Source organism: Larus michahellis, chromosome 1 (assembly GCF_964199755.1).
Source record: "Larus michahellis chromosome 1, bLarMic1.1, whole genome shotgun sequence".
Taxonomy (NCBI): Eukaryota; Metazoa; Chordata; class Aves; order Charadriiformes; family Laridae; genus Larus; species Larus michahellis.
Window position 1 is genome coordinate 216,208,117 of NC_133896.1, and position 71,611 is coordinate 216,279,727.

The window sequence follows — 71,611 nt, forward strand, 5'->3', positions numbered from 1 at the left end:
CACACAAAAAGCCATAGAAAAGAAGACACAGAGAGACTACTAGCTGGAAATACAGAGATGAGCTAGTTGCATGGGATAGATAGAACAGACAGAAATGCAGCTGAATCACAACACCCAGATTTTTGGGAACAGATGCACTCTCAAGAGCACACCAGAAAGCTAGAGGTGCCTCATACTGGCCAAATGTGATCAAGGATATCTGAGGTCTGGTGAACAGATGTTATACAGGCAAGGAAATGCTGGCCAAGCAACAAACAGAGACAATGAAAATATACAGCATCCCCAGTAGATTTTGGAACAAACTAGGAAAGGACCTTTTCATCGCAAACCACACAAACTACCTCATCGTTGCAGACAAGTGTTCAGACCAAGGGGAGGTAGATGAACTGTCAGATGAAATGCAATAAAGCAAAGAGGCATTTCAGCAGGCACCTTGTTTGACTTGCAGAAACTTTGCATGATTTACCCAGGAAGAGAAATCCTGTCCCAGCACGTTGCCCTCTGACCGTGACCGAGCAGCAAAGCTGAACCAGCAGTTTTATTTGCTAAGATTGTACTGAAGGAAGCAAAGACAGTGCCTGGTGAGTCATTCTCCAGGGAAGAATTACTCTCATTGAAGATCAGCATGACACTCCGATTCAAGCACCGAAGTCCAAATTCTTGCACGGCATGAAAGAACCAAGAGGAGTGGGGAAAAAATACAAGATGAGAAGGAAGACAGCCAAAGACCAGAGCTTACCTTTCTCACAAGCTGGAGACCTTGTAGAACACCTTTTTGGGGTCTTTTCTAAGACCAAACTATTTTCTTGGAAAAAAACGTGAATGTGCAAGAGCGCTCCATGTAAGTAAAGGGCGTATAAGAGAAAGCAATTCTTTGAGGCCACAAGTATATTTGCCCGCTGCACGTACGAGCTACAGATGCAGATGTAAGAGATTACAGATCCGCTGAGACTTGACCGGAGGGACACAGAAGGAACATGGGCCATGAGTTAGCAGCAGATACAGAAATATATGCAAAATATCACATACCCCCAGAAGAAATACATTCTGGAGAATTTCCTGTTCTAAAAACAAAGGTCAGCCCCAGTTCACTGCAAGACGTACATGAGAGTTTGAAAACGGTCAAGGTCTTTGCATCAAGGGGCAAGAACTCTGGTCCAGCCCATTGCTAGACCTTTTCTCTGTCTTTTCTTACTCTGTGGGCCAGCTATGGCCCCTACATTACCTCTACATTCCAGAGCTAAGCTATAGACTAAGGTGAGATGGAGAAATCTCTCTGAACTCAACATTTAGTCTTGTAATTCTTCAAAAACAATACATTTTTAGCCAACCTTCCTCTCAAAGGTGTTGCTGTGAAATGGTGCTAAACAATGCACAACTTAAACAGAGATAGTAAAGGGAGCATGGTGGAATGTGAAATATGGGAAGAGATTTATTACTAATACCTATTTGTATTTTCAATTTTCCTCTTCAAAAATAAAGGAAAACCAAAAAAAACACCTGGAAAACGGGACTTTACGAAAGGTAGCATCTGCCCAGGGGAAGGTAACGTGATAGCATGCTTATACTTAAAACAGTTTTGGGAACGGAGGGACCCCTAATTGTGGGAAATGGTCGATAGGGGAGGAGTGCAATGGGAAAGGCAGGGATCAGGTCTGAGTATTGAAAATCCCTGGTTATGATTGAACTCTGGCATTTGGTACGGCAGATTTGCTGGAGGGTAAGTGCATAGGGTTACAGCACAAAAGCAGAGGAAGGGCTGGGAGTAATTTCTTGCTGGTGTTTTAAGTTTGAGGAGATTCGACAGATTCCTTCCCTGAGTTTCCTTACACCAAGCGCAGGTTTTTGGAGGTTGGTGTACAAAAATAGCCAAACTCTCTGTCTGGCTTTTGTTACCAGAAAATGCATCTGCCTGCCTGACTGTCAATCATGGTCTTTATATCTAAACATTATTTTCTTATTCAGTCGGAGGACAGGGTGCACCAGGAAAGTGATCATCTGCAAGGCACCGAAAAAAAAATCCCTTTCCCTTCTAATCTGTCAGATTGATGGACCAGAAAGCGTACCAAATCTATCAGGCCCGGCTGTGTTTAGTGGTAATGGAACGTAAACCACATTTGGGGCTCACCTGTTGAGAGATTCAGATGAAAGTTTCCCTTCAGGGTGTCTCATTTTCACAAACACCAAAACCCTGCGTGGTGAGGAGACCTGAAGAAAATCCCGCTGTTACTCGGCATGAGGATCGCACAGCTGGGATGGGCTCCATTAATAAACATTGTGTTCAGAAAGTCCTTCTCTGTAGGACTGTGAATAATCTACCAGGAGAGCACAGAGACAAAGGGCTGCAAAACCACCGAGTTACGATTTCGCACGCTCATTTGAGATACTTTGACTTTCACAAGGTGCAAAGTGGATGTTTCGACCTCTGAAACTTGATGCACCCTAAATCAGCAGCATTTTCATTCCTTCATTTTGGCCCTATCTGTCTCATTCAACTCAATCCACGTAATTAAGCAACCTTGCACCTAAAACCAGTCCTCTGAAAATGAACTTCTTGTTTCAGACAAGCAAGATACGCCCGAGGGCAGCAAGCACTGATGAAGCCCTGGTCATACAGCAGATGATGGCTGCAAAACCTTCCACTTTAGTGGAACAAGGACTGAAACTGTTTCCTACCGGTTGCTTATTCACTGATTTTGGATTAAACCATGTCCCTCAGTTGTCCTCCTTCCCTTCTTGGTTTTGTCTAGCTGGACTTTGTATAGCAAGGTTTCCTGTGATGCTTTTGGGCGTTCCTCATGCTTGCCAGGTGGAAGGGACTGTCTCTGACAGCCCTGTGCGTCTGAGAGTCCCCAAATCATCTCAAATGACAACCACGTGTAACTTTTCAACACCTACTTTGGGCAGCCCTATTGAGTGCAATATTTTGAAACATCGTCCGGCAAAAAGGATTTATTGAGTTTTGGTTTTTTCTAAAACTGGTGGGCTTTAGCATCTAAATTTCATGTTTTCCAAAGCCAGAGGGTCACTCTAAGAGGACATGAAAAATACACATACACCAAACTTTGACTTACACACCACACAGACACAGGCAGAAATTAATAGACCTTTGTGGTACATTTTTGCCCCTATTGATATTTAAGACAATACCTCCAGGGAGCTCTGAGCTGGGAGAAGTTGGCTGTGGCCACCTGCAGAGGTCCGTAGATGGGACGTAATCCCAGCTGATACAAAGCAGGGAAGTCTCATTGCTGCCTACAGAGCTAAACCCTGGAGATATGTACAGCCAGGTCTGGTCCTGGAGCTACACCCTGGTCTGGTCATGTTTGAACAGTTTCTCCTGTCGCCTTTGGTCGGTTTTATTCCAGTCTCAGCTATAAAAAGCCTATTTCTTAGCAGGTATTTGCTATAAGCCTCTTTAAAACTTTTATTTTTTAAACATGTAGCTAGGAGCTGCTTGAAATGCAGTCACTGGGAAGCAGGCTCGGCAGACACTGTACTTCACTGCGCTTGTCCGTAGTCTGGGCAGAACATCACTAACAAAAAGACGGTTGCATCCACCTCCCCAGTGTTCTCCTTCTGCATCTAGGATGGTGTGAGGAGCAGCCTGGTATTTCAAAGACCCAGGCTCAGCATCCCACCCTGCCACTCACTTCAAGGGCGACCTTGGCCAAAGTACTTTATCTCAGTTCCCCTCCTGGGACAATAAAAGTAAAAGCAAGGGCTGATGTCACAAAGTATTCAATATCTGCAGAGGTGGGATCACAAAAGTTCTCAGGAACATGTGCCCATTTTTTTTAGAGTGCAAAATTTGCACACACCTCTGTGAGTATTGGCAGAGCGCTTCTCCCTCATCTCTTGTTAGCCCTTATCCCTCCAGATGAAGGATCTAAGGCAGCAGGTAAGGGTGACAGGGGTTCATCTCACCTAAGGTTAGCCCCCTTAAGCATCCAGAGTAGGACCCTGTGACAGTCCAATGCACATCCAAAGCTTGGTTCATACCACCAGCCTTCATCTCCCAAATATCCTACCCTATCCTGTCGGGATGGATAGAGGGTGCCTGCCTCTCTCCTCCGTCTCTGGAAGCTTTTGGGATCTACACAGTCAACAGACCCAGTGCATGGGCTCAGCTGGCTGAGTGTTAGCATGACGCCTTGGATGATTTTGGCAACATTGCCTGAGCACTGTCCGCAGACTATTCACCATGCACAGTTTTGGGGAAGAAAAAGGGGATTTTAAGTGTGTGGATGTGAGTCATGACATGAGATCAAAGGTGCTTTTCTTACCCATTCAGATGTAGCCGGGATGGTCAGTGTTGGCCAGAAATTGATCTCAGAGACAAGAGTTGGAGAGATGTATATGGGCCCTTGTGACCCACTGGGCTGCACAGGGGAAGCTGAAAATGCATCTTCTGCATTCTCAGTCCCTACCCAAATTGGAGCCTACCCCTTTCAGCAGAGAAGCCTGGACTTGCTCTCAGGGTATTGATGTCTTTCTAGGAGGGGATGGCCAGGCATCACCATGCTGAGGACATCCTGACTGGTTTGGGAGCTGGGGCAGGGATTAAACCAGTGTCTGCACTTAAGACAGCTTTAAATTCCACCCTGTCAGTTGCTCTTGGTCTCTTTGTTGTTCATTGTCTTGACCTGAAGATTTTCCTGTCCTTATTTGAAGAAACAAAAAAACCAGCCGTGGTGTGGAAAAAAGAAGGTGGGTGAGAACAGCCCCTTGCCCACAACCAGTGGGATGCCAGCATTGCTGCATCTGCTGACATGACTCTCTTCACTTGAATGTTCACTTGGGGCTCTGCGGTCCCTCTCCCTTCATTTCCAAAAAAGTCCTGGCTTGTCCGCAACTGTTGGTGTAAGCATTAACCACAACCATATTAGGACCAATGGTCAGACTGAAGCTAGCAATAACACAGCAGGGTGATGACACCCTGTCTTCTGCGACAAAGGCTCCTTCCCCCATCTCAGATAATGTCGGATGGCGTTTTTTTATTTATGAATAAGCAAATTTCCAGGGGATGAAATCAGCCCAGGCTCAGCTCTCTGGGGACACAGGAATTCACGCTAAATGGGATCCATCCCACGACTGTTAGTGTAAATTAAGCAGTTTCTGGTGTAAGTGCCTGGTGATGTACAGGCTTGTCAGATACTAATAGTTTTAAGTAAGTGACGACCCTTCTGTGACTTGGGTAAGCCCTATCCAAACCCTTAAATGTTTCAGAATCCTTCAGGCCTTGATCTGACATCCACTAATTGGAATAGTCTTTCCGGCAGACTAAATATTTGCAGATTCCCTTTCCCCGCTGGTGCAGGCAAAGCGCTGGAGTCTCAGCACTGACATCCTCCTGGCGCTGTGTCCTGGGTACCATCCCCAGGGAAGGTGATGTTGGACTTGGACGTTATCTGGAGCTGATTAGCATCAGATCTTCTGGCATCTGTCCCAGTCTTCCTCTCCGTCTATTGTATCTTCTCCCTTTTTCTATTATCCTTATTTTTTTTTTCAAATAAAATGAATATTTTTTACTAGCATGAGATTTTGAGGGAGACTGAAGCAGGTCAGGGGTCACTTGAAAGATTGAAGGCAATGCTGAGCTTGTTAATTTTTTCAGGAGGGAGGTTATTGTGACTTAACTGCAGCAAGGACTCCAGGGTAAGGTAACTGCCAGCCACAGTTATGGGTTGAGGTGGTCAACTCCATGGGAAGGTGCTACTGGAATGGCAGAAATGTGGTTAGACTTAAAATAATTGCTTAATTCCCTATTTTTCTATAGCCTTCCTTTATAGCTTTCGCTACCTCAGCTCCCTGGATGAAAAACAGAATTAATCCATCCTTTTTTCCTCCCTTTCATCTGCACTTCTCACTGCATGTCTATGAGTTTTCCTCAGTGTAATAATGTAGGAAAGTCTGCACTGGATTAGCCTCTCTGTCCTACCTCTGAAAAGGTGCAGGAGCTCAGGAAAGAATGATCGAGCCGGAATACAGCAAGACCTATTTTGGTTCTGCCCTCATTTTGTTCCAGGACCTTAAAAGACATTTATTTTCCATTCTCCTTCAGCTGCTGGCATTTTTTTATTGAGGCAGTAGACTCAACATCTGAGGCAATGGCAGTGCTGGGTGCTGCTGTTAGGAATGTCATGGAGGACACCAAAGGTACCTTCATGCCAGCAGCCAGACAGGGCAGTTGCTTTCTGCCCCGATCAAGCCAGGGACACAGCACCGTTTATTCCTTATCTCTTTTCCCACCTCTGCAATATTTTCCAAAACTGTGTCTGAACTATTTCCCAGGTCGCTGGGGGTAAAATGCAAAGGCACAATATCCCTGACAATCCAAGGAGCAGTTTGAGAAGGCTTCATTTCCATTTTCTCTATCAGCTTAAGAAGCACACGAGTGCTTCCTGGCATTTCTCTATTTGGAGATGTTAAGGGTAGCAGAAACCATCGAACCCCTAATTTGATCTCCTGCGTAGCTCAGAACAGACGCTTTTGCCTCGAAACTGGGCTGAGCCCAGTGACCTGGATTTGTTTAAAGTATCTTTTCCTGAAGGTGCCCTAATGATTGGCCAACCCTTTAACCATTCCTTGACAGATCGCCCCAGGCTGTCAACCTCCCCCTTCAATTTGCAAGGCTCACTTGCTCGTAACCAATGTTTTTTTGGCTTCAGCTCCCACATGTTGGCTCTTGCTATTTTTTTCTCTGAGTAGAGCCCTTTATTATTCCTTTGTGTCAAGCTAATATGATTGTAGCTCTTGCTGCAAGTGTGGACGGTTTTCTCCTCTGAACTTATGTCAGCTCTTACCCCATATCTATGCTCAATTAAGAGAGCTCTCGGTAACTAGCAAAAGGGGTAGGCTTGAACCAACACAGGATTTGGCAGAAGAGACCTTCTCTTTTCCCAAAGCTATTACCCAGAAATTAAATCACGGTCAGGTTTCCTTCTTAAGGGGCAATAGCTCAAATTCAGGATCCCTACTCAGGAACACATTTCGACATGTACCTAAGAAGGCTCTAAGGGTTTCACCAAAACAATGGGCACTTAAGCAAGTCTTTAAGTACTTTCTTCTGAAGGCAGTAAGATTGGGCAAGGCTAAATCCCTGTTGCATCAGAGCAACGCTACCCAGAAATCACAGCAGCGGGAGGAGAAGACAACCCTCTCCCTCTCCACAGTGAGGTCCCACTTCATCAGCTCTCTCTGTGCTTCAGTGGTGCCCCAGACAACCTGGCAATTTTGCCAATGGTCAGACAGGGGTGGGAGATGTTTACGATGGGGTTTCTGAGCACCAGGAGCCCCACGGTTCCACTTCATAGACTGCCTGACATCCTCGTGATGGGGAAACTTTGTTCTTTCCCCATCCTTCCTCTTAGCTGCACCTCCAGTGTCACCCAAAGCCTAACGAAGTGAAAAATATTTTTCTGTCAACTTCAACGGGCTTCAGCTCAGGCTCCCAGCATGTGCATGTGTCTCTCACTTCCAAACACGGCTACTCCAGTTCAGACACGGCGTGTCTGAAGGTTCCTGGCACCCATGTCCTTGCAGCTTTCCCTTCTCAGCTCTGAGCCACATGGCCAAGGACTTCACGCCTTGAGTACGGGCCATCGCCTTGGCTGGATGTGTGGCTCCTTCCAAATTGCCAGCGTTAGCACCTTGTCCATGTGCAGCTTCAGCCCTGACCGGCGCAGTGGTGTGGCTGATGTTTCTGGGGGCCCACCTACAGCTCTGCACCCCCCTCCCTCCCGTCATGCACACATAGACACACACACATGTGTACGCAGAGCCATGTGCATTTCCTGGCTCTGTTTCAACAAGCAGAAAATAAAAAAGCGGGAACCTCTGGCCTAATCTGCAGGGACAGGATTCCTGAATTAATAAGTCACCAACATCTAATTCACCTCCCTGTCCTCAGCAGCAAGCGTAATGATTCCCTCTTTGCCTCTAACAAAAGCAATAAAAAGAAAAAAATTAAAATAAAAAATTCCCGAACAATGCTTTTCTTTTCTTTACTTTTCTTTTCTTTTTTTCTTTTTTTCTTTTCTTTTTTCTCCTAACATCGCTAAGTGGGGGTACTTCCACAATCCTGAAATTAAAACAATCCAGACAAACAATATGTCGAGCTCTGTCTTGCTTCCTGCTGCAATTATTCCTAATGTTTGGCCTCAGATCAGAGGCAGCAGCAATCTCTATAAATACGACAGCGGAGCGGAGAGCTATTTCCAACAGAAACGCCTCCCGAATCATGTCAGGAATTTATGAGGCTGAGAACGGGCCAAGATTGAAATATGTTCTGGATCAAATGGCATTGCATAGGTGGCTCTGATCAGCTTGGCAGTGGTGTGATGAAGGAGGAATCCTCCAGATGGAGGAGTGGAGGGATATTTATTGATTTTAAAAAAATAATAAATTAAAGCTGAGAGTGACAAGAAAAGGCATTGGTATTTTAAAACTCAAGCTCTGCCAGACAGGGCCAGCAAGGAAAAGGCTTTAACTAGTCTAGATTCCTCGGCATCTTTTTTTTTTTCGTGTGTGTATGTGTGTACGTGTGTTATTCTTTAAAGCTCCCTGGACCACTTTGTGCCTGGTACATAGGAAGATGCAATCCCTATACCTTCTGCCATCTAAATCCCATCTTCCTTGGGGCATGTTAGCAAATTTGGAGAGGCCCCTCATTGCTGACCACTTGCAGAAGGTGTCATCTGGTGGGGTTTTTTAATGCCTACCTCTCATTAAATGTAAAGTGAAATATCTTGCCCATCTCTGCTTCTGCTGAGTCCACATCAGGCGGGACAGAGTCCTCCTCAGAGCCAGATCAGCCTCCTACACCCAAATAAGCAAGGTGGGGAAGGGGACCGAGAGACAAGGACAGGTGGGCTGGCATGCTGTCTCCCCTCGCCAGCTCTGAGAAACATGGAAAGTTGCAAAAGAAGCACTAGCATCTATTTTCTTTCACCGTGCTTGCAGAGACTCAGTGTTAGACCTTTTTACCCCATTTTCCTGAACGATGAGGTAACGCGTTCTGCAAGCAACAGGTCTCCCCTGTGCAGAGACACAGTGACCAGCACCAGCTCAGACAGAGCAATGCTTTCTTTAGTAAGCAGCTTGAAGATGTAGCAGCAGCACAACCTGAGACCACCATTTTTCAGGGCAAACTTCTGGTTTGGACATTAATAGGCCTTTTGGGAAGGGACAGCAAATACGCTGCCCCTTTTTGTGAGTCTCAGCCAGACCCTGTGAACACCAGGCTGCTTTTGAAGGACTTATGACATTCCCAAAGGTCCCAATTAACATTTTTTCACTTAAACCACTCCCAGATGCCAAACCTGAAGAGCAGTATCATATGTAGATCAAGGTGGTATCACGGGGTTGAACAATCACTTGATCCCATGCACATACAGGGACTAGGGGGTCATGGAAAGCTCATGCCTTCTGTGAACTTTTCGACCAATTTGCTAATTGCCATGACAAATTAGCATTTGGTGCAACACCAACTACATTGTCTCTATAGTTGATGGAAGGAGATGGGCAATGTAAGAGTACAGTTTATTCACCATGGTTAGATATTGAATCATAGAATCATAGAATCATCTAGGTTGAAAAGGATCTTTAAGATCATCAAATCCAACCTTCAACCTAACACTGCCAAGTCCACCATGGCCTTCAGCACTACGTCTACCCCTCTTTTAAATACCTCCAGGGATGCTGACCCCAACACTTCCCTGAGCAGCCTGTTCCAATGCTTGACAACCCTTTCAGTGAAGAAAGTTTTCCTAATATCCATCCTAAACCTCCCCTGGAGCAACTTGAGGCTGTTTCCTCTTGTCACAGAATCACAGAATGGTTCAGGTTGGAGGGGACCTTAAAGATCATCTAGTTCCAACCCCACTGCCATGGGCAGGGACACCTCCCACTAGACCAGGCTGCTCAAAGCCTCATCCAGCCTGGCCTCGAACATTTACTGGGATGGGGAATTGACAGCTTCTCTGGACAACCTGTTCCAGTGCCTCACCACGCTTACAGTAAAGAATTTCTGCCTGATATCCAATCTAAATCTTCCCTCTTTCAGTTTGAGGCTGTTGTCCCGTGTCCTATCATTACACTCCCTGATAAAGAGTCCCTCCCCATCCTTCCTGTAGGCCCCCCTTAGGGACTGGAAGGGGCTCTAAGGTCTCCGCGGAGCCTTCTCTTCTCCAGGCTGAACAACCCCAACCCTCTCAGCCTGTCCTCACAGCAGAGGTGCTCCAGCCCTCTGATCATCTTCGTGGCCCTCCGCTGGACCCGTTCCAACAGGTCCATGTCCTTCTTGTGCTGAGGACTCCAGAGCTGGTCCTACCACACGTTACTTGGGAAGATGAGTTACTAAGGGAATGTGGACAACATTCTTTGTCTAGATGCCAGCGTTGAGAAGCAATGCCCATCCTTGGCTTCTGGTTCATATACCAGTTCACGGACGGGGTATAAACTCTATTTTTCACATTGTCCATGCTGCTGATAATATACATGATGAGGAGCCTGAAGGGAAAAGGAAGAGGTCATTTTTGAATAAAGGAGTATATCCTACAGAACCATTGGGAAACGCCTATATACTGGTGATGTAAACACAGCTTAGAGATGGTAGGAGGAAATAAAGAGCAGAAAAGAGAGTACCAGTTAAAGTAGCCATTATCTCAGGGCCAAATTCTCCTTCAGCTTCATCCGGAGTTCCTAAGGATGAAATGTGGGTCTAATGTATTTGCATTTGATTACGATAAAACTGTACCCTGGGCAGAGATGACGTTTGAAAGTGTCTCTCCCCAACTTGTGAAGATTTAATTCAGTTCTGCTGTGGAGGCAGATGAAGTAATTTTAAGGGCAAGATGCTGCCCCTACTCACACCTACCCAGTCCCCGGGGTTGTGCTGTATCCTCATGTCTTCTCCAGGCCCTCTGCACATGAGCTGCAAATATTTAGACTTCTTGGCTCTCCCTTGCCAGTGTGTAACTTAAACCCTCATCTGTATGACCCCTGATTTTTGCCTTAAACCTTACAACTTGTATATCATTACCGAGTTCCTGCCCCATCATTCCTGGGCCTCCTTTGGACTTTTCCATCAGCTTCACTGGAGGTGGAGTTCCCATCTTTTTCCAATATTCTTCCACCCAGCGCTCTTATTCCTGGGGCTGGTCCATAACACATAATGTTCCTCTTCATGTTCCTGCCAGGTAGGTCTTTATTAGTTTTGGTCTATGTATTGGATCATTGTTTGGATCGTTGCGCGACTAAGTCCTGGACAATAACAAGATTCTGTGCATTCGCTAGTGTTTCTGTCATCATTTCCAGGACTGAAATTTCCCCAATTAAAACAAAGTAAGAAGGAAAAAAAAAAAAAAAAAAAGAAGAAATACAAACCATCCACTGCTACCCTCTACTTGCAAAACGACATCTCACCAGTGAAGCAATGCTCCCAAAATTTGGCTTCAGATATTACAGCCCAAGTGCAATAGCTTTTGTCACCTTTGACAGTTTTTTATTCTGTTTCCTTCAACACTGGTCAATATTTGCATAATAAAGTTTCTCTGATGCTGGAATGCAGCCATGTCTTTGGAAACAAGCCCTGGCTCTGTCGGGAATGCCTCTTAGAATGAAAGAAATATCTGAATTTCCTTAATTTGTGCAGGGATTTCCCTTTCGGTAGCATGGCTGGCCCTGGTGGAATAATAGCTAAAGGAGACATTGTGCCCTGTTATTTTCTTCTTTCTCTTCATGCTTCAGAGGTCAACACTGCATAAGCTGCAGCTCTGCTAAACTGGAGGAAAATCTTCTGATGATCACTGTAAAGGCACAATAGAAGATGCAGCTGGATTTTTGCAGGGGAAGCAGCTGTGGGATCTGTTTTGAATGGGTAGGATTTGTGGAAATTCCTAAAGGCTGGGAATACGTGTGGCACTTCTAAAGTGCAGCATACCTGGCAAACAGAGAGGTAACATCAATGTTTATGGTAGCAATAACACCCATGGCCTCTGAGAGCTGAGTGCGGTGCAGAAGAGAGACATTCAGGGGCTTGTAAGCCTGCTGGGATATGTTTTGGACGCCAGTTCAAATCCAGCCTGGTTTGATAGTGGTGAAAGCCGCCATCTCCTCACTGCCTGGAGTCAGTAAGTAGACATATTTCCACCTTATAAAAGCCACAGTTGCCCCCTGTGCTCCCCTTGTCAGCAGAGAGGTGGGTGCTGAAGGAGATACCTCTTCTTTCAGGCTCACTGAAAGAGAGACCGTTTCCCTTCCATGTTATCTCTGAAGACCTATCGAGCCTCTCATATCATTTGACCGAGGCACACCGCTTCCACCCTTGCAGATGAACTGGTATCTCAGCTGGCAAGCCTGCCTCGTTTGCCCTACCTGACCTGGGATCTCCAGAGGAACTTCACACAATGATGCATGAAGATAAAATACGGGGACAGCTATCTCCTTTGAGGTGGACCAGACGCAAGATTTAAGGAATCGTCCCCCAACACCTACAGAAATGGGACAGCGGTGTCCATGTACATTCAGGGGTGAAGTAAAAGGCTTGTGAGGTTGACAGGAGCTGCTGGCTTTCACACCTCTGCAGGCTGGCTCTTCCAGGCCAACAGCAAGGTCATTGTGTCAAGAGTTGCAAATTCCTCAAGCCAAAGCCAGGAAGGCTTTTTCAGTAGTGATCTTTCAGTCATTTGGCTCATTGAGCAAACAGAACCCAAAGTGTGTCCATGATTTTATACTAAGTCATTGCCTGAGCACCTACATACCTACCTCTTCCTACACAGTCAAGTCACTCATGTTCCCCTAGACCACGTCCAGGCTATCAAACAGATTTAGACCACAAGCATTTTGGCACGAGATCCTTTTGTATATATAACAACATACCCGTGCTCATGCTGCGTGGGGACCTAGAGTTTTGCTGTACTGTCTGCAGCAATGTTGAGATATGCTTGGAATGTCAAGTCCATGCATTCTGGATTAAAGACAAGCTGGGTTTTCTTTCTCACAAAGCAGTCCACATCTGCCTCCCCTTTGGGGAGATGCAACCCATCGTCTGTGAGCAGCTGGATGCCGGGGCTCAAACACACAACGCAGTTACAGCAGCCCATACGACATTGCCATGTGTTGGCTGAGATGCTGTAACTGTCCCAGTGCACATTCTCCACGCAAGGCAAGCAGAAGTTGGACACTTCTGCATGGTAAGTTGAGTTGATGTGAATGACCTCACATTTGGCTGCCATGGATTACCTTGCATTTGATAACCCTATTAAAGTGCTCTGTTGTGCTGTGGACTTAACCAGGGGTATTTATGGAGACTTCATGAGTTTTGAGTGTTGCCACGTGTCTTACCAAAGGAAGATTTCTCTGATCCTCTATTTTCATCACACAAAGGGGAGCTGGCAAGTCAGTCAGATGTATGTATATCTCACAAACTAGTTTCAATGTCTGCCCTGGCAAAAGTCTTTCTTGCTTCCTCAGGGCATGGTTCCTCTGAATCCACAACGATTTATTCTGTAGTGACAAAAAAAAAGAGGGTTGTGCTCCCACCTAGCCTTGAAGTCCAGTTGCGCAGCCTGGTTTCTATCGCCGCACACAGCTTGGGGTTGCCAGCAGACTGCCTGGTCCACGGCACATGGCATTTGGCCTTCAGCCTCCTCTGGGTCCTGTGTGATGCCCCACGGTCCTAGTTCATAGTAATTATTGGAGGAGGGATGGGGGGGTTCAGTGCAAAGAGTCTGAAATATTAAGTGGGCTGAGCTGCAGCCTGCCAGAGTAATGTTTTTACAGTAAGAAACTGAGGGTAGGTGTTACGAGCTCTGAGATGTGGCATAAAGACTTGTGGGGGTGTTTGAAGGTGCAAAGCCTGCCGGGACAGTATTGAAGGACTGCGCAGGGCAGAGGGAGCCAAAAGCGGTGCAGTCTCATCAACAACACCTACTCTACTAAATAAAGCCGACCGGAGCTGGTTCGCTGGCCCTGAGGCCAAGTGTCACAGCATGGCTTGTGTCCAAACACCTCGTCTCTCCTCTGCCTGAGAGCAGGGTTTGGGAGTGAGCTAACAGTGAAGCAGTGTGGACAATTGGTTCTCCAAGACCTGCGCTTGCATCCTGGACCTCTCTTACTTATCAGCGAAGATGTCTCCTGAGATCCCAGGAATGATTTCAAGGTTCTTCAAACCAGCTCCTCTATGGCTTAGAAGCAACAAGAACCTACTTATAGGGACTGCTAAGGACTTCAGATTGTATTTTATAATACAAACTGAAATCAGGTAGTTGCCCAGTTCTCCTTCATCAAACACAACAGCAGCAGCATTGTCCACCTTCAAGGGCAAGGACAGTACAGAAGAGAAGACCACCATGTCTTCTGGTCCCTTTCCACAGGCCATTCACACAGGCAACACCACTACTAAACAAGGCTGTTGTTAAAAAGTATAATTTCCCATGGGACTAGCAGACTTAACACTTCCCAGACGATGAGAAAACAGTCACTGGTCTCCTGCCACTAAAATGAAGTGGGTCCACTTTCTTGGGAGGTACATGTCTGTCTCTCATTACTGTCATATCTGAAATGATCCTCAGGCTGATAGGAAAGTAAAAAACCTTATCTTGCAGATAGGGGAAAAAAAGGGAAACACCGATGAAATACCATAAGAAAACGTCACATGAAAAATCTATGCCTTTCATGCGAACCATGTCCACAACAGTGACGAGGGTCACCTCGTTAAAGAAACTCAAATTTTGTACCATGTAACTCAATAGTTTCGTACAACATCATAACACACCAGTTATATCTTCTCAGCATCTTCCTGCATATGTTATGCAAAAGTTGGCTAATCCATCCCAAATGTCCCAGCTGGTTTATGACCAAATACACATTAGCCTGGCTAGCAATCACTCAGAAAAAGGCTTGTTAGGCAGCTCTTTGCCATTAATTTTTTTTTGCTCAGACATTAAACAGCCTCGTCCACCTAGATCATAAAATGTCTTCCTAACCCTGCAGACTGTTAAAAAGTGTGCCTGCAGACATTTACTGTCACATCTGGAAAAGCCCGCGCTATCATAATGACTTCAATACAGATTTCATCAGAAGACACATGGAAATTAAGCTGGATTCACCAAATCCCTTGCAAGCCGTTCCACGCTAAGCACATAAGAGCTGACTCCCTCTGTTTCAGGGTCTGCACAAGCTGGTGGTGCTCAGCGTGGTTTGCAGGTGAGTCTCCAGGACTTGTGTTGGATCAAGCTGCCAGGCTAGAGTTAGGCAACTTTCACTGTTCCAGTGACCCTGTCCCCAACTCCGGCTCTGCACATTTTGGATTCCTGAATGCCCCTGGGATGCTGGTGCATGATTCCTTCTCTGATACTTGCTAGCATGATGAAGTCGGATTTCTTTCTCTTGAAAGAAACCTTTGTAGAAATCCCAGGCTGGACTATGACCTATTTAACAAGTGTTTTAGGACAGAATACAGTCCCGATGTTTGTTGCAGAGCTCATTGTGACTGGTTGTTCCCTACCTATAGAATCATAGAATCATAGAATTGCCTAGGTTGGAAGGGACCTTTCAGATCATTGAGTCCAACCATCAACCTAACTATGACAAAACAAAACGCTAAACCACCTCTCTAAGCACCACGTCTACCCCTCTTTTAAATACTTTCAGGGATGGCGCCTCAACCACTTCCCTGGGCAGCCTGTTCCAATGCTTGACAACCCTTTTGGTGAAGAAATTTTTCCTAATATCCAATCTAAACCTCCCCTGGTGCAACTTGATGCTGTTTGCTCTTGTCTTATGGCCTGTTCTCTGGGAGAAGAGACCGACCCCCCCTGGCTACCCCCTCCTTTCAGGGCGTTGCAGAGAGCGAGAAGGTCTCCCCTCAGCCTCCTTTTCTCCAGGCTGAACACCCCCAGCTCCCTCAGCCGCTCCTCACAAGACTTGTGCTCCAGACCCTTCACCAGCTCTGATGCCCTTCTCTGGACACGCTCCAGCACCTCAGTGTCTTTCTTGGAGTGAGGGGCTCAAAACTGTGCACAGCCCTCGAGGTGGGGCCTCCCCAGTGCCAAGTACAGGGGGATGATCACTTCCCTAGTCCTACTCGCCACACTGTCTACGAGCTGCCTACTAACTCATTCTCTTTTTTTCTTGTCAACTCCACCCTGTGGTGTGGTGTAAAGGCTGCAGTGAGTTGCCCATGGTCTGCTATAATGACACGGTTTAATGGGGGCTCCAGAAACTCACTGCTGCACATCTTGTTGGTTGCTCCGCTGCCAACTGTGGCTGGAGAAGAGTAGACCCAGAAAAGCCCATGGCCTGTGGTTGCCCTGTTCCAGCTGATGGAGAACAGATCACCTGGAAGATGATCATGCACATTGCAATGCTATCTTCACCACCAATGGAGGTGGTGGCATGATGTTTTCCTTGTAAATGTCTCAGTCCCCTCCCGGGGCTGGAACCCTGTAGCTCTGGGGACTTTGCCTACAGAAAGGCTGCTTCCATGTAGGTAAATGAATACAATGTGAAATTTTGCAAAACATAGACACAGAGAAACATTTCTTCCTAAAAAAAAAAAAAAAGCCTCTAATGTCACAAATCCAAGTATTGGAAACCTTGCTGAGAAAAAGTCTTTTCTCTTGGTGAACATAGACAGGTTTTTACTCCCAAGTTTGATTTCCAGCCAGGAAGGACAAAAGTCCTTTTCATGAAACTTTAAAAAACTGGGAAAGAAATACAAAGTTTACAAATTCCTTTCAATGCTCCTCCTTATTTTACCATCATTACTGGAAACCCACTGGACCTGAAACCTTTATGGCTTGAAAACCAATCAGGTGACATTTTAAAATACAGCCTTGAGAAGCAATCAGTGACTTCATTCCTTTCTTTGTCTTGATTGTTGCACTTTCTTTTCTCCCAGCCCTCTGCCTTTCAGCCCACCCTTAAACCCACTACCTGCCTTTTCGTGCACACAAAGGACCCAGACTTCCCACTCGTTTCTACAACCAGGTCACAATTGACTACATATGCTTAAAAAATACCCACACAGGCTGTGCAAGGAACTCCTCCTTGAGCCAACCCACACTCCTGATTCTCTTTGCAGATCCTTTCCCCGGGATGCAAAGCAATGATGAAGTGAGTGTCAGTGCCCCCATACACACTCTTTTGCACCCTCTTTGCAGGCCAGTCAGGCTGCAGGCTGTGAGCTGGGCCAAGAAAAGGTCTGTATCTCTTAATCTCCCTTCTCCTGGTGGGGAGCTTGGCCAGGTCTTGGAGAAGAGGGCACGTTTCTCCAACCCGCTCTAGAATAAGTTACAACATCTGCTTGCCAGGGAAGAAGAAAGCCACAGTACAAGGATCCCATCTGTTTTCCATCTTGACATGAAGCCAGAAAAGCCAGTTGGTTTTTCATTTCCCCAGATGCTTGTGGAGCTCTGCTCCTCACCCTCCTATCCGTGCACTAGGAATGGAAGGGGCTGGATACTGGGGAGGTCTGGTGGTGCCATGAAGATCTTGTGGGCTGGTTCACCCTGCCTAATTTCTCAAGACAGGGATGCCTCTGCCTCCCCTGCAGACCTCATCTTGTGATACCTGAACATGTATGTCTCCATGGCCTCAGGGATGATGCCAAGGCTTCCAGCTGAGGCAGAGACCTCTGTGACTCAGGTGAACCTCATGCAATGAAACTATCAGGAGTTTGTTCTTGAACCCCTAGTGACCAAAGCTGGGAAAACATGGAAGCTGCCCGCTCCTGAAGCATTTTGGGATCAATCTCTGGTCCTCGTTGCATGCTCTTCTCTCTGAGCATCATATGAAGGGGTCTCATAAAGGGTTAACAAGTATAATAGAGGTACAGAGATTTCCTGCCACACCTGACAGGTGAGGAAAAGAGCACTTTGTTGCTAGTTCTTCCAGGTTAGCTGTCTTATTCTCCTGTCCCATTGGGAGATATGGAAGGAAGGGGTTTTTGTGAACTTTCTTAGTGCCTCCAGGGTGATACATGCTTGTTTTACTCCACAAGACCATTTGGCTGTGCGTTCTTTCTAGCTACATCTCACATACATGCAGGCTGAGTCCAAATCATTGTTCCCAGCCTGCCATGGGGGATCAGGGCTTGCCAGTATCTCCATCCTCTCTGCCCATCTGCAAAGGGCTATGGAGAAAAAGCAGTGGCTCTTGAGAACCAGAAGGCAGTAAGGGACCCGGCACTTCTTTCTCATTCTCTTCCCTCAGCCTCCAATTTATTAAGCAAGAAGGTAAATAAACAAATCTAAACTTGACCTGGTATCACTGGTGAGGATGATGTGATTCATTTCTTGTGGTTGAGAACTTGGCATTTTTTACATGAAAAAGGATATTTCTCTTTCTCCTGGACCTTCACCATGTTATGGCCCAGGAGCACTGTATGAACTCTCTCCTTTGGGTACGAAATCTCCTGGGAGGCAGTGGGACAAGAAAAATAAGCAAATGTGACTCAGCCCTACCTTGGCTATCCACAGTGAAGGAAGCCTGGATGGACATCACAGTGACTCCTCCTCCTTAAAGTCACAAAGCTGCAAGGGCTCATTTCTGTGGAAGGATAAAAAAAGAGATCTACAACCTATGTGTTGCTTGACTACTGGCTATAGCTATAGCAGGATTCCATCTTATGCCTCTATTATGCATTTTTGAGGACTATGAGGGTGATAGCTACATAAAAATTAGAGGGTGTCCTGGAAGGGCATCCAGGAGGGATGAAGAGGGATCTCTTTCAGTCCAAGAACCTTCTCCTGTAGAAGGCAGACTAGGGGACACCAAATGATAGGAACTAGGTTCACAACAAACCAGGGGGTTAGCTCTTGAGCCAACAGAGAAGTGGACTGTAAGACTCTCTTCTGGGGTACGAGAAGGTGACAGGAGCGCAAGAGGAGAATGTGCAATTTCAGGAAAGGAAAATCAAAGGGTTACGGAATGCTTTAAGCCTCCAAGGCTATGTCTGTATTAAAGAGCCAGCTAGAGCCAGAGCAATGGCACCAGCTCTTTTCCATGATCATCCAGACTGATTAAATCTTAGCTTAGTCCCCCGCGTGTCTGAGGCCCACACCAGCTAGTGAGTCCAGACAACATCCAGGCATGGTCATCCTCACAAAGGGCAAGGATCATTGACAAAACTCAGTAAGGGTGAAGTCATCTGTTCAGGGGATAAAAACCACCTGGTTGCAAGTTCTGCTGTGCCACTTGCCCTGGGCAGCCAGAGAACAGGCTCCAGCCTGGTTTATTTACTAGTCAAATGCAGCCAAAGATGCAGGTATCTCGGGACTGTGTGCAGGCGCTTGAGTCCAAGAAAGAAGTGTGATTTCCAACACGTCTCTCCCTTTGGCAGTGCCTGTTGGCTGGGCTGAGACATTCCCCCATGAAGCACTTCAGGCTGCTGTGATGCTGAGATGCCAGTGGTCCTCATTTAGGCATGTCCGTCTGGCCATGCCCTGTCTGCTAGCAGGGCTGTCTCTCCGCTAGATCCTTCCCCATTCCTCTGATCCAGGGAATTTTAAAACAAGTACTATGCAAGCTGGGATGGGTACCAGAAGGAGCATGGCACCCATGGCAGGAACACAATGTCCCATTAGTACCTCGCGCCTTCCATGAGTAGCAGACCTGCTCTGGTCGAAACAGTTTGTCTGATAGGGTTTCTGCAAGTGAGAATAATGTGGTCCATCTGGTAGCTCCAGAGTTGGGATTTAAGCCCAGCAGCTTGGTCAAAGTCCAAACAGAAAGTTCAGCTGTAGCTGGGACACCATATTTAAAGGTGTCCCAGGCTCTCAAGCACACTCTTATGAAATCCCAGTTATAATGGAGCACAAAGGAGAGGAGAAAAATTAATAGGTGTTTCATAGAGAAATGCCTTTCATTGACTTATTATGCCCATAGATTTAGCACATTTCAAAGGAAATTTAGCCAGAATAGAGATGGGAATTCAGCTCCAAGAATTTGTGACTATTATCACTAAATTAATTTACCTAACTCTACAAGGAGTACAGTTACTTCGTTTGTTCTCCTAAGTATACCAAGTGTAATTGATCATTTAGGAAACTAATGCTGAACTACCCTGGCAGCGTGCTACCTTTATCAGAGAAGTTCTGGACTATTTTACACAAGGATGAAACAGGTCCCAGTGCCAATTTCTAATCACTGATAGTGGGGGTCCAGCTTTGCAACACAGTTGGCATATCTAGCCAGATGGGATATCATCTGCCTTTGATGCTCTTGAAACCTCAATTCCCTGCCAAAATTTGCTGGAACTGCCCACTGAGTGCAGAAGGCATCTGAAAGGACAGAGGATGGCCATAAAGACATTTGTGAAGGCAGTAGAAGAATATCCCAAAAGACTTATATCCTTAACAAATTAGGGCCCAAAACACAGTCCCCCCAGCTTACCAGAACTTGCCACTTCTCACACAACTATCAGCTCTGACAGACAAACTCTGGCCAAGTTTGCTAGGTGATTTAAGACACTGCCACTCCCAAGTGTTCATTCCTTTCCTAACCTTTGGCCAGGCATAGCTAACCCTGTGAGAGGAGCAGAAGATGTTCACCAGGTTCTCAGATGCCCCTAATCAGAGGTCCACACATTGTTTGTCACTCTTTAAATTCATTTGCCCCAGGAACAGATCTGTCAGTCTTTCTGAGAAAATGAAATTCCTTTCCAAAACAGCAGAAATGCTGCTTTCCGTTTCCCCTCACACTGCACTGTCCTTCCCTTCCATCGCCGTGGTGGGTGGACACCTATTCCCACCTCCTTCCCTCCTGAGCATCCAACCTGTGGGCTGCATCCATCCCAGCTCCAGATGCCTCTGGAGGGGTCTTAGATCCCCATAAAGCACTGTGGGCTCCAGCAAGGCTTGCGAGCTGTCAATACCTCATATGGGATATTCAGCACCTCAGCTTCAAGCGACTTGCCCATGATGTAAGAGGGAGCTTAGACCATTATCACCCTGCTCCCGGCCTGTTCTGCAATGACAAGTCCATCTTTCCTCTTGTTTAATCATGCAATCAACGTGGGAATATAAAGGTTATGAAAAAAATATGGCATAAAATACAACTGTATTTTTACAAAATGTTCTTGTAGCTAATATAATACACAGTCCAATGCACTTTACAAGGCAGACCCTCTAAAACCTGCTACCAAACACCAGAATTCATATGTTCAGCTGGTATAAATCATTGCTGCTGATTTACACCAGCTGAGAACCGGGTCACAATTGCCTAATTAAATAGCTTCTCTTTGAGCAAAAAGCTATACTTTTAAAAAGTGTAACTGTGAATTACTTTATATAACCCATCATTGGAAAGAGAGAGAGCGCGAGAAAGAAAGTGAGAAAGAAAGCAAAAGAAGCAGAGAGAAAGAGCAAGAGAGAGCAGAAGAAAGAAAAAGAAAGGAAAAGAAAAAAGGAAAGGGAAAGAAAGTAGGAAAGAGAAAGAGAAAGAAAAAGACAGAGAAAGAAAGAAGGAATAATTTGCTTATATTTATTTTGGGAGCTCAGTTCCTTTCATTGGGAAAGAATGGGGCAGTTTGGGAAGCCCAGACTAAATCACTCACAATGATAACAGGGTGATACCAAGAGCAGTAAAACTAATTTATTGGGCTGAGTTTATCTGATTCCAGGGAAAGTGAGTACTGTTGAGTGCAGCTCTGACTGTGCTTGCGTCTGACAAGACACACAGTTCAGATGCAAAATTACATTAAGCAGATGTAGCCCATTAAGAAGCCGAGTCTGAAAATGTACTTTATCCTGTCAAGGCAAATCCTAGTTGAAAACTTTGGGCCTTCAAAAAAAAAAAAAAAAAACCTTCAAGAAGATGTTCTATTTTGGGTTTTATTGCTTTAATCTTTTTTGTGTCAGTCCTAGTTACAGGGTGATGATAAATATAAACCCACCTCCGCTGGATTTCTAACATAACTCCATTACCTAGCCCCAGCCAGAGCAGTGAAAAGTCCCTCAGCATTCAACCCAGCAGAACCAGTCCTGGATTCAATTATAATCCAGAATTAGGTGAGGCTGGACGGTTCTCAGACGCAAACCAGGTAAAACACAAATCAGATGTTCCTACCCCAGACCAGGCTAAAAGGCAGAAGGATGCAACCAGTTCATCCCTTCTTCGCACCTGTCCATCATGAAGACTGTGCTGGGTTAGCTCTGATGGAGGTGTCTCCATCGCCGTCACCTGAAGCTGCGTGAGAGGATTCTCGCCCTGGGTGACTCTGTGCATGAGAGCACCTGAAAAAACGTGGGATCTGGTGCAGAAGGAAAACTTGGATGGGATTCGAGATCTGTGGAGTTTCACTTGGTTGTGCTAGAAGAGGGTGGGAGTTTTATTTAATAAAAGTTTTGGTGAATTCTCCAACTCAATTCCTTTATATCTAATCCTATTTATATACCCACACTAGTTGTAAAGCTGGGAAGGAACAACTGGTCTGGACTAAAAAAAGACAAAAATATACAATAATGTATTAGTCACTGAGGCACTCAAGTCTCACTATTGCGTTTAGGTCCCAAAAAGGCACTTTGGAGCATCTTCCCTGTGAGTGCTGATTTTTTTTGCTTCAGAGCATTTCAGTTCATTCTCCATGATTCCTCCATTCTCATATATTTCATCCGGTACACACACCCTTGAGGGAAGTGTTCAAAAGCACCAGCAGGATATCAGCGACAAGAAAGAAGGTCAATCTCATTAGACTGGCCAAGATCATTTTTAGGAGAAAGAGGATGACGTTGAAAGGATCATCAGTGGATTTCTATGCAGCAAGATCTCTCAGCTAATCTAAGTCTCCTAAAGGTAAGACAGGGCACTTAGGCTATTAACCAGACTACACAGAGTAATGGAAAATATTTTGCAAGGAGAAATCCTCTACCAGTAATTCATTGTTCATGTAAAACACAGTTACTGCATGGAATTCATTTTGCTCTTTGAAGTTTCTTTGTTTACATTTTATTATCTGGAATAGCCTCTTTAATGGTTGGGAAAAAAAGTTGCTTTGTACCAGAGCAATTAACAATAAAAGTCAAGTTCAGGGGCCTTGACTCTGACATTTGATTGCAACCGCAAAGTGGACAGTGCGCTTGAATGGTTTGATTTTCTTTATAAACTCCACAAAAGTGAACTTTTTTAGTTTCCTTGGAATTATGTGCAAATCCCAAGATGGAAATGTTCCCTCTAATGGAGAGAAAAGGAAAAAGTAAATCTAACCAGCTACATTTAAATGTTTACAATGCTTGATTTCACCCATTGAGTTTCATTGTTTTATTTGGAAGTGTCTTTAAGCAATTTATGTAAAATAATAGATGCCAGCTGTAACCATTTTGGGCATAGGAGTCATACAGGATCATGCTCCAATGCTAATAGTCCATCTATGCTTAACAACTAATTAGCTTGGTTTATAACAAGACCAAACATCAAAACAGAAGGACCTCTACGACAAGCACCAGGCTAAGGATAAATCTCATCCGACCTCTGACATCTGCTCGGTGGATGTCTACATGCAAAGGGTCACGCTAACTCCCAACGGACACAATTCATCTTATCCTCATCCCTTCTTTGGAGGCACGCCAAGTTTCTAGCACTCTAGAAATATCTTTATCGACAGTGCAGGGAGCTGAAGACAGCTTGCTCCACGACCTGTGCAATGTCAGAAGGGGTGAATTCCTCCTGGGGGAATTAATTCAACAACTTGGGATTGTTCACTAAGGTCGCCTTTAACTCAGAAGCCCCTCTTGGTGATTTGGGGCTATAAGGACCAGATCTGGAGGTCTGACCTGGCCTGTGTGTGCCAGCGGTAATTATGAAGCAGGATCAGCCCCATTGCTTTGCAGACCCCATTTTTGAGTGTCACCCAGTTTGTTGGTCCATGGCGGTCCTGGAAGAGCCCTTGGGATCAGTGCTATGGAAGAAAGCATCCTTGAGACCTTGCATCACCAGATGCAGGGGTGCAATTCAACGGCTTAAATGTCATAGAAGCATAGAATGGTTTGGGTTGGAAGGGACCTTAAAGATCATCTAGTTCCAACCCCCTGCCATGGGCAGGGACACCCGTCAGTACTATTTGAAATGCCCTTGGGTGTCCCCTCGAGGTTCCTTATCCAAGCCCTGATGGTCAGGGGTCTCCTGCAGGGCCAAGGTCAAGGCAAAGCCTTGAACTGCACCACATGCTTCACTGCTGAGAGGAGCCCTACATCCAGGGGAGGAAGAGTTATGTGCGGGGGTCAGGGCAAGCTGGGGAGTTGCAGCTGCCTTAAATCAGCCATTTCTTTGCAGCTGTCAGCTTGAAGCTTTTATGTCGTGCCGAGGGCTGCTCCTCAAGCGTGGATATACAGGGAGTTGCTGGCCATCATCTCCCGCTTTCCCTAGACGCAAAGATACTTCCAGCTCGCACCCCTCGCAGATTGCATGCTGCCTGCAGCAGGGAAGGAAGCACCTGCAGAGGTGAGCACCGAGGTGGTATTTTAATCTGCCCGAGCCAGATGAGGAGAACAGCCCTGGATGGAGCAGGAGCTTAGAAAAGAAAACAGTTTTCCTGCCTGAGCCTGGCCCCGGCCAACATGTGCAGCACTTTGTAAAATTAATTGCATATTGAGCAGGTAGCAGGGTGGAAAGTAGCTGCAGGTGGTGCGTGTAAAAATGTATCTGCACCCAGCAGAGAAAGATCTGGATCCTTCCTTGCATGATCAACCCCCTGGACCTGGGGGAGGGGGATTTGATGTGAGATATGCCCACCAGTTGGTTTTCTTTGGGATACAGTTGTTGCTATCAATGATTTTTTTTTATATATATAATGACCCAGATTATAGCATCTCATCCTAAATTTCAAGCTATTTAGGATAATCCTAATTGTCTGAAACTCTAGGGATGTGTGACAGCTCAACTTTAACCTCCTTGAAGATTGGCTGCTTTCTTAAAATTCATACTGAATTTCAGAGAAAAGAGAGGTTTTAAGTCCATTATTATTTAGGATAATCCTAAATCGCTTGGAATTTAGGATGAGATACTATAATCTGGGATAATCCTAAATATCTTGAAATTTAGGATGAGAAACAACGGGGAAGGAAGGAAGCCCCGTAGAATGATGGATTTAAAGCCTCTCTTTCCTCTGAAATTCAGTATGAATTTTGAGAGAGATCCTCGAGGGTGTTGAAGTTGAGCTGTCACACACCCCTAGAGCTTCAGACAAACGTGGGCTTGTGAGCACCCAACTTTACCTGGTTTTATTTTATAGTCCCACGTTCGCTCCAGCCTGGGTTCATTGTTCATCACCACTGAGCAGCGCTACAGACCCGCTCCCAGACTGGGTGAATTTGGGGCCCAGCATCAGAAAATTTGAAAGGAAAGTGGGTCTCCATTTTAGAAAGCCTGTGTTTGTCAGCAGTTACCCCTTAGAGAGATCTGAGATATCGATAACTGGCATTTATAGGATTCAATTCTCCGAGGTTTTCAGTGCTTTGGGCCGGATCCAGAAGAACACTTACGCACACATTTGGCTTGAAGCGTGCGAGCCGTCCCCATTTGAGTTGTCGCTGTGCTGTACGAGTGGGGAAACTCTCCAATTAACTCAACCCATGATCGCGTTTAGGTCTGAAGCTCATCCGTGCGTAGATGGCAGCACGAGAGCCCCAGCGCAGACCTTCAGGTCCAGCGGCTTTCTCATAAGCTCTTGCGGCCTTTGCAGCATTTCCCTTCATGTCCCAGCTCCTGGAGTGGTGCAACTACATCACACCCTCTTCTGCCTTTCTATTTTCTTAAGAGAAATTTTGAGGCTGTGTGGTTCTGGTGAATACCTTGAAAAATTCCACTTAAAAGAGAAAAAAAAAAACACGCCACACAATCCAGAAAGGATCTTTAAAATAACTCTTTTCATCTTTACAATACTGACAAAATACAGTCCACTTACTCTTAACAAAAAGCAAATAAAAACGATCCACAACGCATACCAATGTTATTATTTTTATTATTATGGTTGCTCTTATAATTAGAAAACAAAGGTAATGCTGCTTCCCTGAACAGGGGGGTAACTTTTGCTCTAGATGAATAAACCACGGCTCTGCTGAGATATTTAATCAAACTCTGTCTGACTGACGAAACTGGTCCTGAGGGGAAAACAAAACAAAACAAAACATGTTGTACATGTTAAAGTCATTAATCTCAGGTGGATTTTAAGTTTCCTGTTCTTTTTCCCCCTCTCTCCCAAATCTTGCTTTCTGCTTTGTCTCCCATGTGTAGAGGACAAAGTTGTGTCTGTGCTGGCTCCTGTCTGCTCTTGGGAGCAAAGTGATGGTGTTCCACGACCCTCTGCCCGACGTAGGGAAGGCAAAGGCTTCATGGTAGGGTGAAGATGATAGGGACAAGCGAACCCAGGGATGAATTTTCCTTTTGCTTCCCATGTCCCTGAGTAGCTCCAGAACCTCGTCCCAGCAGGAAGGAGTGTCCAGTTCTGGGCTCCCCAGCTCCAGAAGGACAGCGAACTACCGGAGAGAGTCCAGCAGAGGCTCCGGAGATGCGGAGGGGCTGGAGCATCTCTGCGCTGAGGAAAGGCTGAGAGCCCTGGGGCTGTTCAGCCTGGAGAAGAGCAGACCGAGAGGGGATCTCATCAATGCTCAGCAAGAGCTAAAGGGCGGGGGGCAAGAGGACGGGGCCAGACTCTTCTCAGTGGAGCCCGGGGATGGGACAAGGGGCAACGGGCACAAACTGGAACACGGGAAATTCCATCTGAACATGAGGAAAAGCTTCTTTCCTGTGAGGGTGGCAGAGCCCTGGCACAGGCTGCCCAGAGAGGTGGGGGAGTCTCCGTCTCTGGAGACATTCCAAACCCGCCTGGACGCGTTCCTGTGCCACCTGCTCTGGGTGACCCTGCTCTGGCAGGGGGTTGGGCTGGGTGATCTCCAGAGGTCCCTTCCAACCCTGCCATACTGTGATTCTGTGATTCTGTGATCTTCCCCCAGCAGGTAAGCCCACAGCTGGGCAGCACAAGCCCAACTCATTTGGAGGATGCTAATGGTTGTCTGCAGGGATCTCTTTTCTTGCAGGAAAAGGCATGGCCCCTCAGGGACTCTTTTATCACTTTCCCGACAAAGGCACTGTTAATTGTATTCAGATTTTTGCCTCCTTTCCCCACCCCCCTTCCCCTCAGCAAGGGCTTTTGTAGCTGCACATGAAACACTCGTGGGCTGCCTGCTTTAGCATGATTAAGATACTTTCCGTTTTGCAGACGAAACTAAACAATCAGATGGGAATTTTTTATAACGAATGTCGTTTGCCTACCTTGGGGAGCAACCCAAATGACAAAAAACTGGAAGGGGGTGAGGATGGGGAGGGAATTAATCAAAAAATATAAAGCCAGCTGGATGCACGCAAGGTCTAAATCCTCAGATTTGGAAATAGCATTAAGTCAAAACTGTTTTATTAAACAACAGATATTTTTTTTCAAATTAATAAATGCTACAAAGCCACCGACATAATACTTTTCAAGATAGCTTGCCCTTTTCCCTCAGGGGTAATATTGTAATATTTTGAAATAATAGTATTTATGGGAGTATATCAGCTGTATTTTCCCAGCTAGTGTAAATCAAGAGAGCTGTGTAGTAGGACATGGAGCTGGGCCAAACTACACCAGCTGTTAGGATGTGTCAGGGCATGTTATGAGAGAGGGAACTGTAGCATCACCCGACAGAGGCATTCACAATAATTAAAGCCATTTCATTCAGAAGCTGAAAGACCTCAGTGTTTCAGAGCAAAGCCTTGAAAACTGGTTGCTGAGGGGCTGGGGAGGGAAGGAGGCTGGTACGTGAAGATCTTGCCCTGCCGTTAGGGATACATTTTCCTTGCAAAACTGATTTGTGACAAATGTTCTCCCAAATATCTTTCAGGCCACACACACACAGAAAATCATTTGGCAGCTGCTTTTTGGTCTCCTGCTGCACCAAGCATTGCAGTTGAGAGCAAGGAAATTTCTCTTTCGTGGTCCCTCTGTGCTTTGCTGCTGACACCAGGAGAAAAGCATCAGAGCCAGGGTGCAAGGAGCAAGATGCACCATGAGTCGTTCCACCAGGACGGTCCCATGTTATAGATTCTCTTTTTATTCCTAGTTTGTATTAGAAGGAAAAGAAAACGGAAAGCGCTCCCACAGAAAGCCATTTTCTGAAAAATGAGAAAATGCCACGCCATCAGGAGGGAGATGACACTAATTTGCTGGATGAAGCAGGGTTGTGTACCAAGGGAGGCTGCAGTTTATCAGACCTTGCCCTGTGCATGGCTCTCGTCCGGGTAATGCTCATCACCCTGGGCACGTTGCTAATGCAAGATGCAGCCGCTCTAGAGAAGGACCCTGAAACACAGGAGTTATAGCAAAACCGGTGTAAAGGCGTTAATTCGTAGACCAATAGCTAGGACAAGGGCTGGGGCCCATGAGCTTCTTTCTTAGCTCAAAGAAACAAAATTCACACGAAGCTCATGATGGATTATCTAGAGCAGAGATTTTGAGCCCCAAAATGCAAACCTCTGAACACTGCAGTCATTTCAGTTCAGCATCTTCAGTAACAGATGTGGGCAGAGGCAAACACAAAGTGCGAGGTACCACCACGGCTAAAGGTCTGCTGAGGGATCACTTCCCACCTGATGGACCCGCACATGCCTGGTAGGCTTGCCCGTGTCTTTTCATGCTCTGAAAAGTTATGGTTTCTTCTGATACGGAAAAAGCAGCTGAGGAACATGGGCCTGATGCTTGAGGAGTGAAATGCAGCTGAAAACAATGTGCATTTAGAGAATTTCTTCCATCTCGCTATTTTTTCGCCAAGCAGAAAGACTCAGGACATCAGCAAGGGAGCAAGAAAAAGAGTCATTTCAGAATAGCATTGAAATGCTCAAATTTTTCTTTGGTCAGAACATCCCTGCCTTGTTGGCTTCATCAGAAACTGGAAATAAAAATAAAATTCCTCAAAAGAATGAAAGTAGAGCATTTCTTTACATATCAAACGAAGGCAAATTCTGGCTTTGGAGAGCAGTGGGATTTGTGCCACCAGCCTGTCTGCATGTCAGCCTATAGACACCCACCGCTCATCACGCCGCACTGTGGAGACGTTTTAGTCCACCAGCTTTTATGGGGTGACAATAACACAAACCACTGACAAACTACCAAAGGCCTCTTTTTGCCTGCTCGTGGCTGGGGGAGGGAAGGAGTCGAGGAAACCAAACTCGTTACAGCAAAGCAAAGTAGCTGAGGAGTACAAAATACATATAATTTTGCTCTATAGGCCGCAATGCTTTTCTCCTCCAGCTCTCAGGGCTGCTCAGAGACATGTCAAAGGCAGTTGCCTCCTAGAGAGCAGCTGGGTGGGGAAAAAAAGGGGATTTGGAGGAAGAGTGCAGTGTTACGGACATATTTCCCCCTAGGAAAGTGGCACTGTCCTCCCCCATTTGTGTATGAGTAATTTTTTGGCTGCTTACAGCACTTTGCTTGGGGGATGGCATGGCCAAAAATGACCTGAAGGACCTCACCGGCTCTGCTGCCTTCTGCTCCTGGAGCAGACATCCTTCTCCAACGTCACCTTTCCTGACACTGAGCTAGATACCTATTGCAAAAAAAACCAAAATAGAGCAAGAAAGGGAACCTAACCTCAGCTAAAACTTCCAATGCAACATGCAGGAGCGAGGAGCAAACCACCCATGAGATATATTAATCACATTTGTTATTGCGCTCCTTGGGGGCACTGGGATATTTTACCGATGAGAGTGATCGCTGATATTAAAACCAAAACAAGAACGGTGAGACTCTTCCTTTCTCCAAGTGTTCTGTTTCATGGTCTTGACTGTATCTTGGCTAATTCTGCTCAGAATGAAGAGGCTGGGGAGACAGGGAATAAAGGAACTTATCTATCCCACGCCAGCGAGTGCCTGAGCCATGCTCTTCTCCCGTCCTTGGGAGGGAAAGCAGGGTTGCTTTCCAAGCAGGAAAGTGAAACATAATAATCTAACATTTTGCTGTTGCACCAGTAACTTCAGCATTTATTTCATACTATTGTTAATGCTTGTTTATAATATATAGATATATTTATGTAGGAAGTAGAGTAGACGAAAGCGCGAGATATATCTTATAAATATTTCTGTATGTCCGCATACAAAAGAAAATATGTACAGCCACAGATAGTGGTTCTCTGCTGCGTCAGGGCAGGGCCACGCGAAGGACTGACACGTTCCCACTCCTTCCTGCTGGGAATAGCTGCTGCCCTGCATGGCCGAACTCCCTACAGCCGGCACCGCACCCGCTCCACTCTCTGTAGTTTCTTGGGGCAGGGTCAATAGTTTTGCAAGGGGAAAAGAGGCAGCGGTACATTTCCCTAAGGACTTGATGGCCCAACGGGGCAGAACATCAGTGACTAAGGGCATTGCACCCAAAGGGCAGGAGAGAAAGAGCAGGAGCCGTGTTTTTTTTACTTTTCCCTCTGGATTTTGACTTAACTTTGTTACTTTACCCTAACAGCTCCACTATGATCTCATGGACCCCATAAAGCCCTTCTCTGGGTACACTACTCTCACTGCCTCTGGGATCCGTGGGGGTTCTTGCACAGCTGAATTTGAAGCCCCATCCAGCCTGGAAAAATCATGGACAGCTTTTCCCACAGCAGTTAACTTCAAAGCCGCAAACCTGCGTAAAAGAAATGTTAAAATGAGTTGTTCATTTCAGGGGATTGACCTGAAATCTTTCCACCTTTATCATCTGGAGTGGATGCTTCCATGATAAAAATTAAGTCCTTGGCAGCAAAAGCAGTTATTGCTGAAAAGTGGTGGCGTTTTCCCTTCTGGGATGGTCCTAATGCAGACTCAGTACCTGCGCTAGAAGGCATAGGCAGGCGCGAGCCTTAGGTATTTTGAAACAAGAGTCACTTTTCTTCCCTGGGGAAAGTTTCTACTTTTGTTCCTCAAAATAGTAAGGCACTTGATGGCCGGATGTCATTGGCAACCATAGGAAATATTATGGAAGAAGATACTATCCCAAATGAGTTTTTGTCTTCTCAGAGAGTGTTTTATTGGTGGGGGGAAACATTCGTGGGTTGGTGGTTTGGGGTTTTTTTAAGGGTCTTATTTTTACTGGTGTGACTGTTGTTTTTTTTTTCCCTCCTACCATCTTTCTTCAAGTCTGTGTCTTTACAAGATAAACGATGTCTAGTCGGGGAAATGTTTTCTCTTCTCTGGACAGTGCTGGGGTTGCCGCCGGTGTCTCAGCTCCCGGGCGGAGAGAGGAGGGTTTTCATTTGCACACGTATCTCTCGACAGTCCGCTCGCACTTTTTACAGGTCACGTAGCAGCACCAGTGGTACTTGCAGTGGCATCGCTCCACCACTTTGTCCATGTAGGGGTTGTAGCCTCGGCCGCAGCACATCAAGTCGCAGCTGTCGCTCCCATTGGAGGTCTTGTTGCATTGCCTGGAAGAAAGAAAATGCCGTGAGCAAGCGCAGATCTCTGCAGGGCTTTCCAAACCACTGCCCTGTGGTGGTGGCTGGGGTCTGACAGCTCTGCAGGGCGTTGGGTGAAGCCAGAACGGTTGCATCCCAGCTGCAGAGAGCCCATGGCAGGGAGGAGCACCCAGCCAAGGAGCCCTCAGCACCTGCAAGGGAGGCAGGGAGAATCCCAGGGCTGCACTCACATCACCTGCTCCCATGCCCAGGATTGCAACTGCATCACCCAAAATAACATTAAGCTCCTGTCCTGACTCTCAGTTCGGTCTCAGCGGTGTTCAGGCTGCTATCAGTGAGGGCTGGTAGGGCTCAGCTTGCATACAGGCAGACAAGCAAAGCTATCGTGGTACCTCCACCAAAGCAAAACCTCATAGTCCCTAGCAATCTGTATTCCCGAGCAGGCTCCAAAGCTGTCTGAAAGGAGATGGGAGAAGATGATACCCTAAAGAACAAACACTGGTGTTTGTCCAATGCTACCTACCCTGAAAAGGATGGAGGAGGAACCCTGCAGCCACAAACTATTTGCACAGGCTCCGTGCCAACGATCCTGGGCTGGGAAAGCTCCCAAGCAGCCTGTTACAGCCACAATCGAGCCCTGACCCTATCAGAGAAATCACATCCGATACTCGCAAGGCTGGACTCTGCTCTTTTCCCCCGCCGGCATGTCCCCCAGCATGGCACAAGCAGACGGGGAGCTGGCCCTATACCACCCCACGGCCTGACCCAGGAGCAGGCAGCGCGGCAGGACCCCAGTGTAGGATGACAAGTCGCCAAATATCACACGGACTTCCACTGCTTGTTTTGCTTCTGCTTTTAATTAAAGCCAGACTTTCTGGGATAAGTTGAACATTGTGCGGGGCTCCCTCGCTTTGTCTGCTTGCAAGCAGCTGGTTTGAGGGTTTCAGATGTAACTCATGAATTGGGGACTCTCTTTCGTTGATGCATTGATCAATGCATGAGCCATTCTCATCAGCCATTGCATCATCGATCACAGCCATTCTCAAACACCAGCTATCTCATTCTCCTAAATTATGCCAAGTTGGGTCATTGGACATGACAGCGCAACAGGCATTGACGTTTGGATGAGATGAACCATGTCCTAGAGGTGTCATTTGTCCATGGGCTGTAAAGATAGCCCAGGGTGGAAGTGTTCATGTTTGGTCAGATGCTCAGGTGGACACTAGCGCTCAGATCTCATGATGCACCTAACACCATGGGGCTGTGAACTTGATGGAGTCTTGAAACTACTGTAAGAAAGGCACTTTGGAGAGTGGGGAAATTGCTGACGTCTCTCCTAAATCTTATTCTGTATGGCTATTTTGGACAGAAACACTCTAAGGCTAATTTGGGGCAGAGAAAGGAGAGAGGAGCATGAGTCGGACTCAAGCAGAGCACTCCATTAATAGATGAAAACAAATCCATGAGATTTATAGGAATTCCTCGTGAGGTAATGCTTTAGGAGAAGTTACGGGATTAATGAGGTGTTGAGATTTTGTTCTTGTTCTTCCTTTATTTTTTTCTGACTCAGGCGGGCCCCCTGTTTGTTATTTCTGACTCACATTTCTCCCCAGGTCCAGTGTTTAAAGCTGCCCGCCCTCCTCCCCCTCATTCGGGAGTGTGTGTAAATATTTACAAACCTTTGAAAGCCTCTACCGAAGCTGAAGTCTGCAACCACACTGAGCGTGTTTGCCTAACGCTGAACCAAAGGCGTTGTTATTGCCCCTGCGAGCCGGGGCCCCTCCGCCAGGAAACCTCCGAATGACTCCTCATAAATGTATTAGTAAATGCATTAAATATTAAGAGCAAAGGTTCAAATATAGGCGTGTTGACATTAGAAGAAGGGAGGGTATTTGACAACCTTACTCTGCTTCACCAGTGGATGGAAAGGTTGTTGCCCAGAGGTTCACCTAGGGAGGATGGGGAGTCTGCAGAAACATGGTAATGGATGTGCAGTGCATCCGTGCCACCTCGTGCTGAAAGCTCATTAAAATGGCCAAGAAGAGGAATATGGGTCCATTCTGACTCTAGTTCACCACTGAGGACATTCTTTCCTCAAACGTACAAGGCACCCAACAGTTAAATTTACCCCTTTCCAATAGAGAGCAAAATTCTTCTACCTACTGTATTGAGACCTGGGAATCTCCCTTTCCTTGCACCCACTCCTGTGGTTTGCAACAAAAAAGTGGGTCTACTACGAGATATACCTTTCCATAGCTGTCCCCATCCTACCCAGCCTGAAATAGAGAAAGGAGAAAAACAAAATCTTATATGAAAAATCCCCTAGCTTCCCTCAGTTTTGGATAAAGGAACAGGGACATTCTGAATGAATGGGTAAAATAGCCAAAACAAAGCTTTTGACCCCATCCTGAACCTAAATGGGCTTCTAAAAAACTTTCCTAACAATGCCACTAACCAGACACTTTGTTTTCTGTTTTAAAGCCTGGGCCTGGATGAATTATCTTTCTTTTTCTTTAAACAAGCTGAAACGGAGGTAGCTTCTCAGTTGTATCTATACATACAAAAAGCAAGTGGGGAAAGAAAAAGGAGACCAAAGACCAGAGTTTATCCACAGAAGCTGCCCCCGAGCATCTGCTTTCAGAGCCCACGGCTGCGATCTCACCAGGCTCCCTGCTGATGGGTTAAGTTCAATCTCATTTGCTTTGGGCCTGGTCCAGCACGATTCCAGCAACTCCGAGAAATGCCCTCCTCCCGAGCCTCGGAGAGAAAATACGAAGGCAGGCGATTGCATCTTAACACAACACCGTAACCTCTACAAGCACTTGGAAGACCGGTGAAAAACGATGCTTCGGCCATAATCCCAGCCAAGGTCCTGGCTCAGGAACAGGCTTTCACATTGTCACAGTGCTTTTTCCTTCTTTATTCAAGCAGGGAGGAGGTCAGCCCTGCTGACTGGACAAATCCCACTCAATATGCCTGTCCAAAATCTCCCCTTTCCAGCCCTCGTTTGCAGAAATGTTGCGGTACATCGCTCCCTGAGCCCAAACAGCCTCATCACAGGGGCGGCTCCTCAGCAGAGATGGTGAAGGACATCCCAGCACTTGTGAGAGTCTTTCCCCAGAGGGACAGGCTGAGCCATCTCACAGTTACCCCCCGGGGGATTTTCATTTTAAAAGCTATGGGGAGATGTCACATTTAATTTCTTTGTGGATCGCAGTTCACTTCTGTCCCATTGGCAGATATAAGGATATTTTTTGGTTGCCCAGCTGGCTCCTGAGAGCCAAACTGAGGCCAACTCTGTTCTGTGTCACCCACAATAATGACATATGATGACGGGGATGGGCCAGATGTCCACTGGAACCTCACACCATCAGTCCTATTAATAAGCGGAAGCTGCTTATAAGTAGATTAGAAGTCATTCTGGGTGACAGCAACGGCCTGCTTGGCCTAGTACATCTCCCAGTGGCTGTGGGAGACGCTGTCTAGGGAGGAAAATACAAATCTGGCCACTTTCTGTAGTCCTTTTCCTCATACACAACCAGCACCTGGGCTGTTGTATCAGGGATGATAGAAGGTATGTTCCTACCTAGACATCTCATTATCCCCTTGTGAGCAACTTGGCCATGGATTTGACTCATCCCTTTCCGACCTCAGGGAAACCATCTGTCTCCAAGGACTCCAGCAACCACAAGTACCAGAAGACAGTACTGCTGTGTAAAGAAGTAATTTATTTTATCTCTTTTAAATCAAATTCCTATTCATTTCTTTAGTGCCCCTAGTGCCTCTTGCACCGGTAATGTCAAGTTGTACAGCAGTATATAAAAGAAAGAGGAGAAAAAATAATTCAAATCCCCCAGGAGGTATGGAACACAATGGACATTGGCTAAAAAAAGACATCACAGTGCACAACTTCATATGAGATTTTGAGGGCAGGATCTTAACTACTTTTAAATTGCTTTCTCATCCACAAGGAACGGCTAGAGACTGACACTGAACAACTGTACGAAAGAGAGTTATCAATAGTGTATGTCAGCGAGGAGATGTCAAGGGAGACCCTGGAACCAGCCTGTATTTTCATTAATGAGGAGTAGAGAGTGAACTTTAAAATTTGTGGATAATGCTGGGGTAAAAGGAGCTGAGAGCATTTTGAGAGAGTGAATTAAAATGCAAAGTAAGCAACACACTTAGAGAAAGATGCAGATAAATGTGGGAATGTTCCCAGGAGAGCCAGAGGAGCAGTTCAGAAAGTAGAAAAGGTCGAAGGAACTGATTTAGAGAAGAAGTTTGTAAGGAAAGCTGTCTTCCCATCTATAAAAGATCATTGCAAAAAGGCGTGAGCAGAAATGTTCTTTATATGCAGAGAAAAGAGGACAAGAAATGATCAGTTTGATTTGCAAAAAAAAAAAAAAGGTAAATTCAGATTAAGAAAAACATAACTCTGAGGATAGTAAAGCCCTGGAACAGGTTATTTAGGGAAACTGAAGACCAGAGTAGACAAACATCTTCAGTAGCAGCCCAGGTGGTCTCAGTGCAGTCTCACTCCTAAAAAGAACAGGCTCCATGGTAAATTATTCCCAACACTGATGTTCCCTAACTCCAACCCTGTTTTGATGCAGAGCAACCAAGTACATTTAAGAGAGTTGGCTGACTTTTTTTATCCCCTGAATTCACTACCCTCTTCAATTTTACTGTGTGAAGTTATTCTTTCCACCAACAAATTCATTATTCACAAATCTGTTCAGGAAACTTTACAGTCAAACACAGGTCTCTCAAAGTGGGAAGGATTCAAACTTCCCCAGGGAGGAACCCAGCAAAAGCCCAGGAAAGCAGGGCTGGCCCAACTGCTGAAACGGGCAGCAGCTACAGGCACACTGCCCTAGGAAAGTTCCTTCACTGCAGGTGGGAGGAACAGAAAGCTGCTATTTTCCCGACTTTCCTTCAGTTTAAACTTCTGGGACACTCACAGAAGAATTATTTGCCATTCGTTATTCATCATTAGTTGGATCCCACGAAAAAAGGTTGGCACGTCTGATAACGGTTCCAAAAATTACTGAATCATCATACATATTATAGAATCATAGAATCATAGAACTGTCTAGGTTGGAAGGAACCTTTAATATCATCGAGTCCAATCATCAACCTAACTCTGCCAAAACCACCACTAGCCCATGTCCCTCAGCACCACGTCTACACGTCTTTTAAATACCTCCAGGGATGGTGACTCAACCACTTCCCTGGGCAGCCTGTTCCAATGCTTGACAACCCTTTCAGTGAAGACATTTTTCCTAATATCCAATCTAAACCTCCTCTGGCATAACTGGAGGCCATTTCCTCTTGTCCTAAACCAAGTTATAACCAAGTCAAAGCCAAAGTTCATCACGTTGCTTCCTGTGCCCTCACTGAGTGACAGAAACCAGAAGAGGCTGTAACAAAACCCAAACACCTGATGCCATTGTCTACCCATAACTACCACTCTTCCCCATCTAAATATGAGTGCTTCTGCTAAGAAATCTCATTGCCCGCATAATCACACAAGGCGAAGCATATTTTTGGTGTGGCAGGAAACAAGCGGTTTCAAAGAAAAGGGCTGTAATTGAACACCGAAAACCACTGCATCCTTTCTTTGCAGCATTTGATCTGCCCTTGGGCACCTTTGGGACCACCAAGGTGCCAAAGAGGTAGCCACCAACCACCAAGTCTTTGCAGTCACCACCGAGCAGTAGATGCATGCTTAGCTAACTCCATGCGTGTTCCTAACCAGCCTAAAACACCTTGGGAGACACTTAAGATTAATACTTTATGTTGCAGAAAAGAATGAACATGTGAGCAAGGAGCAACCGCCAAAGAATGGCTAAGGAGTGGCGGCCTGATTTCTGTAGCGTATGAGGGCTCCTTCCCATCTCCAGCAGGGAGGGAGCAGCGTTTGCGTAGCTCCGAGGCTGCTCTGGGAAAGATCAGTAATAAACAGCTCAGTTATCTTTGCAAGGCTTCAAGAGCTGGAGGCTTTTGCATGCATGGCAGAATTTCCCTTTCCTTGGATTCCTTAAGGGACCTTAAACAGGCTTTGAAATACGATACATTGCACCCTACTGATAAAGAAGGTTAATACTTTGGCTTCTTTTCTCACAAAAGGGGTCTCAATTTTATAATCTGCTATTATTTATCATTTACTCCAAGCTGATAATGAATTTTTCAGGCAGGAGAAACTGAACTACCTTTGTAAAAGATGAGTTATAGGGTGCTTCTGTCCAAGAAAGCTCTGAAAAGGGAACACATACATTTTTTCCCAGTGGTTAATTTGTTGTATTTAAAGTTGTACAATCCACTTGCTGCTCCACAGATCAGCTTCTTTAGATTTTTCTCCAGACCATTTTTTTATTGGCCATGAAAAATGGTGGCATATAAGCACATGGAGTTTGGCTGGAGTCGAAGAGGGCTGCGGCGGCAGCAAACCTGTTTGCAGGAGCCCTGGACACCGGTTGCAACACTCAGCTCCTTAATCAGATTTTTGAGCACTTCAAAGAGGCTTCACATCTCAGGTTCGGGTTCAGCTCCCTGGCTTTGAAACCTGGATACACCCCAAGTGCTCGGAGGCATGCAGATTTCCAAACCATTTCTAATTTCAACATGAAGCTAAGAAAGGCCGAGGTGTCTTAGCAAACATTTCAGGCTTGTTCAAAATAAGGCTTTGAAATCCTTTCAGCGAAAAGCTCTGAAAGGCTTCTGAGTAACCGTGTGCGGGTTTTCCGAGTGGATTTTCACGCGGTTGCACTACAAGGTAATTCAATTCCCTCTCCTGCCTGAAAAACACACAATAAGTCTGCATAATGCGAGGGATAATTAGAGAGATGAAAGCGACCGATTAGATTCTCCATCCCACCCACCTGCCGGTGCAGGATTGTTCCCTGCAGTATACCCTGAAACTCAATATGTCCAAGGTGTTGCAACAGAGCCATCATCCTCTGTCCTGTTTCCAGTGTGTTCCGAGCGAGCACCAGACCTATGAGATCGGGAGCGGGGAAAGGATTTTTTCTCCATATGATGCAAAACTACTCATTTTATTGTAATGAAAATGCATCAATCTGAATTTTTTAACCCAACAGCAGGAAAAGGGGTTGTTAATGGGGTCCCCTCCTCTCAGCACCCCTTTGGAGGAAGAAAGTGGGGCTGGGAAGCTGTTGAAGATGCCCAGATGCCTTCTAGAGCATGGTGAGGGAGGTCTGCACTGTAACATCCCACGTGCTGATCCCTGGACCCATATTCATGGCCAGAAAAAGGGCCAAAGAGGGAGTAGGCAGGTGTCAGAAGAAGAGAAGAGAGAAAACGGACTGAGGGACCACCACTAAAAAATTCCTTTTTGATTGCATTTGCCATAAAAGACCTTAAAAATTAACCCAGTAGGAAACAGCAGGATCTCCCCCCAGAGAATTTTGACGTGCACAAGGATAAAATGTTAAGATGCCTCCGGGACTTGACTTATAAAACAAAAACTTCTTTGGGCTATTTCCGTGCGAGCATTTTTACATCTTTTTGGAGTAAGCAGGAGCCACATTTTTCCCTGCCCTCTCTAACAGCATCCCTTTTGTCTTCCTTCTCCCTCATCCCTGTCATTAGGCGCTATCTCTGCAGCCCCAGGGCTGGCTGGAACAGAGCCACTGCGTTTAAAATACATTTAGATGTCCGCTCGGTGAGAGAAAAATTGAGAAGGGAAAAAGGCATCCACGGGAGGAGGAGGTTAGGGCAGCTCCCCTCCTTTTCGCTGCTCCCCCCAGGAAGAACGGACCAATCTGCAAACACATTGTGTGCATTTTTCACTTATTTCCTCTGCTGATTTAATGCAGAAAAGGGGCTGCTAAGGCTTCTGTTACACGTGCCAGTTTTGAGACACCAGGCATCTTCTCAAGAGCTGGCAGATGGATTGCAACGAAAATGAGCGTAACTACGCATGACCTTAAAACTTGGCCTGAGAGACGCCTGCAGCTCAACACGGGACTATCTCTCCCTCCTCCCCTCCCACGGCCATCACCATCTTGCACTTCCGAGAATAAGGAGTATTTCTTGACAGGTTCCTTTTGAAAGTCATCCCCTCCTGCCTTAATATCTCAGTCCTCTAAATCCTCACTCAATCTCACTTCCCATGGACCCTCGCCTGGCAGGCTCACAATCACCGCTGTCACCCAGCTCGGGATAAACGGACGCCTGCAACACACATTTTCCTATCCTCAGAAGGAAAAAAAAAAAAATCATTCAAGACCTTGACATATTTTTCATCCCTAGCTGGGATAAAAAGTCAAAATCTGTTGTAAAATGAAATTAGATGAAGAAGAAGTCACGCCTCCCTCCCCTTTGAAAGGATTTCAGCCCATGGAAAATGTTTTACTTGGCAAATCTGTAACGGATTCAGTTTGGTTTTGACGCAACCTGTTGATTTCATGCAATTCCTATAAAATTAATTTCCAAATAGCCTCCATAATTGTTTTCATTGCAAAACAGAGTAGCACAACAAAGAGGTCTTTTTCAAGACACAAGTTTGTCAAAATCCATACAAATCCACAAAAACATCGGTTCCACTCAAATGACATTTTTCCTCAGAAACCAGTTTCAACACATGCTTTTTCTCTACAGTCCTCAGTGGCCCATAAACTTCTTCACTTGCTAATTACTGCTCCGCCACTGGGCTGGCGATGAACGCCAGCTTGGTGTTCCCACCACAGAGCTGACAGACAAATGCTGTCGTAGAGCAGTTTAAGTTTTGGTCCTAATGGAGGATACTAAACTGAAACTAACTGCCAGAAAACATCAAAGGACAAAAGGGGCATACTTGTCTCACTCAACTGTCATCATCTCCTGATCATCTCCACCAGTTCAATGCTGACATATTGTCTACAGAGTTGTGGTTCCAGTTTAAATGGCTGTTGCTAAAGGATAGCTTCTAAAGTCCCCCCATCAAATAATTTGTATGATTCAAAGGTATCCAAAGAGTATCTTTGCTGCATTTGGGTCATTCAGTTCATTTCCATTACAGCAAAACCTTCTCTCCATTGAACCAAAGTGATCCAAAGACAACTACATCCAACAAGAGTTAAAATGAAGACACCCCACAAAAGGGCAGGCACGTGCTCCTTGCAACTTGACTGTCTGATTCTCCACCACAAAGTAGCACAAAGAGCAAAGAATTATGAGAACAATCTGAAGAAAGCCAAGTCAGCAGGTAGCAACTAATGAGTTAGCTTGAAACCCAGCCGCTGCAGCCACTTAATAAAAATCCCAGAAATTCTGCAAAATTCTGGAAATACACAATTATTTGGCTGTCGAAGGGTCTGCTGCCCACCTAGAGATGCTCAGACTGCTGAAACGTGGAATTGGTTTGTCTTGGAAGGAAGTAAACAGATCCTGGGAAGGGTGTCTGCTGCCTGTGAAAGGGGCAGCACTGTGCCCAGTGGAGGTTTGGGTGTGATGACCTTAAATGACTAATACTAATGGGATGAAGAAATTCCTCTGCAGAGACATGAGCAACACAGGCATACCTGGATTTTTAAAATGCAATGGGAGAAAAATCCTAAAAATTCATCTTTGTATTTTACAGGTCTTTTTTTAAGGCTGCCTAGAAGCACTGGTGCTAATTGGGTTAACGCTTGGCTACTTAGAGGAGCCTTACAGTAGAGTAACAACTCATCACATCAGCAGCAACTCCAAGAAATTACTTAGAGAGACTCAACGCAGTAAAAAGCAGCTGCTTGATCATTGCAAGTTCCTGCAGAGGTGAGCTGTTTAGGGGATTTCAAAATCTTGTGCCTGCTTGTATAACGCAAAAGGTGTCTGCAGTCTTGTCTTGGCCACCAATAATAGGCTTGGACATCTGTAGACCATATCGCATGTTAGAGATGTCCTTTACCTGCATGCATGTGCTACCTCCCCAATTATTTGCCTCTTATTCATACATGTTCCCCTCTTCCCCTTCCCTCTTTGGAGCTCAGAGTGCCATCAGCACCTGCTGCAGAAACCCTCACCTGTCCTGGGTCCCGTGTGACCCCACTTTCTCATTCTTCATGCAGAAATCGGGCGAGCTCTGCAGGTAAATCAGCTCTGTCTCTTTAACCGGCCTGATATCAATATCCTTTGGCACGAGGTATTTGCGTGTGCCCATGGGCCGGTGAACGACCTTGGTGGCTGATAAATACTTGTTTTTGAGGTCCAATGCAATGTCTCGCAGCTCTTGAAGGCCTTTCCAACAGGTCTTGATAGAGCATGACCCAGAAACTCCATGGCACTTACATTTCATTTCAAGAGAGGCTTTCAAGACCTGCAAAAAGGAATGCAGGAGTTAGGAAATGCCCTTATCTTACCTCCAAACATGCCACAAGCTTGCTAAAGAAGGCACTTTATTAGCAGGGACTGTTACGGAAAAGGAATGCTGCTCTGATTTCTGCACAGTCACTCTAGAGTAGCTACTGTGCAAAGGGAACGAGATCCCACGGCTCCTTGGTGATCACTATCAGCCCAGGACTACTTTCACCAAGGCGCCTTTGCAGCCAGCAGACAGAAGAGTATTTTGAATTTTGATCAGATATCTACACAGGGCTGCATTTCCACCCTCTAAATTCCTAAGGAGATGAAAACCAAAGCAATCCATAAATAGATAGTTAACATCCATTTCTGCCTCTGGCAGCTTTGGGCTTTGGGTAGCAGAGATGTCAAGGCTCTGATGAATTCAGGGCACCCTCACCCTGCCTTTCTGCTGGCCGTGGGGCCAAAAGAGCCTTTTACTTTGGTCCTGCACTAGTCTCATTTTTGTGGGACATGGCAGGACGCTGCCAGGAACAGACGAATGTACCAGCCGCGGCTACACTATGTCCCAAACAAAATTTTGCCCATTGCAATTAAAACAAAACGTGAAGACATTACTAAAATAAAAAATAAAAAACCCCAAACAGATAGAGTGGTAATGGTAGAGAAAACCACCCAGGGGAGGCAAGTTTGTCATGGTTGTGCTCTGCAAAGGTGAGTTCAACCCATAGCTACACAGTAAGCTGCCAATGAGCTCAGCACACTCCAAGTTTTATCTGCTCCAGCGCTCAAGCCCTGGAAGGATCAAGGTGTGTGGTAGAACCAGCCCAGAGAGCAAAGGCAGACCCAGAAATGGGTGCAGGGGTCAGCTTTACAGTCTCCCACCCATTTCTCCAGCTGCTTGGAGGGCTGTGATGGGGATTTGCACCTCGGTGCACACCGAGCACTGCGTGTGGTAGGCATTATCCCTCCACGAGATGCAAGCTGTTAAAAGTGGCTTCTGTCAGATATGGGAATAATTACTGACGAAGCGGTTTGAGAAGGAAAAATCAGCCCTGCTGGCTGCGGGGATGGCTGGGAGGCAGCTGCTGCTGGCCGCGTCTGGCAGATGATAATCCTCCATGCTTACACAGCACTTCGCCTGCGCAACGCCCTTGGCAGAGCACGACGGGACCCATCCCCACCACACCTCCTGGGGTAAGCAAGCCATCCTCGGCTGTGGAAAGGGTGGCAATGAGACATCCCACCCGCGGTCATATAGGACTGATAACAGCCTTCAGGACCTCCTGGATCCCGGCGTGAGTTATATAGCCACAGTCTTCAGCAGGCCAAAGGAGTTCAGAGCAATGTGGGAGAAACCTGCTCCTTTCGCTAGCTGATAGAGACACTGAACCTCGCACAGCGACCAACCACTACAGATGATTGTACAATTACAATAACTCTCGTGGATTTGTTACCTGTCTCCCTACTTCACTGTTGTGCAGATGCATCAGTTTATTGGCTTGTGATCCTGATTTTTTCATCTTCATGGGAGCATCTGAAAATTTGGACCCCATGATAAGACCATAGTTGAGGTTGTCTGCACATCCTCCCCATCGATACCCAGGTCCAGGTGTCTCACCTGGGATGGGACCACAGGAACAGCCAGGGAGGTCCCCGGTGGTGCAGGCTCTGGCAATGGTGTGGCTGATGGCAGCAGCAGAAAGGGCATACACAAATGCTGACTCCCTTGTGCCTGGAAGAGACAAGAACTCCAGCTCAGCCTCCTGGGACAGCTAAAGGCTCCCCAAAAAGAGACCCACACAGCCTGTACCCTACAGAACAGCAAACACACCAACTCATTGCAGCTGAGACCTCCCATGGCATCACCAGCTTGGAATACATCTCCTAAGTGAGCTCTTCAACCTAAGGCAACACCCCAGCAGGGCAGAGAGGCACATGGACTTATGCAACTTGTCCATTGTGGTGTGATCTGCTCTTGGAACATGTGAAGAAGCAACACCATGGACTCTCCTGCCCGCTTTTGCCCCTGTGCTGGATACTGCTTGCCAGGAGGTCATGGAACTACCATGCACGGAGCTGAGGGAGGTGGTGGGAGGCCACAGAGGTGCAGCACAAGCGTGCAAGGATGCTTTGACCCATATGAGAGCCGACTGTGCAACCTCAGGCGTAGCGTGTGCTGCTTGACAAGTCTCCATGCCCTGAAGAACAGCTCCATGGCTGTGCACAAGTGCACCATGACTCCTAGTGAGATGAGCAGACCAGATTGGTGGCATGCTTTGTGAGAGCTGTGGGAGGCCAGGTCTTGGACTCAAGAGCTCCTGGGCATGACTGGCACCATAATGAACATGGTCTCAGAGAACAGGACAACTAGGTTATGCAGTCCCTCCATGTTCCCCCTGGTAGCAAGCCCCAGCACGCATACAGACATGCTGGCTGACTCTACTCACTCATGTCCCCGGTTGAGCCAGCAGTGCTGTTTACCTCTCTCTAAGTCCAGCAGGTAGTTAGGAGCCAGCTCAATGGAAGAGCAGTTCCACCGCATGTCTGAGAAAGTTTTACGGCAGGTCTTTATCACTTCCCGTGCTGCCTGGATGATGGTCTGCATTAGCTCCAGGTTGCTGCGGCACAGCTGCACCTGGGAAACCACCAAGCCTTCGAGCTGCTTGCAGTGCTGGGTTTGATTCAGGGCCAAAGCCGAAGGAGTCTTGGACAGAGCTCTGAGGAGACAAGTACATGCAAAAAGGCATTAAAACCTGCAAAAAAGTTAATCTTTAGGTCAATATTAATTTCCCCACTACCTCCAGTTCAGTGAATGCTTTGGCCTCTGTTCATCCAACTAAATTTTAGCTACCTGTAAAAAAGCACTTAGTTAAAGCTGGTGAGAAAGATGGGCAACTTTTAAGAGGGATTTATCTCATCTAAAGTAGGTGTTTAAGGTAGGTGGGAAGAAATACCCTCTAAAAGTGTACATTTCTCTCCATCATCTAGGGGAGCCTGCACAAAGATCCTGGGGCATATGCCAAGTTGACTGAATGTGTAAATCCTTATGGGAAGAATTTTTTGCTGAAGAATGAAGAGGATGGACCTCCCAACACAGTAAAAAATGACCCATCAGGTCCATGATAACACAAAGCTGGGTCTTCCAAGACTGTGGTATTCAGAAAAAAAGAAAAAAATAAAAAGCCAAGTTGGTGTTATCAGTGTTTTGCATTCAGCATCTGTCTCACACACTCTCTAAGGATTACGCTAAATGTCATGTAATCAATTATGGAAAAAATCCCCTGCAAAGCCCAGGGAAAAGCCACCAAGTTTGCAAAACAGATGCTTTTCCTTAGAATTAATGCCAAGGGTCTCCACCAATTCCATCACTGTTGCACATAGATAAGTCTATTTCTCCAGGCTCCAAAAACGTAGTGCAGAAGCACAATGAGAATATGTGCAACGACAGTAGTATGGTCAAAACTGAGAAGGCACCCATTAGCATCAGCACGTGTATTGCCGTGTAAGAAACCAACAACGCCCCAAAGACCCCATTATTTTTATTACTGGGCAATTGCCAACGTTTCCAGGTAAAAAAATCAAAAAGCGAATGGTGCCATGCATCGTACAGGGCTGTGCTCTTCTTCCCCACGCGCCCACAGCGATCAGCAGAAGCCTGGTGTGTAACTCTCTTTGTATCTTTATGACCTGCTTAGGGTAGTCATAAATGTTATTCATTCCCATAAAACAACTTTCTAGCTGGCTGCATCAGTAACTGGCATCTGATCCTGGCAACACAACTGCCTTAACACATATTTCCTTCTCTCCTTGTTAAATGTGTTGCCTTTCAGTTTCATCCTAAGCCATCTTGGTTAGTTTGGCTTATTAGCAGACACATTTCTGGGTGCATTTCACTTTATTGCTGTAACATCCACATCCTTCAGAAGTTAAATGAGATGGAAACGGAGCTAAAATTGAGCCCTAACCAAGATCGAGGGTATTAGCTCTGATCTCCGGTTTTCAGGAAAACACATCTACGTTCCACCAGCTCCCTTAAGGTTGGCTTGAACCAGCTGCTGTGTATGTTGGAGTTCTCCCTGGGCTGCGCATAACTGCTAACCCCAACCCCTCTTCCGGCAGGGAAAATCTGCGATCCTTGCCAGGGCTGAGTAGGTCTACACTGACAAATTCCCAGGCGGCTGGAGTTTGGCATTTCTGGCACTAGATAATCAGTGGCAAACTTGGAAGGGAAACCACCACTCTGCTAGTTATGTAAATATATACATCATACATATATTTAAAGAGGTACATTAAATATACAGCGAACAGAAGTTTTGGCCTGTGAATTTCAAGGGAAAGCAAAAAGTGGAGTATTTAATTGTCAGAAATTCTGCCCTGTAGTTCATCTTGCACACTGCTGCTCATGCAATGCTCCCTGGCTGGAAAGGGGCACCTCCAGAAGGCAACTCATCCTGCCTTGGACATGAACTGGTGGACTGATCCACCAGCTGGACCTGAGCTGGTGGAGACAAAACCTGTTAGTGATATTCTGGATGGTCAGGTATCTCAGATATATCACATCCTTGAAGGCATGAATCTTTGGATAGTATGAATGTCACCTGACTGCAATGTCACCTGTAGGACTACCATGAGGTCCTACACCGTGGACCTCATGGTAGTCATTTAGGTCCTTCTTCAGTCCATGGAAAGAAAAAGCCACATCTAATTACTCCATAGGGAGTAATTAGCCTGATGTAATTTTGAGATCTACAGTAGGATAACATCATGCCCTAGAAGCACTCATTTTCTGCACTGCCTATAGAGGCAACCCAGGCACCGAGCTCAGATGCAGACATCTGGACCATATAAGCACAGAGCTGGGTGATATGTGTCCAACCCCTAGCACTTGGCACCAGAAACCTGTGAAAACTTATCCCAGAAAGCCTATCAGCAACTCTCAGGAAGGGGCTGAAATGCAAATCAGGCAAAAGGCCAGAGCAGCTCGTCACTAATAGAGTAAAGATGATAAATACTCCAGCACAGTATGTCCTAGCAGCAAAATAAGCAAGCAGGGTGAGGCAGACCAAATGAGAGAACTTTACAGCCTGAGCTTCAGGAAAATGAGGAAGGCTTCAGGTCTTTGGGAGATGCTGTCTGATGGGGCACCAACTCAGTTTTCTAATCAGAGGTGCCAAGTGACACTTCAGAGGCCTTGGGATGTTTCACCTGGACCTCTAGAAGGATGTATATATCTCCTAGGTCCTGCACCACGTTTTCTAATCCCCTATAGAGGTCTTCAGCATCTTAAAAGGACCTGGAAGCCTACATTAAGGCGTCTGCGTCTCACCACTACAGACAAGTCAGGAATGGCAGAAATAACCATCTACAAGTTGGGATGAGACCTGAATTCAGACTGAAACTCATCCCCGTTGTGAAAAAAGGGGATTTCACACAACAAGATCATGTTATTACAGATAGCCTGAAATGATTGCCATTAGAGGAGCGGATTTATAATGCATCAAGAAAAAAATTCTCTTCTTGGAACAGGGAAAAATATCTGCCAGACTGTCAAGAGAGGAAGGACCATGGCCCCATTGGGAAGAACTCAGTAAATGGCAGTAATGGCTGTTTCTCGTCGAATGAGCCGAGCTCCAGGGAGCCCGCCAAGAATAAAAATGCAAGACACAGGAAGGTGTTTTCTGAACATCTCCCAGGCCTGAACTTCATGCCTTTGCTTGTAAGAACCTATAATTGGAAACATCTCCAAGTGTCAGGAGGAAAAAGTAAAGGGTAATGGAGATGGAAAAGAAAACTCACAGTTACTGGAGTTGCTTGCCGAGACCGAAAAGTGCATTTATAAATCACAGATCAGGAATGTGAGAGGCCTATTAGGTCATCTAGTCCATGCCCTGACAGCCCAGGTTTGCTCAGTCTCTGTCCTACATTCAGAAATATCTTCTCCACCCCTCGTTGTGTTAAACCCTCCCCGCTCCCCAAATTCTGGCAGCACCAGGGAGGGATGCCCACTGCCTGCAAAGGACGTTGTTGGGGAACAAAGTCCATTCATGGGGCAGTGGAAAGGAAATAACCTTTCCCCAGAAGAGTCTTGTCCCTGGTGGGATTTGGTGGTGGGTCTCTTACCCCATCTCCACCCAGTCTCCATTGACCACCAGCACTGGGAGGGAAACTGGAGCCAATGGGGCACAGCCAGCCTGAATAAAGCAGGCCTCAAGGGTATAGTTAACAGAACAGCCTTTAGTCCTATATCTGGGAAAAATCCTGGATAAACGTCTTTCTTTGGACTCACACCCTTCATCTGAGAAGAAGCACATGGGATTTTACCTGCTGCCACCCTATAAATGCTGCTTTCCACTTTTTCCTCCTGCTAATATCGTGGTCTCCTCCCTTGACTCTCCTGCCCCATCCTTAATTTTCCAGAAAGCTGAGGACAACTGAAGGGTGGTTGTTTGTTTTTTGTTGTATTTTTTTTTTTTTTCAATATACGTATTTGACCCATCCCTTTAAATAAACAGGCCCCAAACCAAACATGCCCTGCTTTATATATAGCATAGCAGGGCTTTCAATTGAAGTTATGGATACTGACAGAAAACCATAAACGTAATTACAGAGGAAATATGATGCATGGATGGATCATGACATTCGTTTACTCTATTAATTATCTCAGGCAGTTAATAAATTTATTTGAAAACATGAATGCTCTACAGTTTTAGGTCCTTTGAGAGGTATGGGCCTGTTCCTGCAGATCTGGGCTCCATGAGAAGACTATTCATAGGAGCAGCAGCTTGGGAGAAGTACCTTCAGATCTGAGCAGATGCCAGTGAAAGCCACAAGTTATTTGGTTTACAAGGACCACCATGAGTAGGACACTGCTCCTGGTCAAGCCAAAGGGAGAAAAAACTCCTTGAATTGAGCAGTGAAGCATTGGTGTCCTTTAAAATCCCTTAAAGGGTGGAAGGATCTTCTCTCTCTCTCTGGGGGGTATCTCCCCATCCTCCCCTGTGTGGTGTGACCCAAGAAGGTCTCAAAAGAAGGACTGTTGGTGAAACCCTTAACTTCTCCAAATGGTCTGCTTTGCTTTCTGCAAAGGCACTCTCTTTTTTATGCCTATTCTTAAACCCCTTAATCTTGCAGGGATTTGGGTGAAAGAAAAAGATTTAGACAAAATGACACTTCTCTGGAGAGTGAAGTGTGCCATAAACTTCAATAAAGAGAGGCAGCAATTGGAGGGGTTTTGCATTCAATCTCATTAAAGGTCTTTAATCTGCAGGAGCCTCATTTTCTCACATTTTCAACTGGAAAAGGCTCACAGGACTGTTACAAGTGCCTCGTCTAAGCTCTCGGTAGAGGCAGCCCATGCCCGTGCCCTGCATCAGCCCTGGTCTGGGGACCACAAGCACTAGGAAAGCAACCATGTCCCCTGGTAAATGCTTCCAGTGGTTCTGCAATGCCTTTTCAAACAGAGAAGTGGGATTTATATAGTAAAAAAAAAAAAAAAAAAAAAAAAAAAAAAAAAAAAAAGAAAAGAAAGAGGAGGAAGAGGGAGAGGAGTGGGGGAAAAAACCCAACCCTGAAGTAAAAGCTTAAAATAAGAGCTGCTTTCAGATACAGTGCCAAATCCAGCACTGGCAGTAGTGGGCACAAGGCCATTGACTTCCAGCCCAAGCTTGACTGAAGTTGATGCCAGCGGCGAGTTGGCTCACCGCGCGCCGAGGAAGGCCGTGGAGCTTTGTCAAGTTTTCCCGAGCTGCCTACGGAGCGAAGAGCAAACTTCAAAGCCGTTGTCCCCCCCTTTCTTCGCCCCCAGCCCGCTCCCCTCCCGACGTCTCCATCCTGCAGTCCTTTCACGGCAGCTCATCTAGCAGCCCCCTTGCCAGGCAGACGGTCTCCTCGCAGGCGCCCGTGCCCCAATGTCCCAGCTCTCCCCCCTGGTTGAAGGAGAAAAGCAGGAGCTGCCGGGAAGCACAAAATCTTTCCATTTTCTCCCCTGCTTTCTGCTGGCTGCTCAAGGTCGGTGAGCTGGGGTACATCCCAGGTTCACCGAGATGCACGGCTGAGCTACCTTTTGCTCCTGAAGGGCTGTGATTTAACCATGGGAATTGTGTGGCAAAGCTGATCTCATAGATGTGGACGGTGGTCAACTAGGGATGGCTCCAGAGAGCACGGGATGTGTCCAGACCACCACAACAGGGACAGGCAGGGATTTCCCAAAGTAACCAAGCTTGACCTAAAAATTATGCGACTTCTAATGCCACCACTTGCTGTCATGGGCTGACCCTGCAAGCCACGCAAAAAAACCTCACTTGCTGCATTCGGCCTCTTTGCCACTACTCTTGTGCTGAGGGTGACTCTTGACCCAGAGGGACAGTCCAACCTGTGTCCTGGTGCCTGGGCAGAGGAGATGCCAACCCCCAGGAAGGCAGAAGTGCCTCAAAAGACGCCCTGTTCCCAGACACCCCAACATCTGCAGACCTCTGCGGCACGCACATCTGGCCGCAGCTCCCTCTAGTGCTCATCTATTTTTCAGCTCTACTCAAACAAGTTGCTTCAGCAACATGCTTGGCCAAACCCAAGCCCCCCCTAGAAAAGCTAAAGGGGTGCAAAAGGAGACAGGTAAAGTGATAGTCCTACATGAGTTGACCTTGAGACATGTCCCATTGAAACCGATGGCTGCCTCACCTCCCCAGCTGCTGTGATGCAAAACAAGCACTGAGGACCACAAAGGCATGCGAAAAAAACCAACCCTGCTCTAAGGATGGGAAAGTGACTACAAAAAGCAGCGTGCAAAAATGAGACTCGGGAGATTGTATGCATTGAATGGAAAGGCTGCCTCTGCATGGCAGCCCTGATCCTGCAAAGATCTGTCCGTACCCTGACTTTACACACAAGTAAGTCCCTGGAGGTTGGATGGAAAAGGCCAAAATAAGACATTTCTCCAACAGCAAGAGCGGGTTTACAAGATGCTGACCATCCACGCACTGTGCTGGGTGCTCGGTGGTGCATGCCTCCACGGCAGGGAAGGGCATGATGCCGATTTACAACAGCTGGGGATCTGCACGACAAAACTCGTAAAAATAAGCCAAATAAAATAAAACAAATAGCTCCCTTTTACCTTCTCCCTGCTTTTACTAATTTACAGGGGATATTCGTGTTACAGAGAAGTCCTAAACGGCTGAAAAGTGTGTTTTTCTTCTCCCCCTCCCCTTGCAATTACATCACACGCTGCATCAAAATTGAATTTCCTATCGCCTTTTGTATCAGTCGCTCCCTCTTCCTCCGCCTTGCAAACCCAGCCTGCCAGGCTGGCAAAACCCACCTCCTTATCTTCCTCCCCACCACCACCTCCTCCCCTCTCAAATCCCCTTTGAAGCTTGCCTCTGGCACCATGCCTACAACAACGGCACAGCGAGCAAACCTCTGAGACGAGCCCGCAACCAAAAACATCTCGTAGCACTTTTCCTTCCTCTTCATCCCATTCTTTTTTTCCTCCCCCCATCTCCATCCACGAGTATGAGGGACTGGTTGTACAGCACCCGGCGCGTGAGTTTAGGGCTGGGATTGCAGCTCCGAGAAATTACTTGGTATTCAGTAGCATCGATCTCCCTTCGCCAAGAGTTTACCCACGCGATTTCCAGGGATGGTCCCCTAGCCCCCAGGACGGCAGCATTGCTGCAGTGGGGAAAAGAGAGCGATGGGGAAGTGGGGAGGTGGAAATTGGCCTGTGTTTCCGTAAAAAAACAAGGGTGGGGAAGGGAGGAGAAGCTGCAAATTAAAAACAAAAAAAAAAAGAAAAAACAAAAAAAAAAGAAAAACCCAACCAAACATAATTTTGTGAAATCTCAGCTGGCAGCATCCCAGTTGAGAAGCGCCCTGGGACAGGGAGGGCAGGTCTCCACCAGGTTTTAAACAGGTGTGAGGGGAGCCCCGGCGGCGCATCTGGATGCAGCTCATGCTTCAAATGCCACTTTAATCCCAGCTTTCATCTTCCCCACTCGCTTTTCGATAGGGGGGGGGGATGTGTCTGCTGGGAAGGGGAGGAGCGGCAACCACAGAGTCTTTCCTCCAACTGCCTCCCCTCCACCCCAGCCCCAAAAGACACCTTTGCAGCTTAACCACTTGCTGGCCAAAAGGCTGCTTTTGCCAGCGAAGTTATTAGGACCTCGCCCTGCCCGCTAGCCTTTTTCTCACGTCTGTGTCTTATCAACATGCTATCAGATTCCCTATGAAGATCATCTTGCCCCTGCCCTTTGGAGGAACCCAGGTCCTTCACTGGGGATTTAGCACCTTGCTTAAGCAGGACCCTAATGCCAAGCGTGTTAGGGAGACCCTCCACCCAGTTAGGGGTCTGTACGGAAGTGCCCCACTGAATCAGGGTGCCACAAACCAGCTTTATTTCTGTCCTGTATAGAAATAAAAGTTGCAAGCAAGTCAAGCTCTGCCAGCCCATGGGCACGTCGCATCTCCTCCTGCAGAGAGGAGGTGCCCACTCTGCACAAGGTGCTGGCTATAGGCAGAGCTGGGAGCCTAAATACTCGAGGAATCTGGCAGAAAGAAATAGCCAGGCTATGTAATTTAGCTGTCGTGGCTGCTACAAGGTGTAAAGCCAAGACGGTGAAGAGCAGATCAGATCCTGACTCTCTACTTCCAAGGTGGTCCTCAGAGTATGGGGACAGCAAACGAAAGATGCCCTAAAGTAGGTGACTATTCCTCCCGCCCGACCACATGCATTTAAGCACCCTATGGGGGGATTCATCCTGCTTCTCTTTATGCATACAAAAGGGGGATACATGGTCTCAACCAGCTCCCCGCAGCCCAGGGCATCTCCAAAGGGTATCTCTTGACATTTGTGTTGGATGTTTCTCTTTGGAGAGGGTGAATCCCCATCTGGAACATCCACTTGGCCATGACTGCACGCAGGGCAGCGAAAACACTGGCTCCAACAAGACACCTAAATTGAAGATGTCCGAATTTAAGAGTGCCTTTATAAAAGGTGGCATGGGGAGAGCCTGAAATGACAGTGATTGGCACAGTGGAATGGGAATTAGACATAGCACAGAAGAAGGAACAAAAGAGGAACCGCTTATCTCTGTTTCCCCACCTAACCCCAGCTTCTCCACCTCGACACTCTACACCCTACACAACAGGCTCTTCCTGGCATCGCCTTTCATTGTGCCTTTTCTTTGACAGAAGATGCTTGTTGGAGACTCACTCACATCCTCTTATTTATTTTGTGCACAGCTTCAAACCCGAGGAGAAAAGACAGATCACTCATCGCGGACGTCAAACCAGATGGGTGTTTGGAGGGGCTTGTTTGTTTATTTTGCAGTAAGCAACTAATTGATTGCTTGCTTAAGCAAAGAAATGAGATAGCGATGTTTTCACTTTGTTTGCAGTGACATTACCCCCGAGGAAACTCGATCCGGAGTTGACCACACTCCCTGGTATTTCTTCACCCGCCCACCCCCTGCCTCGTTTTTTAACACCCTTCACGAAATCCAAAGGTTAAAAGGTCCACAAAAAAACCCCATGTTATCTGTCAAGCATCCCCTGTGGTTGGAGATTGGCGACATTATCTCAGCGGCCGTCCCTGCTGCTCTCAGCTCCTACTCAGCACGACCAGCGGTCCCACTGGGAGAGTTTCCCAGCGTGGCAGGAGCTAATGCTAGAAACTTCATTAAGTGGCTCATGTGAGTGTTCAAGTGTGTGCCTTTCCTTTGGTATCAATGAGGAGAAAAAAAAAAAAAAAAACCACGAGCCTAAATCATGCATATTTTGGAAAGAAGATGGAGACATATTGTTAGCACAAGCCCCTAGTACACACACTTGAAATCAATGAATGCCCGGAGAAATGCAGCGCTTGCTGCTCTTTAAATGGCTTTACAGTGTGCTTCAAATAGCAGTTGCAAAAAAAGGGTACGAGACCAGCAATGCCTACAAAGACTTTAAAAAAAATGCAGAGAGATAGCCAGGTACTTACATCCATTTTATCCCATAGCAAAGCCCCGTCTGCAGAATGAAAGACAGAAAACCAGCTAAGAAAAATCGCGGACTCGGCTTCATTTTCTCCACCGTCCCCCACTTGCCGAAGGAAATCAGCTTCTCCAAAGAAGGGAAAAAAAAAAATAAAAGAAGAAAAAAAAAAAAAAGAGTTTTCCTAATTTTCTGCACAACGTATTTCCCTGCAGTTTGGGTGTTGCTCCTCCTCAGAGATGAACAACCTGAAAGGAGAGAAAGAAAGAGCAGGAGCTACAGTTAACTCTGAAGTTTAGTGAGTCGTTGCGAGAGAGAGAGAGATCTATTATCCAAATTGCAAAGGAGTGGTTTATGAATCACGAAAAAGTTTGGATTATCCCCTCTCAGTCCCCTCCCTCGCCAAGCCTTGATACAACCTTTCGAGTCAACAGACAGACAAACCGTATGGCTTGAATTACACCCTGAGTTATGGTCTGATTGTGTGTTTCCATTTAACCCCGCGCATGGCAGGACTTCATTTGCTGCTACAATTCCCGCCCCCCCCCCGGCCACCTTCCTCCTCTCCAAAAAGTTTGTTTAACTGCTCGGGAAGAAGGGGAATTAAAAAAAAAAAAGATAAATCTTTAAACAAGCCCAAATCTTCAGTTATTCATCTCTCCCTTCCTTCTCTCTGGATTTCTTTTATTTTTTTCCACCCCTCTCTTTTTCTACAGAAAAGACAAATTGTAAAAACTGCGTTTCCCCGACTCCATGCAGGTGCCTGTGCCCTGCAGATGTTTCGGTCTGATCTGTTACAACAAATGCGGGGTAGTTTTTTTTTTTTTTTTTTTTTTTTTTTTTTTTTTGCTCTTTCCCTTCTGCTTTCCTTCTCACCTCATTAACTCTGCCTCTCACTTCTTCCAAGTCCTTGGGCACCTGGAGCTCACAGAATGGGCTGCAACTTCGTAAACAGAAAAAAAAAAAAAAAAAATCACATTTCTGTCTCCGGAGAGCAGCCAGAAGGGGACAAAAGCTCTCAAGGATTCCCCCTTCCCTCTTTTTTTAGGTTTTTCCCTTCTTCAGCCCCAAAAAATAAACAAACCAGGTGCAGGACTTAAATTCTTAGAGGGGTCCTCTCTGTCTCCAGGGCACGGCTTGCTTATTTTAGCAGCGGTATTAATAGCAGTAAATGGGGTTTCCCTTCGGTTCTTCACTTCAGACACCACTTGGGGCTGCTCTTTGTGGTCTTTGCGGTGGTTTCCCACCAGAAAGCCAATAATAAAATAAACAGGGAACAAAAAAAAAAAAAAACAAGAAAAAAAAAAAGCCCTGCCCGCCACATTGCACCTCTGAAGTCTCACAGCCCATCGCAAGGCACGGTGGCATCCCTAAGCCGTGATCGTGCACCCATCCTGCCCCCCGACCCCAAAACGCCACCCCCTTGAAGGGGCTTGGGATGGGACCGGGAATGGCTGGAGCAGTCGGCATCGCTTCAGGGAACCCCTTACCCTGGTAAAAGCACATCCCACCTGGCCCCCAGCTCTGGATTTGTCCCAGCTGCATCTTTCTACCTCCATACCCCCATCTGGGGAGCAATTGGGTCCAGGGTTGGGGTGGGGGTGTGTGTGAAGGAATATATCTGGGTGGTTTTTTCTACCATCTCCAGTGTATTTTTCCATTCAGGCTGCTTTTTGGCTATCCCAGCCTGGTGTAAAGGGTTACTAGAGAAGTGCTGTTATTACAAAGGATTTTAATAACCTCTAGGGGCGAGTTCCCGGCTCCCTTGAAGTCCGAGACAAAACTCCGACTGACTACAAGGGAGGCAGGATTTCATCGCCACGGGTTGTTTTTCTTTAATGCCCGCTCCGATTTTGGGTTTGATGTGTCCCTTGATGGCAGCGCTCCCATGAGCATCCAGGCATACTCCTTCTTTCAGGGTCTTTCTGTATCTTTTCATCTTTGGAAGCTCTTTGCTTTCCCTCCCTCTCCGCTGGAAACCTTCAACCCTTAATCCTGCCTTCTGCCTTTTAGTGTCCATTTAGATATTTCAGACCCCTTATCTCCCTCCCGTGAATTGCTGAACAGCACAAGAGTTGGGTGTAAAATGTCTCAGATGGTCTAAAACCCTCTCGCTAACCCTGACCAGCCAACACCATCCTCTGCTTCGCCCCCTGCCTTGAAAAAGTCATGATTTGGGGTTTTTTCCACCCTCCCTGCAGGGAGGAATAGAAGTGATCTAAACCCCCCCCATCCCCACCCCAAGAGCTACAAACTTGACCTGCAATCACCCCCCTGTTATTTGGGGAGGTAATAACACCTTTTTCCACACAGTCCTGCACAGGTTACGTTTGCAAGAGGAATTTGCAAGGGGAGGGGAGGCTCTTTGGGGCAGCCGTGATGTTTACAGCTCTGGAGCGCTCTGGGTCACTGATCAAACCAGCAACAAGTGGCCTGCGGACTCCTAGAAAACGGAGCTGTTTTTAACTCAAAGCTCCCCTTTCTCTTCACCCCAAGGCTGTTTGCAGCCAGCTCCGCTCTTGCACGCAGAAAATGCTCCCATTCGACATCTCCGAGAGTCCGGTCCCGGGGGTTGGGAATAGGCAATAGGAACTATATATAAACAGCTGAGTATCCATCTCACATTTTTCCAGCTTTCCCACCCAAGAAGGAGAGACATCCACTTGACCCCGCTGCCAGCCTGCAGCTCTCCCCGGGAGAACAGTTTCCTGTTTTAGGGGTGGCGCATCCCTATGACCCGCAGTGAGGATGAGGAGAAAACACAGGGAATGAGGGGTGGTGGGGCTGCTGGCAGCCCCCCGGTCTCCCCTCCCCATGCAACCTGCCCTCTCTCTTGCAGCTCCCAGGTGTGCCCTCTCCCTTGCAGCCCTCTGCATCTCCCTTCTCCATTGCAGCCCCTGGGTGTCCCCGCTACCCTGCCGTCTCACGGTCTCCTCTCGCCACTGCTGCCCCCTACATCTCCCTTGCACCCCCCTGAGACTCCCCTCTCCCTTGCAGCCACCACATCTTAGGCATCCCTATACCCTTCTCCATCTCCCCTCTCCCCTGCAGCCCCCGGATCCCCCCCCCCCCTCCCACTTCAGCCCCCAGGTGTCCAGGCTCCCTTGCAGCTCTTGGGTCTCCCCTCTCCCCTGCAGCCCCTGGCTCTCACGTCTCTCTACCCCCACTGGGTCTCCTTCTCCCTTGCAGCCCTTGAGTTTCACCTCTCCCTTATGACTTCCACCCTCTCTCCTGCACCCCGCCAGGTCCCAGGTGTCCGTGCATCCTCCCCTCTCTCCTGCAGCCTCCAAGTCTCTTCTCTCCCTGCATCCCCCTGGGTCTCCCCTCTCCCTTGCAGCCTCCAAGCCTCTTTTCTCCCTTGCAGCCCCTTCTGGGACTCCCCTCTCCCTGCATCCCCCCCGTTCTCCCCTCTCCCCGAGTGCCCCCAGGTATTCCCTCTTCCTCGCAGTCTCCAAGTCTCCCCTCTCTCCTGCACATCACCGGGCCCTCCGGTCTCCCTGCATCCTCTCCTCTCTCCTACATCGCCCGGGACTCCCCTCTCCCTTATAGCCTCCAAACCTCTTCTCTCTCTGCAAGCCCACCCCCCCGGGTCTCCCTTCTTTCTGCATTCCCCTGGGTCTTCCCTCTCCCTTGCAGCCTCCAAGCCTCTTCTCTCCCTTGCAGCCTCCCAGGTCTCCCCACTCCCTACATCCTCCCCATTCTCCCCTCTACCTTGCAGTCTCCAAGCCTCCCCTCTCCCTCCATCCCACCGGGTCTCCCCTCTCCCTCGCAGCCTCCAAGCCTCTTCTCTCCCTGCATCTCTCCGGGAATCCCCTCTCCCTTCCAAGCCTCTTCTCTCTCTGCACCCCCTCCGGGTCTCCCTTCTCTCTGCATTCCCCTGGGTCTTCCCTCTCCTCACAGCCAGTCTCCCCTCTCCCTTGCAGCCCTCCAATCCCTCTGCTGTCCGTGCATCCCCCCCGGGTCTCCCCTCTCCCTCGCAGGTTCCAAGCCTCTTCTCTCCCTGCATCTCCCTAGGACTCCCCTCTCCCTTTGCAGCCTTCAAGCCCCTTCTCTCTCTGCACCCACCTCCGGGTCTCCCTTCTCTCTGCATTCCCCTGGGGTCTTCCCTCTCCCTTGCAGTCTCCAAGCCTCCCCTCTCCCTCCATCCCACCGGGTCTTTCCTCTCCCTCGCAGCCTCCAAGCCTCTTCTCTTCCTTGCAGCCTTCCAGCCCTCCCCTCTCCCTTACAGCCTCCAAGCCCCTTCTCTCTCTGCGCCCCTTCTCCCTTCCCCGGGTCCCCCCTCTCCCCGCAGCCTCCTGCTCTTGGACACCCCCGTTCGCCGTTTCGGGGGGCTCCCGCCGGGGCAGTGCCCCCCTCCCGTAGCTCCCCGCACCCCGTGTTTGTCGTCCGTCCGCCCCCCCCGGTCCCCGTCCGCGCTTACCTCCGCCCGTGCTGCGCGGGCGCGGCGGGGCTGCGCGGGGGCCGGGGCTGCCTCTGGCGGGGCGGCCCCGCGGAGCCGCCTTATATGCGGCCCCTTCGGCTTTGATATGCGGCGTGATGTCAGCCCGGATTAGCATAACAAAGGGCTCGGCCAGGAGCGCTCCGCGCCCCGCGCATCCCCCCGCGGGCAGGGCCGGGGCTCCGCGCACGGAGAGGCGGGGGGGAGCGGACCGGGGGTGCCCCCGGGGACGGCAGGGACCCGGCGCCGCGATTGCGAAGGGCGTTATTCTAATGAGCGGTTAATGATTAGCAACAAAAATAGCCAGTTGGTGTTTTCACCGGAAACTTTTAAAGGTTGCCTCTCCGGAGGGTGATTAGCGCCTGCTGGGCCGCGCGACCGGCTTCCCAATTAAAGGACAAAGATACTTTTCATCGCACGGGGCTGTCAGGTGGATTTCCTTCTCCTGCGAGGGTAAGAAATCACTGCCCCGCACTCCTGAGGCTGCCCCACCGGGTCCCGCACTCAGCCCTCAGCCTCCACAGCCTCTTCCCCCCCCCCCCCCCTCTGTCTTTAATCAGTGGGAACTTCAGATGTGGAGACACGATTTTTGCTTGCACGCCAGTATCAGGGATGGAGGCTTGATGGTTGCCTGCTAGAAAAAGGAAAAAAAGAAAAAAAAAATAGAAAAAGAGAAAAAAAGTAGAAAAAAAAAGAAAAAAAGAGAAAAAAGAAAAAAAGAGAAAAAGAGAAAGAAGAAAGAAAAAGGGAAAGGGAAAAGAAAAAGGCAAAAGAAAGGGGAAAAAAGAAAGAGAGAAAAGAGAAGAGAAAGAAAAGAAAAGAGAAAGAAAAAGAGAAAGGAAAAGAAGAAATAAAAACAAAGGAAAAAATAAGAAAAAAGAAAAAATAAGAAAAAAGAAAAAGGGAAAAGGAAAGGAAAAGAGAAAAGAAAAGGGAAAGAAAAAGGCAAAGAGAGAAAAAGAAAGGGGGGAGGAAGGAAAGGAAAAGGGAAAGGGAAAGAGAAAGGAAAAGGACAAGAAAAAAGAAGGGTTAATTAATCAACTCCTAAGAAAGAAAAGCCCAACTGGCTTCTCAACCTCAGGCCTCAAGGAGTCTGAATTGAAGGCGCCTGTGTCACCTATGGGCTGTGGACAAATGGGTGCTGGTTGCAAAAGTACCTGTGTCATTTTGCTCACTCAGTTTGATCGTGGGTTTCAGGTGAAAGGAAAGAAGACAATAAATGCTTTAGTCTCAGGACCAAGAGACTCAGAATAAATTTCCTAACGGTCTATTTTTGGAACAGCTATTTATATAGGATAACATTTTTATGTATGTGTCCCTGTGCCGGAAAGATTGCGTTCACCTACACGGGTCGCTAATGGGCTTTCCTATGTGAACTGCAAAGAGCCCTGTATACACAATCCCAAATTCCCAAAGCCACTATATTATTTGTTTAAGACCCAGTTTTGCCAGCAGCTTTGCACAGTATGTCCATTTTTCTTTGTGTGACAGTCTCCCGTAAGTGCTCAAACTGCTCAAGACTCCCATTTCCCCAGCCCCCCCCTCTACCCCCCAGAAACATGTACCTACGAGGAGGAGGTTTTGTCAGAGTTCTCCAAGGAGAATGTATTTACATGAGGAAATCGCCTGGAATATCTATTGCAGTCCAGCTTGCTGTGCAAATGCCCTGATTTCTGTATGAATAGCTTTTTTCCAAATTACCTTAATTTTTAAAGGGCTGTTGGGAAAATGCAGTTGTTATTAATCAATAGGAGGAGAAGTAGTAAGCAGCGGTAGTCGTAATACTCATGATTTTGCAGTAGGCACCTGCTGTGCTTGGAGCCGTGCAAACACACCACAGCAAGGCAAGTCCTACCACCAGACCTTCATATTGTCGATGAGAATTGAATGGTCAAAACTGAGGGTGTGGAGGAGGAATATGGGAGGAAGGAGACCGTCCCAGTCTGTGTGGTTGTCTTGAGCCCTAAGCAGTTTGTTAAGGTTTCTTACGACAGGACAACATGCTGGAGAATCATTAAAAAAGGTACAACCACGAGTATCTACTCATGAGGGCTGCTTGTCCACAATGTTCATCAGGACAGAAGGACATAGGAGGCAGAGGTCAAAAGGTGGGACAAAGAGTAAGAAACCAGAAGGCTAGTGAGAAAGGATGTATGCATACAGGATATAGGATAAATATGCCCTGGACTAACCACATGCATATAGGGAGTTATTCAGGAAGGGCTTTAGGAACTTTAAAACCACCCCAAACCTTTGATCTGAGGCAATTTCATGCATAGACAAGCCCCCAGGCCCTGCTATGTCAACATGCTTCATTGCGTGTTTAAATCCTCTGAATCTCTATGTGACACGTTGTGCTCTAAATGCTGTGATGAATCAGGGCCGTCCATTGCTGAAACGTTGCAGGTCTTTGTCTCCTGCTCCTCATGCACGCATTAGGTTGTGGGTCTTGAGGCAAAGCAGGGATGCTTTTTGGGCACCTGGGAAGTGGGGAGCTGCCTGGGTGTGTATATGGGTTTTTTTTTCACAGGACCCGAGTGCTGAACCAAGGTCTTAAATCTAAAATTTTAGCAATCATTAGCTTTGCTACTGCTTCTGTGGGTTGAAGATATTACCATTTTCATCAGCAGAAAGCAACCCAATTCACCATTTTCCACGAGGTTTTCATAAAAGACAACCGGCCACACCAGCGTGACAATAAATAAACCAGAGGTGTGATTTTTCCAAAAGCATATAAGCCCCATGGGAAGCAAACGGTTGTTGAGCAAACAACCATCTTCAGCATTGCAGCCAGCAAAGACACAGTATATTCGTAGGGTATAGATGTATCCATCCATTATTAGAAGTGGAGGCAGTGGGATGATATTTTCTGGATTGCATTTCCTAATTGACCTAACTGACCTAATTATTAAACTCAAAGTAATGTTTGGAAAATCATCTTCTTGTTAATCTTTAGAAATAACTTTGAGCAGTATAAAGAAATTTTTTAGCATGCCAGAAAGGTATCGGGCTGGAAAATAAGGTTTTATTGTCTTCTGTTGCAGCAGGTGTGGTAACCTCCAAAACCTGAAACCCTCCCCAAATCTGCCAGCGAATAATAGAATTGCCTAGATTGGAAGGGACCTTTCAGATCATCAAGTCCAACCATCAACCCAACACTGACAAACCCACCACTACCCCATGTCCCTCAGCACCACGTCTGCCCGGCTTTTAAATCCCTCCAGGGATGGCGACTCCACCACTGCCCTGGGCAGCCTCTTCCAAAAGTCCTTGCAGGTTACCAGGAGCATGTAAAGCGACGAGACACTTCACAGCAGCACAGGTGAGACTCCCTTCACCCTGATGCAGCTACATCTGTCCCTGGTCTCCAACGTAACTCAGAAGCAAGAGGGAGAGCGAGTCCGGCAACCCCTCGCAAAACTCCTGGTGCCATTGCAGACCTCACCAGACTCACGCTACATAGACCATCCCGCCGCTGTTGAGAGAGGGATATCGTTCAGGTGTTGAGGAGCTCAACTGGATGTCAACCAACCACATAGACACAAAAAAGGCATATTCCATTACTAATGCCCCAGGCCCACCCATGCTGCCTTCAGTAAAATCACTTATCATTCATTTTTATGCATGTGTCTCCTCATCCTGTCTTCTTCTTCCATCCCCCCCCTGCAAGAGGAGAAGACCCTCCGAGGATGACTCGGGATAACATTAAACATATGCAGAACCAGGACCCAAGTGTAAACTCTCCTGGAGCAGGGGGCCGTGCTCCTTTATTTAAAAAAAAAATCTCTAAAGCGCCGTGCCAAGCCATGGTACTCTGCAAATATTTATTAATATGACATAGTTATGTATACTGTGGGGTGTGGTATTACGGTTTTATCAGCGGGTTTCAAGATGCTGTGTGCTACGAATGAGCTACGAAAGCCATCACACCCGCAGAGGGGTTAGGACAGCGCTTCACCCAGCTTTAGCGCGTGTTCTGCATGCGACAGTCAAATGAGCCATTTATAAATGTTCTGGAGGGTTGGTTGTTTTTTTAATTATTTAGCTGGGACTCATGGCTGGAAGGTGCCAGGACATGTGACAGCACACCCTGCGACAGGATGACATTCCTCCCTTTTAAAGAAGTATTCTGGCCATCTTCAGACGCGGGCTCCAGCTATGAATACGAATAACTTCGGGCTAGTGACCGTTTGCTGGCCCGATGCACAGCTGGCTCGGCACAGCTCGTATATGTAAAACCAAGTTCCTTTACCTGAAACAGGGTGACCACATCAACACTCTGTACCAGGAAACATCTCTCTTAAATCCCCCAAGCCCTGCCCAGACTTTGCTGAGTGTTTTTTTGGTGAGCAACACCGATTAATAATAAAGTATAGGTCAGTGAGCAGGTTTGTGTCCTTGACCCTGTTTAGTTAGTAGTTTAAGCAGATCTGAGTTTTTCGCCGGGCCTCTAAATTTCAATTTGAAGCATTGATAGGGACTTCTTTTTTAAGACTCCTCCATCTATTGAAAAAAAAAGCCAAATTATTGTCGTATGAGTTTTGACTACTCACCCATATGCTTTTTCTTCTGACAGGACAAACAAACAAGGACCATTTGATGCTAAAATCTTCTGCAAAATGCTGAAGAGCAGGAGCATGTATAAAAGGAAGGACTCAGTTACTGATGTTCCTCCAAATTAAATCAAGAATAGGGCATACACTTAAGGAGTGTTTTCTCTAGACTGTCTCATAGCAACCACTGATAGTCCTAAGGGGAAAATACAAGACTGGACATGGCCCTTCCTGTTCTGTACAGCATCTAGGGAGAAATGCCACATCTCTGAGAATCACAGAATCAGAATGGTCAGGGTTGGCACAGACCTATGGAGATCATCTAGTCCAACCCCCTGCCAGAGCAGGGTCACCCAGAGCAGGTGGCACAGGAACACGTCCAGGCAGGTTTGGAATGTCTCCAGAGACGGAGACTCCACCACCTCTCTGGGCAGCCTGTGCCAGGGCTCTGCCACCCTCACAGGAAAGAACTTCCTCCTCGTGTTTAGGTGTAACTTCCTATGTTCAAGTTTGTGCCCATTACCCTTTGTCCTGTCCCCAGGCACCACTGAGAAGAGTCTGGCCCCATCCTCTTGCCACCCATCCTTTAGACATTGATGAGCATTGACGAGATCCCCTCTCAGTCTGCTCTTTTCCAGGCTGAACACCTCAGGTGTCTCAGCCTTTCCTCAGCAGAGAGATGCTCCAGGCCCTTGATCATCTTTGTAGCCTCCGCTGGACTCTCTCCAGCAGTTCCCTGTCCTTATGGAACTGGGGGGCCCAGAACTGGACACAGTACTCCAGATGTGGCTTCACCAAGGCAGAGCAGAGGGGGAGGATGCCCTCCCTCGACATGCTGGCCACGCTCTTTCTAATGCACCCCAGGAGACCATTGGCCTTCTTGGCCACAAGGGCACATTGCTGGCTCATGGGCAACTTGTTGCCCACCAGGACTCCCAGGTCCCTCTCTGCAGCGCTGATATCTAGCAGGTCAACCCCTAACCTGTACCAGTGCGTGGGGTTATTTCTCCCCAGGTGCAGGACTCTACACTTGCCCTTGTTGAACTTCATTAAGTTCTGCTTTACCCAGCTCTCTATGAAGAGGACGCCAGCCTCTGTGATATGGATTTTTTTTTTAAACATGAAGTTGCTCTGGAGCCAGCCGGGGGTTAAAACAAGAGGCCTTGGCAAGGACCAAGCAGGGACCAGGGTGCAGAGGAGCAGTGTGTGAGCAACTATCGCACCCCACAGCTGTGTGTGTGGAGGGGTTGCAGCTCCAGTTATGCCTCAGTGGTGCATGGCAGATGTAAGGCAAATAACAGAAAAGAGGTTTTTGTCCCAGTCAGAGGGAGGTGAAAGCTTTGTGTTTCTCCTTATAGTACCCAAACCCTGGTGACAAAGGCCAGATCATACCGAGGCCATATGCAAAGTCCTTTGTACCTATAGCATGGACAGCTTTAAAAGGGGATGAGGCCACCGTTCGTCCTTCCTTTGGCAAACGAGGCCACCCCTGTAAAGCAGCAAGATTGCAGCAAACTGAGATTTCTCTCCCGCTAGACGTCTTGCAGATTATTGCATTTTCCAAGGTGAAAAGCCTCACAGCTCCCCTTTATTCTGCCTCTTTCCTCCCCCTACCCTGCCCTTAAACAACAGAGATTATTGTGCACCACCATCCTGCTTACCTGCCTGTAAAGGGGCAGGATTCAGAGCTGCAGCCACAGCTCCTTTCCCCTAAATTTCAGTGGTGTTTGTCTCCCTCACCTCGTTTTTGATATCATCGCTCATCAACTATGCTGCAGGAGTGCCCAGTCTGTGCCCAGCCCAAGCCACGGCAGAGGCCAACTCTTGTCCCACTGCTCCAGCCCAGCTCCCATCACCAGCCAGAGCAAAATCAAAGCAGAGCTGCTCCACTCTTGTGCCATTTGGCCAGAGACCATGCAAGCCTGACCTTCCAGGCCAGGGACTGAACAGAACATGCTTCTCCTCTGGACCAAAGGTCCCACCCCTACCCCAACACTGCCTTTTAAAGGCCTCTGTCCTAATAAAAACCAGCTGTCGGTTCCTCTCTCCAAAGCTGAATGATCCCTTCAGGGTGGGGTGGTGCTTTCTCTTCCCTACGAAGAAGTCCAGTAACCCCTCCTCTGCTGCGGTGCCGGAGCTGGAGTCGTCCTCGCAGTGCTGGGGGGGAGGGCTTAGCAGTGGGTGCATAATTAAGAACAGTGGTTTGCGAGAGTGGAGAGATGGAGACCAACTGGAAAGGATAAAATGCCTGAATAGCACTTTTGGAATAGGAGGAATAACGTAAATTGTCCAAGGGAGCGTCTGCCATTTTGGTCCCGGCTTTGCGAATGCTGACTGAGAGTAAAAACACCTCATCTGTGAGCAAGACATTTGTTAGACATCCCTATTTCTGCCCATTTTTAATCTAGTCCCTGATCCCAACGTTTGTTCTGACTCTGCGATGGGAAGCAGGGACCAGGAGAGAGCGGTGCCAGGATTTGCTCTGACTCAATGGGTCTTGGGACCACCTCATGCAAGGCAGCATTAGGGCCAGGTTATCCAAAAGGCTTTTGGAGAGGTTTTCAGCCAAGATCGCCTTGCAGAAGAGAAGATGGGCTTTTTCAAGGCTCAAAGCAGCCATCCCTGCTGCTACAACCCCTGGGCAGATATTCCAGTGGTGTTTGCATGAACATCCTTCAAAAATAGGATTTTTTGTTGTCTTAGTGGGAGCTGAGCACCTCTGCAAACCCAGCTGTGGCCAGAGAGGCTGAACATTTTTGAAGATCCAGACACAGCTTGCTCTGCCAACGGAACACATTTTCAGACAAGGCAAAACAAAGAAAAACAAAGCAAAACTGAGATGGGACATGGGTCTCCTTGGTTAGTTGCAATCCATGGCCCTGAGTGGAGAATGTAGATCCTCCAGACTGGGGAAGGATCCCAAAGCAACCCACAGTGCCCCATCACAGCCAAGTATTTCTCTTCGCAGCTGTGAGAAAAAGCTGCTTTTTGATAGAGATTGGGACAGCAAGTAAATTAATGGCATAATCATTTTATGACCTAACTTGACAAGAGGTGGCAAGGTCCCGGACAAGGTACCATGCTTTGAAACTCAGTCTGGAACCATTCGGACAAGGGAAACCTCTTCCATATACACTCTGCTCTATGTAATCATAAAATATAGGTAACACCAGGCTTTTATATTTTTACCTAAAACTTCATAGGAGTCATTTCACACACCCATCTCACTCACACCTTCCCTGGCCTGAAGACGTAAATTTGAAGCTCCTCTGGGCAGCTCAGGTGGGCGATAATTTTCAAGCATCCATACCCCATTTAGTCCCTGCTAATATATGGCTCTTCTCTCAATTCTGGGTACTAGTTAATCCTAAAAACCTGCTCAGCTGGGTCACAGCTATGGGCACCCAGAGCTGCTCATCTGCTTGGTCTGCTGGGATCCCAGCTTCCAAAAACCTGGTCTCTAGTTTTCTTAGGCATCCTCTAAGACATCCTTAAGACATTCTTAAGACATCCAGCTTGAGTTATCTTCCCTTCCAGTTGGTTTTATTAAAGAACGGTCTTCAAGGGGATGCTACGAAAACCCGTCATCCTTTCCAGGAACACCCAGGCTTGGTTGTTTTGTTCTTATCTAAAACTGCCAGGAAAACATCGGAGATGAATCCTTTGTGTTGATAGCAGTGATTTTTTTTTTTCCTGAGTGATTTCTCTGTGATCCTGATGTGCTTTCTCCCTGATTTCACCTTGAGGGTTCAGTTAAGCTTTCTGCTTACCTACAAACACCCAATTGCGAGCTTTGGTTCCTCTTCCACGATGGAGTATATCCAAGGTAAAAAACTTTGTGAAAAAGGTGTTGAGCAAGATGTAGCACTTTTGAGGTTGTAGTATGGATTCAGGGCCTGACTTAGAACTGAATTACTTGGATTTTATTCCAGAGCCTTTCCAGGGGTTAATTATAGGATGGTATAAAAACACAGACAGGCATTTGTTCCTTTTGTCTCCTCATAGCATTGCTGCGCTATCGCTTGGACACTGTCCTGCTCTTGGAAAACATAGGCTGTCACGTATCTTTTATTCACTTAATTGCATGGAATCTACCGAACAAATATTCATGAAGGTATTTTAATTGAGGAAATCTGCAGGGTAAATATTCATAAAGCTCGTTCTCTCCTCAGCAAAATACAAGGCAGATTTGGAAGCCATTTGTCACTTTGCTCAAAAAGTCGAGGGCTTGGCAGGGTGACTATAGGGAGTTCATTAAAGTGAGGTAACAGGGAAGAGAGACGGGGTCTTGTTTGAGCCACCTCACCTGGGCGCTTCCCTGCAGCCCACATGTGCTGACCTGCATGAAGAAGGAAGTCAAAAGACCAGCAGACTTTTGCCATGCTGAGCAGCCATAAAAGCATGAAGACATCATGTAAAATCCCCTCTTGTGATCCCATCTCCATCCCTGGGTCCCACCAAGCCCTGTGAGATGGGTCGAAGGAGAACTCTGGATACCTCCAGAAGATGTGCCTGGCAGAGGGTGGCTGTGCTGGCTTGTCCTATCTGGGATTTTATTGCTGCTTCATCAGCTCGCAGAGGCTTAGGAGCCTGTGTCCTACAGTGGACATCCCACCCCACCTGCCCAACATGCCATTTTCCCTGGAAGTGAGAGCTGTTATGCTAAATTCAGTAAGAAATAGTGCAACCAAACTACCAGCAGTCCCCAAATCTGGCCTGTAGACTGGGCTATGGGACCGTGGTACACCAGCTTGGTAGACCCACCTTCAACAACCCATGAGGTTCACCAAGTCGCTGTCGGTTTAGCTGCTGGAGGCACATGGTGGTGTGGAGGTGGTACTGAGTGTCAGTGTTGGCATGCTGTCTCTGAAATGTTTGGGATGACAGATGTCGGAGAGAAATGGGTGGGTTAATTTAGGACTTCTCCAATTCCCCACTTGTTTGTGTGCAGTTTCAGTGCTTTTGTCTCCCCTTCCATCCTTCTCCTGGGGACAGTGGACTGTCATGGGTACAAAATCCCTCTTACTACATGCACACAAGTTGCCCGGCACAAAGAAAGCCAGGGCTCCCAAACACCGCTGCTGCAATATAAATAGTATTCTTTATTTTTAAACACCGATACAAAGGCATCAGGCCTCCTTGAATTATCCCGATCCTTTAGATTGTCAGCTTCCTAATCCTGCAGGGCAACAAATACCACACCTGGGTGTAGCATGTGCTTTGACAGTCACTGTTGGGAAGGACCACGCTGTCTATAAACCCATCAACTCTGGATGCCATCCCAAAGGATGCACTTGTGCTCACACAGAGGTGGGGAGCTTGGTGTTGTAACCATTTTGGGTAGATTCCCTGTCCCTCTCCATGCTGGAGGTCTGACCCCAACACTTTCTTCTTGCCTTCCAGCCTCTGACTCCAGTCCCCGCTTGACTCGGTGGAAAATCTCTATTAATAACAGGACACGATCAGATGTGAAAAGCCAAAGCCTTGATAAACTATAATAATTGATATTCATTGAGGAGCTGATCCTCCTTCTTGACCCTCCTTTTATCCTTTCCACAGCTGTGATAACACTAAGACTTTATGCTACGAGAATAACCCAGAACTTGCTACTTCCATGCGAAAACACAACAGCTTCGATTATTGACTAATCCTAATTCTCTGCGGGACAGCTCCTAGATTTTTACACTTTTTTAAAACATGTTGTGCTGCCCCTTTCTTCTGGTCTTCTTCTCTTCAGCACAAAAACAGCATGCAACTGTTCTTCGGGTGTTGTTTTGTTTTCTTGCTTTTGGGGTGGTTTTTCTTTGAACTAGGGAAAGTGAAATGGGCAAGGGGAAGGAGAATGCCAGAATGCATTAAGGCAGACACTGGAATGGCAAGCCAGCAGTTATCCAAGTACATGTGGCAGAAAGCATCTCTGAATAAACAATAATAATATAATAATAATAAAAACAGCAGAAAGCACTCTCCCATCCAACGAGGCCAAAAAACCAAAGCTTTGGCAAGGAACAATCTGAGAAAGTGTCTGAAGAGCTGGAAGTAGGTTCTGTATCATACAGAAGAGCCAAAAATGTGTTTGGCCACAAACAGCGCATGACGCATTGCAAAACGTTTCACAAGGAGATATTTAGAGGGTGGGATGGTTGGCATGGAGAGGAAAGTGGGGAGGGAGGCATCGCTGCGGGAGGAATATCTTTAGCCTTCAAACAACAGCCACTAAAACATCCCGAATGCTCTGCCTCCCCAGAGGTGCCAAGGGTTGAAAGTTTTGTGCAGAATGTCTTTCGCGGGATAACGTAGTCCCATTTAAAATTATTTTTTAGCTGCCCCTTTCCTAGTGAGAAGGAAAAGCCGAAAGATAGGGCCTGATGCGGGGATGTCAGTAGGCTTTGGATTAATGGGTTTTGGATTGGACCCACGGTGTAAGAGACAGTGCTCCAATCTAGCCATAAATAAAGTGGCTTCCATTAACGTTTATATTTGCTTTAATTTATTTAACCAAGAAAGTCAGCAGAGGCCCATAGGTCTTGGTATTAAGAATGAGCTGGCCAAGACAGCAGCAGATAAAACTTGCACCAGCGTAAATCAAAGCTTCCATAAGTCATACGCAAGAAACCATGGGTGAGTAAGGCAATAAAATGTGACCATTGTTTCTTTATTGTATCATTCTCGGCTTTCGCTTTCTGCCGGAGCCAAGCACCATTTCTGCTCCGTCTTTTTAAGAGGACTTGGAGAGGATGGACCAAACTCGTTGCAAACCCAGGATGTCGAGCAGAAGTTCAGAAGCTGGGATTTGTAAGCAACTCACAAATGCTTTGCCGCCCCTAATGGCCAGATAATAATAAAGATGAGATCCAGAAGCTTTACTATCATTTTTTTTTTTCCTGCTTAAATGTGGGAAAGGGTTGTGCCTCCACCTTGTTAGACCCACGCTGTGAAAAATCGCTGCAATCCAGTGTTGCTTTGCCCAATATAATTTCAATTTACCCACATATAGACAGCCTGGAAATGGATACGTTTAATTTTCCTCATCTCAGGGGTGCAAAGAACTGGCACAAGCTCCATGGAGGGGTCGGTTTAGCATCTCGCCTCCCTCTACACGGGACTGCAGAGACACCATGGATGCTGTTTTGCACCGGGGAGGAGATTTAATCCTTTAAAGTTCACCTTGGCAAGCAGCCCTTTTCCCATCCAGTCATCGCACCCACCTCCTCAGACCTTTTGGGGCTACCAAGTGCACTTCAGACGCCTTTTTTTTCCCTTTTATAATACCCTGCAGGACGGTGCCAGTTTACGACTGTATTACAGTGATGCTGTTCCTGCTACTACAATCATGGCTCTGTCATGATTTCCATTATAAACCTCGGACTGGATTTTTTTGGGGTATTTTTTTTTCTTTTTCTGGGGTCTATAATTTGATCGTAAAAACTCATGCTGGGCTGAAATTCAGCTGCCAGGTCTTGGTTGGATACCAAATCTGATTTAACCCTGAGGATGCTGAACTGCTTTCAGGTAATCAAGAGCCTTGGTGTGCTGAGCATGCCAACGTGTGGGAGACGGGTCCTTAGGGGCAGCAAGGAGGGGTGGTCCACTTTGGTTTGGAGTATCTGGGGACCAAGATGCCAGGAAAACCCAGCTGGGCAATGCCACATCCTGACTGCCATGGTCTCCTCGGCATCTCTTCGTCTACAGGTTGATATGCCTTATTCCTTCGATTGACATCTTTATTCCCCGTCCTCATGCGTGTCTCATGTTTGTTCCATGTCTGAGCTCTTCATGCTGAATTTCTTAATGCACTTAATGCATACTTTCATACAAAAGCCCACACTCATTAAGTTTTACCAGACGTATGTCACTCAGAAGCACCTTGTCCCCCTTGCTCTGCATCTTGCTGAATCAGACCCTTGATCAGTACTCGTTTTCCAAGCCCTCCTCCAGAGAGGCTGAGGTTTTCCCAAAGGACCACTTAACTTCAAGTGGTTTTCAGGTTTGACAGCAGCTCCAGCCCCCCAGAAACCACTGGTTCCTGGGGTCAAACTCATCCATTCAGTGGCTCAGATGTGCCACCAGCTCGGAAAGGTCTTCAGTCATTTCCTCAAGAAGAAACCAAGTTGAGGACTCAGTAGGGCTGAGTACAGCACAGACACAGCTGCACTTATGGTCAAGGATTTAATCAGGGTAGGGAGAAGAAATAGCTGCCAGCAGAACACATTGCATCAGGGAAGGCAGAATGGAAATCACTGATGTATCAGCTGCCCAGGACTTCCAGTTCCGGTTCAGCCCACCTTCTTTAGAGACCTTTTCTACGCTGGAAATAAACCTTTTCTGTCGTGGTGCCTCCTTCTTTCTCATTTTTTATCTCAACACAATTCTTTTTACCTAAGTACCCAGGTTTAAATACAGCTAAACCAGCATGACGTGGATTCTGTTGGCAATGGATGAGCTTTGCTCCCACGGATGCTGCTGCTCGGGGATGCTCTGTAGGTCACCCATTGCACTGATGCAGCTCTGCCCATAAAAGCTGGTGGTGTTCAAGCTCTAAAGAGCAGAGCAGATGGCTCAGTGACTGGGATGCTACAAGGCACCTCTAGCAAAGCTTCCAGTCCCAGATCCATCCCTGATTCAGTCTGTTCCCCTCTAGACCTGCTTATCTCTCCCCACTGCCGAGGGATGGAGCAGAAGGAGAAAATGCAATTAATTAAAGCAATGCAGCACAAAACTGGGACACCGTGTCCTCATCTGGAAAGCGGATGTAATAACACTTTCCTAGCCTGCGGGGGCACAAGGAGATGCCGTTAAAGACTTTTGCATTGATCAGATACTTCAGCCATGAGGGCTCTCCTGGGAGCTTAAAATTGATGGGATGAGGTATCATGGCTGTACAAACCTCTAATCTATCAAAGCAATAATCTATGGAAGAAAGATACTTTACAACGCACTTA

General features: G+C 47.0%; 1 protein-coding gene across 1 annotated transcript; it reads right to left on the reverse strand.

Moving 5' to 3' along the window:
- Nucleotides 1–28,867: 28,867 nt before the first annotated feature.
- Nucleotides 28,868–54,531, reverse strand: WNT11 (Wnt family member 11). Its single transcript, XM_074572304.1, has 5 exons — nt 53,686–54,531; nt 44,193–44,428; nt 43,166–43,443; nt 41,432–41,724; nt 28,868–31,430 (listed from the first exon to the last, which is right to left on the reverse strand). Exons 1-5 carry the CDS (start codon nt 53,766–53,768, stop codon nt 31,256–31,258), a joined length of 1,065 nt encoding a protein of 354 aa, XP_074428405.1. The 5' UTR covers nt 53,769–54,531; the 3' UTR covers nt 28,868–31,255.
- Nucleotides 54,532–71,611: the final 17,080 nt, after the last annotated feature.

Bases quoted from the DNA above. Each gene is read 5' to 3' on its own strand.
- WNT11 (XM_074572304.1), bottom strand. From the start codon at position 53,768: ATGAAGCCGAGTCCGCGATTTTTCTTAGCTGGTTTTCTGTCTTTCATT. The intron at 43,444-44,192 runs GTAAACAGCACT...TGTCTCTTCCAG, and splicing joins CCTGCTGGACTTAGAGAGAG to GCACAAGGGAGTCAGCATTT. The intron at 41,725-43,165 runs GTAACAAATCCA...TCCTTTTTGCAG, and splicing joins ACAGTGAAGTAGGGAGACAG to GTCTTGAAAGCCTCTCTTGA.